Source organism: Schistocerca americana, chromosome 7 (assembly GCF_021461395.2).
Source record: "Schistocerca americana isolate TAMUIC-IGC-003095 chromosome 7, iqSchAmer2.1, whole genome shotgun sequence".
Classification (NCBI taxonomy): Eukaryota; Metazoa; Arthropoda; class Insecta; order Orthoptera; family Acrididae; genus Schistocerca; species Schistocerca americana.
In genome coordinates this window covers 630,609,013-630,681,101 of record NC_060125.1, presented here as the reverse complement: position 1 = coordinate 630,681,101, position 72,089 = coordinate 630,609,013, and positions in this window count along the sequence as shown.

Genomic DNA, 72,089 nt, shown 5'->3' with positions numbered 1-72,089 from the left:
CTGCTGTATGTTCTACCGTACATCATGTCATCCAGTATCTGGAATGTCTTCCTTCCTCGCTTCCTTTTCCCTTCTACATAACCTTCTAAAACTGTTTTTATCAGTCCGTCATTCTTTCTTAATATGTGCCCAATCCAATTTCTTTTTCGTCTCTACATCTAGTAACTGTCTTTTTTCTCCCACTCTTCTCAGTACCTCTTCATTTTTTACTCTGTCCATCCTGCGCCATGTCCAGATCTCAAAAGCCTCCAGCCTTTTTTTTCTCATAGTCCATGTTTCAGCGCCATATAGAAGAATACTCCATACAAGACATTTTATGAGTCTCTTTCTGAGTTCTCTGTCCAGACCGCTGCAGAAAATTCTCCTTTTCTTATAAAACTGAAACGTCCCCTTAGAAAAATTATTGAATTACTGTGCTGATAAACCTCTTACATTACTTGCTTTTCAAACAGGTGAGCAAAACTGAACGTACTCAAACATTCACTAAAGTGACACACAATATTTTTAGTGCAACGCAATCTGACTTTCAAAAATCCCTACAAAAGAATGGCCCTGACTAAATTAACCTATACGTTTCACAAATCACTTACCTCACAAAAACCTTCGTTACTCGAACTACTGCAATACAGCGAGCGCCACTACTGCCAGCTAAATAAAAGATTCAAACTACGGAAGGCACTAACTACTGATAGGCATAGTTAGCAAATGAAAGATTTTAATAGAGAACAAACAATGTATTTACCTTAATAGTCATAATATATATAGCAGTTCATGACATCCATTCTAACAAACGTACTGTTTCTGATGGACACACCTCCAGATTATCCATTCTCAAAAATCCGCCATCTCACTTCCCCACATCCACCACTGCTGGCGGCTCGCCTCCAACTCCGCAACGCTACGCGCTGTTAACATCCAGCTGCCCAACACTACAATGGCAGACAACAATGCAAACTAGCCACAGACTGCACACAGCACAGCCAGTGATTTTCATACAGAGCGCTACGTAACGTTGCCAATAAGAAAACATAAACAGCCTACTTACAAAACGCCTCTTTTACCATTGCTATCCTTGGTTTAATTTCTGTGGTGCACTTCCAGTCGGTGTCTATCCTACTTCCAAGATACTTAAAAGTTTGCACCTGTTCTAGTATTCCTCCATTCAGCATAATTTTTATTTCCTTATTTCCTCCTAGTGCCAATACTTTTGTTTTATTTGTGTTAATTTTCATTCCATATTTTTTCCGTTAGTTGCAATGGTGTCCACCAAATCTTGTAATTCTTTTTCCCCTGTGGCTAGAAAGACCATGTCATCAGAAAACCTCAAACAGCCTACTCTTCTTCCTCCAATTTCTACTCCTTTGTCATCTAATGAGCATTGGTCAATCATACTTTCCAAGCAGAGGTTGAAAAGAGTAGGTCATAGGCAGCATCCTTGTCTTACTCCTTTTCCTAGTCTGATCCAGTTTGTATTTTCTCCTCCCACTTTAACTAAAACTTTTTGATTAAGATATAATGAGTTTATAAGTCTTCTGGTTTTCCAGTCCACTCTCTTTTCCCTCATTATAGTCGCCAGCTTGTCCCAAACCACATTGTCAAATGCCTTTTCTAGATCGATGAAGCACATATGTAGGACTCTTCCTTTTTGAATAAACCTTTCTCCCAAGGTTCGTAGGAGCCCTATTGCATCTCTGGTTCCCGTATTCCGTCTAAAGCCAAACAGCTCCTCGTCAAGATTCTCCTCCATTACATTTTCAAGTATTCTTAACATCACTTTGGGTGCATGTGAAATGAGGCTGATTGTCTTGTGTTCGCTGCATTTCTTGGTTCCTTTTTTTTCGGTAATGAAATCATTACTGTTGTCAGAAAGTCCTCAGGCCATTCACCACTGTCATATATTTTATTACATGACCTCAATATTTCTCTTATTCCATCTTGGTTGAAGCATTTTAGTATTTCTCCCGGTATTGTATCTGTACCCACCGCTTTGCCATTTTTCATTGCAGCTATGGCAGACTTTACTTCTTCCATTATGATGGTTGGTTCTTTCTCGTCATCACTTACACTGTTGTGTGATTCAAGTTCCAGAGTTTCTGGTTTGCTATTTGTGTCATATAGCTCTTTTAGATATTCTTCCCATCTCTGGAGGACATCGTCACGATCTTTGTACCCTACATCTTCGTCTTTACTCAAAATTTCCATAGTAGCACTTCCTGCTCTGTTTTGTTCCCATGTCATAGTCTTTACTCTGTTGTATAGTAAGTCGTAACTTCCCTTCATGTCCAGTTCTTCAGTTTCATCACATTCCTCTTTTAGCCATTTTTTCCTAGCCTGCTCTGTTTCTCTTCGCAGTTCATTATTTAACCTTCGGTATATCTTTCTTGCATCTTCAGTGTATTTGTTTTTCAATTTTCTTCTCTCCTCCATCTTGGAAATCATTTCTTGTGTGACCCATGGTTTTTCTGACCTTTTCCCTTTTACATATCCTATATTTTGCTGTGCTGCTTTAATGATTCCTTCTTTCGGCATATTCCAGTACTCATTGGCATTATCAGGTGGTTCCTTGTCTCGTAATGTGTTTTGAAACTCCCGAGACGGCATTTCTGTAATTTGTTCTTCGTTGGATCTTATCTTCTCTAAATCCCACTTCTTCACCACGGTCGCCTTCTTCAATTTTTTCATTCTTATTTCTGTTCTGAAGTTTTAAAGATATTCAAATACTGTTAGTCATTGGATATGCCTCATTTTTCTGATATCACAAATATATTCAAATTTGCTTTAATATTTGACTGTGAATTATTATAGTTTCTTGAAGAGCAGTAAGAAGCCATCTTGCAGCTTGTCTGACACTCCGACATTTGATTCAGCATCTGCTGTGCAAAGGTCATGCGAGCGACAGCCGTGAAAGTTACCTGTACTGGGATTTTCCCATTTCCGGCCACGCAGCTCTTCTCTGCAACTGGCTGACCGGAGCACGTCAGCAAGACAGGCTGGCTGTAGAGCACCCTCAGCCCTGGGCCCGGTGGCATTCAGCTGTGCAACAAATTCACCTTACTTTGTACCAGTTCTGGGCGGCCACTTCGCTTGCCTACATTTTGCGTAGCGTTACGCTACGTTTCTTATCGCGTATAATTTACGTTGCGGCTCGTACTGGCCGCTGTAGAAATAATCAGCGTTGCCGTCCTACTGCATTCAGTATTAGTGGCCTGTTCTGAACATGAGATTTAGAAAAGGTACTAGTTTCATACTATGTCCCGATCCTGACATATGCATCAGAAATCTGGGTTATGAAAGGAAGAGAGAAAAGCAAAGTACAAAATAGTATGATGAAATTCTTGAGAAACAGTATTGGAGTGGTAAAGATAGACAGGTTAAGAAATGAGAGGATCAGAGAGTTAATGAAGATGGAATCATTACAGAAGGAGATAGAGAAATCATGGTTGAGATGGTATAGACGCGCTAAGAGAATGGAGGAGAAGAGGATGCCAAAGAGGATACACGAGATGAAACTGGAAGGAAAGAGACCAAGAGGAAGACCGAGAGACAGATGGCTGAAAGGAGGAGAGAAATGCGTCCAGAAGAGAGGAGAAGCCTGGACCAAGATGAAGACAGATGGTGGCAAGACAGAAGACGATGGCGAGGCCTATGTTCCATACAGACCCGGTCAGTGGCTGGAAACTGTCCAAGGTGATGATGATGACTAGTTTCATGGCCAAATCGTATCAGGAGTTTTTATGAATTGTTCATGGACCGTCTGCGTTGTCTGCCTGCACTTTTTAGTTTCTGTGATCCGAATTAATTCAACTCAAGCAGCCAGCTTCTGGTCTGTGACTTTCAGTTGTACGTTTGCATTTCTATTAGCGTGTAAGTTAAAGCTGGCTACTTTCAATTTGGAGAGGATTTTTTTGTAGAAATCAGTTGGTAAAATCAAGAAATAGTAGTTGTATGTTGTTACACTAGCTTCGACATAGCCACGAATAAAAACGGTAATGAGGACGTATAGGATTTGTTTTTCATTATTCCAGTCTAGGACGATAGTTCTTGTGATCATGAACTGCAGCGAAAGAAACAAATTCTGAGTTGATACTCTGCTCCAATCCACTCATTGTCTAATTGGCCTGGCGATCGTACTGAGTACTGAAGTGCTGTATTGGCAACTACTGAGGCTGTCCATAGTTGGATATTCAAATTTTATCTTCCTTGTGAGAGAGAAGAGTACCGTCGGTTCATTTACAGGCAAATGGGCTGGAGGTGCAGGCGCATCTCGAGTGTGGTGGTTAAATTTAGCGGTTTCGAGTGTCTACACATTCCATGACCAATAAACGTGTCCAATCTAGAAGCTGCATCACAAGCCATTTGAAAGAAGTGAATAACACAAATTACCCTGATTGCATGTTTGTGGGCTGCAAAGAGCTTGTTCATCGATGAAGACTTATTCGTCACCATACGATGCCGCTAGACATTAGTGAATTAAACTAGAAAAACGCAGTTTTTTCAAAAGATTTTCATCTCGAAAATCTGCCGTTCAAAAAGATTATAGCAAGTGACTTCCAGTCGAGGATTTTACCAACATAAAAAATCTAAGACAATTCGAATACTCGAGTATTATTTCTAACGATGGGACCAGGCTTTGCGCAGTTCACAATCACATGTACTTTATCTTGTCTGCGGCGAGTGAGAGTCCACACGTGGGAACAAGTTAATAGTTTTCAAGATAACTTTATTTGCCCTTTTGTGTGCAGTAGTTCCTCCAGTGGGCTTGATTAGAAAACCTTTACCGACAGCTAACAGGAACCGAGTGAGTGGCAGTTAATCAAGAGTACTGAGCAATAACGTACAACGTACAACTGGTGCCATCGTGGTGTGGAGTCGTAATCTATGAGGGGCGTTACACATTGATTTACACTTCGTTTTCCCCATTACTCATGGTGCACCATTTGACTCATCGTTATAGCTGCAGCTAGAGTTGTAATACTATTTGTAGGCTAACAGAAGCAAGCGTAGACTGTGGTAGTTATCCTAGTAGCCTGGGTCAGTTAACAAAGTAGCTGCTTTACCTGTACATTAAGTGAGCTGCATACCTGTCGGATCGAATTGCTTGCGTATGCGTTCAGTATCTTCCTACCTCGTAGATTCCCGTAGGAACCGGAAGCGGTGAACGATCAAGAAGCGGAGTGAGGATATATAAAGGTCTGAGCAACCTAACGAACATTTATGCCCGACGTAGTTATTCTACTATCTCTTACTTAACACTTTGGCTGTCACGTGTATCAAACTAATACATAAGGTGACTTGCCTGATAGGCCAGTTTCCTGGCAGGCTATGTGCACCAATTTGGTACATACATGCCGGGCCGCGTATAAAAATGGTAGAGGGTGACAATTATTGAACTATATGAAATAAAATTTTCATAACTTCTGCCGGTTTGTGGTAGGACGTTCACACAGCTCGGTTGTGCGCGGGACATGATGGTTCAGCGACGAAGCCCACTTTCATTTCAATGGGTCCGTCAATAAGCAAACTTTTCAGTCCCCCAAATGCGTTTGGAGGACTGAAAATCCGCATTCCGTTATCGAGAAGTCTCTTCATCCTCAACGAGTGACTGTTTGGTGTGCAATGACCAGTCACGCAATAATCGGTACGATATTCTTTGATGGCTCGGTGACTTTATCCAAAGTGACCCTGATTTGGACAAGATGCGGTTCACGCAAGACGGAGCTCGACCCCATCGAAGCAGCAGAATCTTTGATGTCCTGGAGAAGCACTTTGGGTACCGCATTCAGTCTCTGGGACACCCAGAGGCCACTGACATGGGCCTCGATTGGCCGCCATATTCTCCAGATCTGAATACATGCGACTCCTTTTTGTGGGGCTATACTAAAGACAAGGTGCACAGCAATAATCGAAACACCATTTCATAGGTGAAAACTGCTATTCAGGAGGTCATCGACAGCATCGATCTTCCGACACTTCAGCGGTTCATGCAGAATTTCGCTACTCATCGCGAACGATTGCAGGTATATCGAACATGTCATAACCTAAATCCGAATACCTGTAGTGTCATTTAGATGTTGAATAAAGTGTGTACACGCCGTAGTCTGTTACTAATTTACGTTTTTATTCATACAGTTCAATAATTGTCACCCTGTATAGACAGCTACAATGATTCCAAGTGGGTATACAGGGTGAGTCACTAACTACTGCCACCTAGAATAACTCCGAAAGTATGACAGTAGCTGGAAAGTTTGTGAGACAAGTGTTACATGGGAGAACGGGGGTTATAATATGACGTTTGCTTTTTGTTGTTAGGTGGGGTCGCTTCAGATATGAAGATAATTTTTTTTTTAGTGGGATGCTGTAGTTTGGTAGTACTTATTTTCTGATAGCGGCTATCGAGACGAATCAAATTATGTTTAGCAGTAAAGTGTTTGAAGGTCAAAGAAGATCAAAGAGGTGGCATGAATGTCCATTTACAGAAGGTGTTCGAAGTGATGACACTTGGTATCAATTCAGTGCTGCAATCTTCTTATCTCTGATTGAGTGGTATTCCTTATCACTTCGGCACTTATCGAAGAACATACTCTGACAATTATCTCATGTATTTCGTGCAAATAGTAAATTTTCGCCGAATACGGCGTATCCATCTAACGTGCTACTGACATGGAAATACCATTCGACGGTTTCGCCATTCAACACAAATAAGAACGTAAGACAAGTATCGTCGAAACAAGCGAATGTGAATGATGTATTCCTTCGGAGGACAAGTCGATATGCTTCTCATTTAGCGAGAATGCCAACGAAATTCAGTGAGAGCTAGAGATGTATTCGCTGATAGATCACCTCAACGTACTCACCCTACATGTCGTACTTTTAAATATGTGTGTGATAAATGGAGAACAACTGGATCTCTAACGCATCGCAAACATATCCGGCAAAGCACAATTGCTGACGAGGATCCGGAAATTGGTACTTTTGCCACTGTGGTTCGAGATTCTTGCGTTAGCGTCAAATCGCAATGGAATCTGGTGTGAGCCCCCGTAGTGTTGTTCGTGTTCTGGATCGCCATAAATATCATCCTTACCACATCAGTCTCCACCACGAATTAACTGGTACGGATCGTATGCGTCGCATTCAATTCTGCCGATGGGCTCAACTTCAGATTCAGAGGGATGACGCTGCGCGGGGTAGCCGTGCTGTCTTGGGTGTCTTGTCACGGTTCGCGCCGCTCCCCCCCGTCGGAGGTTCGAGTCCTCCCTCGGACATGAATGGGTGTGTGTGTTGTCCTTAGCGTAAGTTAGATTAAGTGGTGCGGAAGCCTAGGGACCGATGACCTCAGCAGTTTGGTCCCACGGTCCTTACCAAAAATTTCGAATTTTCAGAGGGATGACACATTTATTAATTTTGCAACTGAAAATCCACGCTGGCTGCGGCAAGTTGCACACCAAAAACCATGGCGGCGAATGTACGGTGTGGGATTCTGGAGGACAGGATTATAGGCCCCTATTCCTTCGAAGGACTTCTTAATACGAGGGCTGTACAGAAAGTAAGTTACGATCGGTCGCGAAATGGAAACGACTATGAAAATCCGATAAAGCTTAGCAAAGATACGTTGGGCAGTGTCTCTAGTATGACTCTAGGTAGAATTACGTCGCTCTTTTCATTCCTGACCTCTTAGTGAGCGCGTAAAGATGTTATAGAAAATAGTGTCTCCCGCCAAGTACGAGGGCCTGGTGAGAATTTTCCCTTGAAGCTATGCAACCAACATTACATAACTGTCGTGCGGTTTCTTCTTCAAGATAATTCTCAGCCTCATTTTGCAGGGGCAATGAAGATGTTCCTGCATCGTTTCAATTGGAAATGTTTGGTTACCCACAATACAGCCCGTAATTGTCTCCCACTGAGTTTCATCTCTGCTCAAACGAACCGCTGGCTATGAAGACAACATTTTGGCACAGACAACGAGCTTTAGGCCAGCGTAGAGAATTGGCGGAAAGCACTGGCGGCTGCCTTCTGTGATGAGGGTATTGGAAAGTTGGTACAACGCTACGACGAATGTCTGAGTCAGAACGCCGACTACGTAGAGAAGTAGCTGAAAGGTGTTACAAATGAAACATTTCTGATTTTTACTGTGATTTTCATTTCGCGATCAATCGTAACTTACTTTCTGGAGAGCCCTTGTAGTTCAAATGTGTGTGAAATCTTATGGTACTTAACTGCTAAGGTCATCAGTCCCTAAGCTTACACACTACTTAACCTAAATTATCCTAAGGACAAACACACACACCCATGCCCGAGGGAGGACTCCAACCTCCGCCGGGAGCAGCCGTACAGTCCATGACTGCAGCGCCCAAGACCGCTCTGCTAATCCCGCGCTGCGAAGTCTTAATATCTTAATAGTAGAAAGTACACCACATTCCTGCAAGAAACATAAGGTCTGTTATTGGAAGAAATAACTTTAGGAACAAGGAACAGGATGTGGTGTCAACACGATTGTGTCCGGCTAGAAATGCGTTGCAGAGACAACTCCCAAACCGTTGGATTGGACGTGGAGGAGATGTGTCGTGGCTGATTCGTAAAAGACATTGTTTATAAAGATGTCCCAACTACACCTGAAGATATGCGAGAGAGAATTGTCAGAGCACGTGCTTTGATAGGTGCCGATGTGATAAGGAATACCACTCAATCCATGATAAGAAGATTGCAGCAGTGCATTGACACCAATGGTCATCACTTCCAACACCTTCTGTAAATGGACATTCTTGCCACCTTTGTGACCTTCGTTGACCTTCACAGACCTTACTGTTACTGTTACTGTCTCGATAGCCACTATCAGAAAACAAGTAACGAACTACAGCATCCCGCTTAAAAAAACAAATTTGACTTTTGTATCTCTGAAGCGACCGCACCTAGCAACAAAAAACAAAGTCATATTATGGGTCCCATTGTCCCATGGTACTTTTTTCCCACAAAATTTTCAGCTCCTGTCATACTTTCGGAGTTATTCTTGGTGGAAATAGTTAGTGACTCACCCTATATAATTGTACTGGTCTCCTGGAGAGGCCGTGTATGTTTGGTTCCGAAGCTCATTGGCGTGTAGTGTGACAGTTGACTCTTGTAACTTGCCTTCCTGTCAGATGTTTCCTTGCTTTTATGAGCTCTGGTTACACTGGGTCAAATGGCTCTGAGCACTATGGGACTCAACATCTTAGGTCATCAGTTCCTTAGAACTTAGAACTACTTAAACCTAACTAACCTAAGGACATCACACACACCCATGCCCGAGGCAGGATTCGAACCTGCGACCGTAGCAGTCCCGCGGTTCCGGACTGCAGCGCCAGAACCGCACAGCCACCGCGGCCGGCTCTCACGATAACTCGCGTGGTAGTGTCGCTAGAGATTATTTGTGTTTCCTTGAAAATTTGAGTTTGTTTTCTTGTGAGTTTGTGACAGTGTCCGACACGTAGTCAGTCGCGCATTGGTTCGAAGAGGAAAGCGATCTCAGTGAGAGTGAGTTTATTTGGCGACATACCTGACGGCGATGCTTCTGAATACTCTTCTGGGAGTTCAGACCGTGATTCCGACGATTCCGATGCTGGCGGACCCAGAAAATGAAAACGAACAAATGATGGGGAATCAGCAACTGCTCTGGGGTCGCGCGATGGGGCCAAGACGACTGGCCGACCTCTCAGCAAGTGAGTCATTCACCACTCAGCTGTCGTTCAAACTCCAGTATGATCGACCACCATGATGCTGCAAGACGACTCTTTAATTTTTTTGAACCCCATCGTTATGCCGGGGGGCCCCGCCATACTGGCGTCGATAACGCCACAGTACGATTATCACAGATTCGGATTCTGCATACCAAATGAGACTTTGCACCCTCTTTTGGTCTGCCGCTATCCTGATGCACTGAATCCTGCAACAAGCGACGAAGAAAAACCCTTAGGGAGCTGCTAAACCTTTTACCTTCTCTCTGTCTAGAATAGTTTCCGAACTACGTTTCTCTTTTAAATGACAGGACTTTATGGACTCACTGGTAATACGTGAATGAATATCTGCTGCTCGAATTATCATTTTTAAAATAGTATACGGAGAGTAGTGATGTGAACTACGAAAGCTGGGCACGAAATTTCGAAGTGTAGGTTGTCCATAAAGAATCTCCCCAATTTCAAAAATGTATCGCAAAGACTACAGATGACAGATGTTTATCATAGTTGTGCTATGCACTCAGTGATTATCAAAGTTTTTAATCGCAGAACACATGAGTTTTTCCGGTATCCTGTTGCTGGACGAAACGCTATCAAATGAATGGGGTTGTCTTTAAGAGAAGGCACAGTGTCAATATTGATATGCTGAAACAAAATCGAACTTGTAAAATCAGTGAAACCTCGCGTCGATCAATTCGAGTACTGCTCAAGCAATTTGTGGAGACAGAGACAGTGTCTGATAAAGGGAGGAGTGTATGACCAAAGACATAGGAGGAAAACACCGATCGTGTGCAATAGGCCTTCGGTCATTTTCCTAGGAAGTGTATCGGAACTGCTGCCAGTCAGTATAGCTACCACGCCCACTAGCGTACAAAGTCTAATGTCAGAGTTTGCGAGTGTACGCTTATAGTGTCAACTTGTTACAGGCACTAGAGTCAAATGATAAACCAAAGCGAAAAGTGTACGCATGTAACAAGCTGCAGATGAAACATTTTTTGCCGGAGGTAGATTCTGGGATGAAACATCCTTCCAACTCTCACAGAAACTGAACAACGCAGCTCGGTAGTCCAGGGATCAGAAAATTCTCGTGTTGCTTGAGTTATTCAGTGAAATGGTCCAAAGGTGAATTTGTGGTGATGGATAACCTGTAATCACATCATTCGACCGTGTTTACCGAGACCTTCTCACACAATACAACGCTCCTCAAATAAATGATGAACAAATAAAAATTCAAAACAAATGTTTCCACTTTTTGTACAATTTTTCGATACTTGACCCAGCCGCCTTCCTCGGGAATTGCGACTAGTGCTGTTGTGTACATTCGCTGCCTGATCTCTAGGATGTGAAGTACTGTCGGTCTCGCACAGCTACTTATAGCTGATTGTGAATTCGACCCCCGATGCCCACTACGTCCTCTGATGATATTTTGTTCTTGAGTCCGCAATGAAGCGCACATTCTGTCAACGTCCTCCAGCTCTAATGCAGCACATGTACAGCGAAACATAAATAAACCGAGTGTCCTACTCCAAGCCCTGTTAAAATTGAAAGCTCCGTTCCCGTTTAGTGTATTTTTCAAACATTTTTATTTTGAAAAATCTCCTTAATTTCGGTGTCCAAGGAACTCGACGTGGCACCACATCACTATCCTCGTCATATTTAATTTCACGGCTGTATTTGAGGCAGTGTTCGATGAGAGCTAATTTGCTTTGCTGTCATGGTCGGGTGTGCCGGAGACATTCCTTGCAGCCTTCCTCAACTGTTCTGATAGTCTACCCCATATTAGACGTGTGTTAGTACAGGCGAATGCGAAGAATGTTGAAGATTTAATGGGTAGATTGTGTAACTAAAGAGGAGGTACTGAAAAGAATTGAGGAGAGAAGAAATTTGTGCACAACTCGTTTAAAAGAAGGGAATGGTTGCTGTGACACATTCTGAGGCATCAATGTATCACATATTTAGTACTGGAGGGACGTGCAGGGAGTAAAAATCGTAGAGGAAGAGCATGAGATGAATACAACTTAGCGTTCAGAAGGATATGTAGGCGATAAATCGCAGCACCAAAAAGTAATTAATGTAGATTAGTATAATTTCGGGAATACATTTGTCTAGACAGGACATTTAAGTGATTGACTTTGGTAGATTACGGGTTAATGTAAGTGCGAGATAAGTTGTAAGTAGGTTGTTTAGGTTTTTATGTTGGTAACGTCACGTAGCGCTCTGTATGAAAATCACTGGCTGTGCTGTGTGCAGTCTGTGGCTGGTTGGCATTGTTGAAATAGTCGCTATTGTAGTTTTGGGTAGTTGGCTGTTAACAGCTCGTAGCGTTGCGCAGTTGTAGGTGAGCCGCCAGCAGTGGTGGATGTGTGGAGACAAATGGCGGAGTTTTGAGAGCGGATGATCTGGACGTGTGTCCATCAGAGACAGTAAATTTGTAAGACTGGATGTCATGAGCTGCTGTATATATTATGACTTTTGAACACTATTAAGGTAAATACATTGTTTGTACTCTATCAAAATCTTTCATTTGCTAACTATGCCTATCAGTAGTTAGTGCCTTCAATAGTTTGAATCTTTTATGTAGCTGGCAGTAGTGGCGCTCGCTGTATTGCAGTAGTTCGAGTAACGATGATTTTTGCGAGGTAAATGATTTGTGAAAGGTATAGGTTAATGTTAGTCAGGGCCATTCTTTTGTAGGGATTATTGAAAGTCAGATTGCGTTGCGCTAAAAATATTGTGTGTCAGTTTAGTGTTGATCAGAATAGGTAAAGAGCGAAATGTCTGAGTACGTTCAGTTCTGCTCAGCTGTTTGAAAATCAAATAATGTAACAGGTTTATCAGCACAGTAATTGCCGGCCGAAGTGGCCGAGCGATTCTAGGCGCTTCAGTCTGGAACCACGCGACCTCTACGGTCGCAGGTTCGAATCCTCCCTCGGGCATGGATGTGTGTGATGTCCTTAGGCTAGTTAGGTTTAATTAGTTCTAAGTTCTCGGGGACTGATGACCTAAGAAGTTAAGTCCCATAGTACTCAGAGCCATTTGAACCCATTTTTGAGCACAGTAATTCATTAAGTTTTCTAAGGGGACGTTTCAGAGTCATTATAAATGCGAAATGCTGGTACGCTAATGACCGGTGTAACCACCAGGATGTTGAATGCAAGGATGCAAACGCGCATGCACTGTGTTGTACAGGCGCCGGATGTCAGCGTGTGGCATGGACAGGGCAGTTAGTGCTGGAGTTGTCGTCCGAAGATGTTCCACATGCTCTCGACTGGAGACAGATCTGGTGATGGAGCGGGCCAAGGTAGCATGTCGACACCCTGTAGACCATGTTGGATTGCAACAGCGGTATGTGATCCAGCGTTATCCCGTTGGAAAACGCCTCCACGAATGCTGTTCATGCATAGCAGCACAACAGGTCGAATCACCAGACTGACATCGAAATCTGCAGTCAGGGTGCGTAGTACAACCAGGAGAGTGCTTCTGCTGTCATACGAAATCGTACCCCAAGCCACAGCTCCAGGTGTAGGTCCAGTGTGTCTAGCACGCAGGTAAGTTGGTTACAGGCCCACAACTGGCCCCCTTATCCACCACACACGGCCATCAGGCACCTAGGCAGATCCTGCCTCCATCAGAAGACGCAACGAACCTACACCCTGCCCTCCAGTGAGCTCTCGCTTGACATCACTGAAGTCTTAATTGGCGGTTGTTTGGGGTCAGTGGAGAACACGGTACAGGGCGCCTGGTTCGGAGTGCCCTTCAAGTAATCGATTTGCAACAGTTCGTTGTGTCACAGTGATGCCAACTGCTGTGCAGATAGGTACACTGCAGATGCAGTATGATGTGCCAGAGTCTTGCGCCGAACACGCTGGTCTTCCTTTACGGTAGTGCCACGCCACCATCCGGCGAGCAGTCTTCTTGCGACCGTACATTCTCGTGCATTGCGCAATAGCTACATTCCTGCCACATCTTTCTGCAGTATCCACAGAAGGAATATCCATCTTCTCGTAGACCCTTTTCACGACTTCGTTCAAACTCAGTGAGGTGGTGATAACGGCGTTTTTGTTGCCTTATGGGTAACAAAATGGCTCTGAGCACTATGGGACTTAACATCTGTCGTCATCAGTCCCCTAGAACTTAGAACTGCTTAAACCTAAGTAACTTAAGGACATCACTATGGGTAACACTTTCAAAACACTGTAGATATTATACCACTGGTCAGAAGTACGTCAAATGGTGTCGGAATATTATCAGAGAAGGGGAAAACATATTGCAGAAGAAAAAAAACAGTGTGAAATTTGATCAACAGATGGCGCTGTAAGTGTCAGAATATACGAATGAATACACCTGTCATGCGCACGACCCACTGAATTTGGTATGAACACGCAGGGTACATGGTTTTCATCCTTTCACGTCTGCGAAGTTCGCATGGCTGTCTCAATGCAGGATCGCGCTCTGCTTGTAAAGCTGTATTACAAGAATGATAACTTTCCAGCCGCGCGGGATTGGCCGCGCGGTCTGAGGCGCTGCAGTCATGGACTGTGCGGCTGGTCCCAGCGGAGGTTCGAGTCCTCCCTCCGGCGTGGGTGTGTGTGTTTGTCCTTAGGATAATTTAGGTTAAGTAGTTTGTAAGCTTAGGGACTGATGACCTTGGCAGTTAAGTCCACTGAGATTTCACACACATTTGAACACTTATCAACTCACCACGTCCAGCTAAATAGATTGCTCGTCGGGGAGATTGAAATGAGAAATTAAATGGAGCATATGGAAGTTTTATTGGCCAGTGAGAAACGATCACCAGTTAAATTCGAATACAGTGTCTTTTAATGAGAAATTTTCTAAAATATTAGTTTTCCTGGCGTACTCCAAATTAAGGGCGTTTTAGCCGTTGCATTCTTCTGTGCACTGTTCTGTCACAATTTGATAATCCATCAAAAGTCGGGTCCATAGACCTTTATATGCTGTGCATCACTCTCTTCCTTCCCTCAGTACATAAGCAAGCAATTTTGTGTAGATGGTGCCCACAGGTCGTAAATAGTTGGAAGACGTTCTACTTCCATCAGATAGAGCTGCTGATAAATAATTTTTACTCATAACCGATTTCGATCTTCAAGTCATCTCAGACAACTTAAAAAGTTATTTATAGCGGCTTACGTGGCAATATTAAAACTGTGGTTTTAGACGACACAAATACTGTAATGGGCCAACTATTAACTGTCTTCTACACATTGATTCGTCTTTCACCTTTCCGTGTGGGGGTAATCTACATACGATGGCGTACTGAAAAGTAATGCCTCTGAATTTTTGATGTGAAACCTAAAGTTCTGTAACTAAAACAAACTTCTTTAACATTCTACATCTTTACTCTTCATGTCTACACATTTAATTCTCAGCTCAGTCATTCTTTCGACGAACACGTTTCTCCCAACGAGAGACCAGTTTTTTGATACCGTCACTGTAGAATGTTCGACTTCGTTCACGGGCGCTCAATCTCATCTCGGTTTACACAGCTTCATCACCATCAAAGTGAGGTACTAGGAAGTACTTCAAGGAATCCCGTTCATGAAATTGACCGAAAATGACAATTTTCAATTTATTTTTTATTTATTAGTGCAACTCGTGGACAATAAGTTCCCAAAGTTTCAATGTGGAAATAGCGTCCAAAGTACCTGCCTTTTTGCCATACTCACTTTTTGAAGAAACACTTCAGCACTGAACAACGATTCTGTGGTTTCCTTTTCAGCAATATTGCACAGTGTACTCCTAGAAGGCTGTGAATCTCGAACTTATAAAAAAAAGCGTGTTCATTGCAACACCCAGGAACCAAATGAGTCTCTAAATTCACTCATATGCAGACGCTGTTTTAAAACCACATTTTCATCTGCTACAGTTATCAGAATTCGAATTATGATGCAGTTGCCGTATTAAACGGTAGGGTCGTAGGGAGGATGGAGGTATTAGAGACAACAGGCTTTAAGATTTTCACTCAAGACATCTTGAGCATAATAGATTTACACCGCCTATCCCTAGCTGAAAAGTCAGCTGAAGGCATGGAAAAGGAAAGAAGACAGAAAAGAAGAAACAGAAGTGAAGCCTTGAATGGAAAGAGGATCCTTGGTACGAATCTGGGGCCTTCTGAAGATCTGACACAGTAAAAACGTTGGATTTACCTGTAAACTGCACTTCATAAAAATTTTGTTCTTTAAAGTTCATTTACTTTTCTCTCGGAATCTAAGAAGGCTAAGCTATGAAATTTTGTTCTTTTATTTTATAAACACAAGAATTGTCTCAAGAGCAGATTTTGAAATTCTGAGTTCAGACTAAAATATGGGGATAAGTTCTTGGAATTTTGAATGAATTTCATTTCATACTTATATTAAAAATTATTAAACTTCTCCTACTTGTGCATTCAAAAAAATCTCATGAGAGAAGCTTACTCTGTGCAAAGACATTTAACATGAAGAATTTCGTAGAAATTTTTTTACTTGTTACTGAAAAAAGGTACATGTGCTATGTTTTCAAAGTAAAACTTTTGAATTCCTCAAAAGTATTGGGAGTATATATAATCCAAGGAAATTAATGGCAAATGTGTTAATTTCGTTTAAATCATGGTACAAAATTTCATTTCCATATGTTCAGAATTGGATTCGGTGCATCTCTTAGGTAGTTTGTGTTTCTCATTAACGTCTCCCCATAAAGAGAGTTGCCATTCATTAAACTGAGTGTAAATTGTGTGTAAATTACTGCATTTGGTTACAATCATACAACTATGACAATTTCCCATAGACAACATAGTCGTCAGCATGTATATAATAATGTTACTGATGTTATCTAATAAATCATTACATTAATATACAGAACATTATAGGTCCTAACACGCATCCCTGGGGAAAGCCCGATGTTAATTTCTTTTTTGTTGAACATTTGTCACTCAGTGTAATGTGGTGTGTTCTGTTAGCCAAGTATTCACCAAACCAATCTCATATCTGTGAAGATATCTTGGTTGGCAGCCGGCGATATGGTATGATAACAGGGACCTATCATAAATACAGGAAAAGGAAACCTGCAACGCCTGTTCGCAAAATATGTGTATGAATAACCACAAGCTGTGCGTCACACTAATGGATTTTCTTGGATTCGTGAGGGTTCTTTGCGAGACAGCACTTTTCCTCCAGCAGCGTCGTAATTGTTGATTTCTGACAAGAATAGAAACTCTTGAAATGGGGTGCTACAGAAGAATGCTGAAGAGTAATTGGACAGAACGGAAAACTGATAAGGAGGAACTTGTTGTTCTGGTCTTCAGTCCAAAGACTGGTTTGATTTAGCTGTCATACTAGTCTACCCTGTGCAAGCCTCTTCATCTGTGAGTAATTACTGTAATCTAAATTCTTCTGAATCTGCTTCTGAATCTCTTAAATGTATAGATCAATATATCAATTTGCTTAACAATCCAGTTACAATCCAATTACGATTTTTATCCTCAACGCTACCATCCAGTACTAAGCTGGTGATCCCTCGACGCCTCAGTATGAGTACTACCAATCGATCCCTTCTTCTAGTCAGGTAGTGCTACAAATTTCTCTTCTCCCCAGTTCTATTCAGTATCCCGTCATTAGTTACGTGATATACCCATCCAGTTTTGAGCATTCCCTGTACCACCACATTTCAAAAGCTTCCATTCTCTTTTTGTCTAAACTGTTTATCGTTCATTTTTCACTTCGATACGTGGCTTTCCTTTCAGAAAGGACGTCCTGACACTTAAATCTAAACTCGATGTTAACAAATTTCTCTGCTTCATAAATGCTTTTGTTGCCACTGCCAGTCTTCATTTTACATCCTCCCTACTTCGACCATCGTCAATTATTTTGCTTCCCAAATAGCAGAACCCATGTACTGCTTGAAGTGTCTCGTTTCGTAATCTAATTCCCTTGACATCACCTAATTTAATTCTACTGCATTCCGTGATCCTCTTTTTCCTTTTGGTGAAGTTCATCTCATATCCTCCATTTTTAGACACTGTCCATTCCGTTCACGTGCTCTTCCAGGGCCTTTGCTGTTTCTCAAAGAACTGCAATGTCATCGACAAACCTCTCCATGGATTTAAATTCTTACTCCAATGTTTTCTTTTGTTTCCTTCACTGCTGGGTCAGTATACAGATTGAAAAATATCAGGCATAGGTTACAACCATGTCTCACACACCTTCCCTGTCACTGTTTCCTTTCGTGGCCCTCGACAGAAGTATCTATTAACTCGTTAACCTTCTGGGCCTGTTCTCCCACTACTTTCTATGCAGTCTCAGGTGTGGATCGCACCATATCGTCAATCTCTACGGCCTTAAGCTCTATAAACTCAGAGAGATCTTCTTCGAACTTTTTGCTTTGACCTAACAGGTACTTACCTGTCATCTTAGCTAAGATAGTATCTATTTCACTTAAACGATCTATAATATTACTATTAGTTTCTGTCAACGAATTAATGCTTTCTGATTCTATTCCAAATTGCTCTGATCAACGGTCGATAATTTTTACTTCCTTCTTTTCCCATTTATTTAGTCTAGATTCCACATCCTCAATTTTATTAGCTACATTACCCTGCTATTCGGCAAATTTATTTTCAAAGATTTGTAGTTGTCCCCTAAAACTGGCTTCAATAGCAGCTTGCTGCTGCACTATCTTAGCATCTATGTTAGATGAAGTAGTTTCTAAATTTTCTTGTTGTTCAGTTAAAGTATTATCTACATCAGAAAACTTACTATTTAATATTGCTGCTGATCATTGATTTTAGCATTGACATCACCCAATATTGCTAGCTGTTCATTGATTTTAACATTCATATCACCCAATACATTTAATTTTGCTAATATAACACTGAGTAAATCGACACTTCCGGAACTGTTCTGTGCGACACTCAACATACATTCGAGACCTACTTCCTCCTTAGTATCAGATTTATTATTATCTGCTAATTCCACAACTTTGCTTCCCATTCCAACACCCGATACACTAGGAGTAATTACTTTATCTGATTCTGTAAAGGTTTCTCCTCCTACATTGACATTTGTTCTACTACTTTCCTCTTGTTCAGACAAATCACTTAATTCCTCCCCCGATTCTGGAACGATTTTATCAGTGTCACTACGTAATCTTATGTTTCTTTTAGACATGTTGGTAGCTCTTGTTTGCTACGGTCTATTGTTATTACAATATTTCAACCACTACTTTACTTCTACGTGACGCATGCACAATGACCGTTCAATATTACCACTATTTATTTATTTGTTTATTGATTTGTTTAACCTGGCAAGATTAGGGCCATCAGGCCCTCTCTTACATCTAACCAGGAATTCTACTTATTTTTCATTCATATGTTTTAGTAGGCATGTTAAACTACATCTAATACAAAAAGGGAAAGAAACAATTTGAAAGGTACACCTGGAAAAATACATACATATAGAGTTTATATTCTTAGGTCACAAGTACTGTTATAATTAGACATTATTGAAGAGACAGATTTTAGATAGGAGTGCTGGCAGCAGGGAGACTCATGGTGAAGGGAGGAGAAGAATAGAGAGACATGATGAAACATAATTAAGGAAATATAAAGGAAAAGAAGATTGCGTGGCTAATAGAGATAGATGAAGAAGAAGGCATCTCAGGAGCAAGATAGGAGACGCTAGCTTTGCTATTTGACAGATGAGGGGATTACCCTTGTACATTAATTTTGTGGAGAACTTTATGAGGATGATAGTAGGAAATGCTTCAACTTCTTCTTAAAAGCAGCAGGAGATCGAATTTTGCGCAAGGTAAGGGGCAGTTTGTTCCAGAGGCGGACAGCGGCAACTGAGAAGGAGTTTGCAAAAGTTTTTGTTTTGTGAGTGGGCACAGTTAGGATACCAAATAAGAGTGACCTCGTGTGTCGATTATGATGACATGACAGGTTTTTAATCTCTGAAGCAAGGTACTGGGGTGCTTGCACGACGAGGAGTCGGTGGAGTAGACATAGAGTGTGGTAGTCACGCAATTTGTCCGGCCGCAGCCACCCTAGCTCGGAGTATGAAGCACTAACATGATCATATCGGCGAATGTTGCAGGTGTAACGCACACAGGCATTCATGGTTAGCTCTAGCCGTCTTTTGTTTTCACTACTCATGCCTTGTTGAATCACATCACAATAGTGGAGGTTCGGTAGAACGAGTGCTTGCACGAGCTGGCGTTTCAAGTCCTGTGGAAATATGTTCCGAAACTTTTTGAGAGCATAGAGACAAGCAGACGTCTTTCGGCACACTGCGACTGTATTCTCCGCCCAGTTGAGATGCTCATCCAAAGTTACACCCAAGTTCTTCACTGTTTTCTGATATGGTATTGGAGTACCGTCGAGCAGAATAGGAGGTAGCCGTTCGCGGAAATCTGAACTTATTAATTTCTGATGGGCTATTAAGATTGCTTGCGTCTTTTTTGCATTTAGCTTAAGCCCCAGGTTTTTCGCCCATGTCACTACTGAAGACAGATCATCATTCATCTGAGCGATTGCAGTGTTTACATCTTCAGGTCTGACGCTTAGGTAGAGGTCGTCGGCATAGAAATGATATTTACAGGAGGACAGAACCGACGAAATATCGTTGACATATAAAGAAAACAAAAGTGGTCCTAAGACTGATCCTTGTGGCACTCCCGAGGAAACATGTTTCCAGGAAGATTTTTCATTTACGCAGACAACACATTGCTGTCTGTCTTTTAAGTAGCTTTCAAACCATCACAGTGCACTATCAGAGAAATTAAGCTGTTGCGTTTTTCTGAGCAATATGTCAAAGTTAACAGTGTCAAAAGCTTTGCTGAAGTCCAGTAGCGTCAATATTGTTGCCTTTCGATTGTCGATGGCATATTTCAGGTCATCAGTTACTTTAATTAGAGCAGTGTTTGTGCTGTGATGTTTACGGAAACTGGATTGGAATTTGTCATATAGGCTGAATTCATGCAAGTCTTCAGTGATTTGGTCATGAACAATATATTCAAGTGCTTTGGAAACAGCAGGCAGTATGCTAATTGGTCGGTAATCACTAGGCAGTTGCGGGTTTTCGATCTTAGGGATGGGTCGAATTAGGCTTCTTTTCCATGCAGTGGGATATATTCCGTTCACGAGGGAAAAATTAAAGATGTCAGTTAAGACAGGTACTAAGATATCGGCAACATTCTTAATCATGGTTATACCAATACTGTCGTTGCCTACTGCATCAGAAGAGATTCTCATTATTGCTTTTCTTGCCGTATTTGTTGTTAAATGTTTTAGATGGAAGGTATCGTTGTTAGTTATCCTGTTTGGGGATTCTTGTGGACGGTAATTATCAGCTGTGCTGGTATTCAGAGGTGCAGAGAAGAATTCATTTAATTCGTTAGCTGACACATGAAAAGTAGTTTCCGATTTTGCCTTTCCGACCCCCAAGCTACGGAGATTCTTCCATAGAGTCGTGGGCGTCAGATCGCTGCATACAAGGGAGCGAGCGTGCCTGATTTTAGCATTGCGAATGCATTGTTTCACTCTGTTCCGTAGCTTTCTATATTCTTCGAAACGCTCGGGTTTCGGATCTGCCTTGAAACGCCTGTGGGCAGCATCCCTATTAGTCATCATTTGACGTAATTCAGCTGTCAGCCATGGTGCAGGAGATTTTCTTACACGGATTGTGCGCACAGGTGCATGTTTGTCATAGAGGGCAGTGAGTTTATCACCAAGTTCATTAATTTTGCCGTCGATTGTGGGTTTTCTGATTATTTGATGTCATGAGATTTCTGAGCAATCGGCTGTTAGAGCGTCAAGGTCAATACGTTTCACGTTCCTACAAGTTATGTAACGCCATTTGATCCTTGGGAGCTGCACAGAGTAGGCCAGGAATATTACATCATGTGCTGAGAGGCCAGGGGCCGATGTTTGACCAACATCTCTTACTTTGTCAGTCTGTTTCGTTGCGATTACGTCTATAAGAGTATGACTGTGCGCCGTATGGTGTGTAGGTTGTAATGGAAGAATGTTCATGCTATTGCAACTAAACAGTCTTCTTAGGTTTATTGCGGAGGGAGTGTCTCTTAGCAGGTCTATGTTCAAGTCACCCATTACGATGACATGTTCGTATTGACACTGAAGTGAATGTAATTCCGACTGGAAGGAACTCATTGAGCTTATTTTTGGCGGCTTGTACACGACACCAGTCAAGAATTTCCGACTTTGTATATTTATTTCAATGAACATGAATTCAGCCTCTTTTTCTTCAGCAGGATTTGACGTACATAAGACTTTCGCTTTGAGATCTGTTCGTATATACGCGCCGACCCCGCCACCTCGCTTTTTTGATCTGTCTGCCCTAAGAAATGTGTACCCTGGGAGATGAAAAGATGCAGAGGATATGTGTGGTTTCAACCACGTTTCGGATAAGAGGATTACGTGGTAGTTTAGTTGGTTGAAGAGGAAGCTAAGTTCTTCGTAATGCACAGGTAAAGACTGGATGTTGCAGTGAGCTGCTAAAAGGTCTGACGCGTTCCGCTGAGCAGCCTGGAGTAGGGTGTCAGACTGGTTCGTCCCTTTGTTAGGCACTACCTGCCGCGAGGGGCACTGGCCGGTGCTTCCGCCAAGTGACATAACACAGGGGTGTCCGAGATTTTGCGCGCCCTGTTTGTGAAACCGTGAGTGCCGAAAGAAAGGCGACTGCTAAAGATATCCTGAGGTTGCGGGAGTATAGAAAATGGATTAGTGGTATTCGGTGCAAGGAGAATATGACCAAAATATTGACGGCTGTGTGTCACTGAGTATCCTCTGTCGTAAGAGGAGAAATGTAATTAGCGTATTTGAAACAGCTTAGGGTGGAAATAAAGGAAAAGGGGGTGATTTAAGAGGCCGATGCTGCCAGCAGAGAGAAGTAAGCTTAATAATTAATAGATTATCGTAGGAAGCTAGAATTAAATTGAAATTTACTAAAGTGATACTGGTAGTGATTATCGTAGGAAGCTACAATTAGATTGAAATTTGCTAAAGTGATACTGATAGTGATTTTTGTTATGAACAATTTAAACCGAAGAGATGGGTGATTGATTAACTAAAGGAGAGACTAATAACTGCAATAGAACTATTTCAGAACGGAAGAGAATAAACTGAGAAAATGAAAAAAAGTATTAGCAGTAACTAAAATTAAGTAATGGTTAGAGCTACAGACACTAAAAAAATTGTGAAAAGTTAATACAGTTACAAAAACAATTAGTTGAAGGTACAAATATGGGTATAATATACTATGGTAGAATACCCAACTCTACGATTCTTGAACGATCACTCATGCTGTTGAGTGCGTACGGTTTCTCGTTTATTTGAGATTGTCGTGGCGTTGTTCTCGCCTCTGGTGGCAGCTACTGTCGTTGTCTCGAACAGCTCTCCGATGCACTGCGTCGCTCTCCCTCTCGATCTCTCGAAGTCGTGAAGAGTTACCCTCTCGTTGCAGCTGTAGAGGCGTCAGCTCCACACGTTGTCTCTGCTCTCGTAATCAGTGTGAAGCGTAAGACAGTGTGTCGTCCGGCGTCGTTGAATCCTGTTCTGTGGACAATCGCTGTAATAATGTCGTCGTCTAATACTACGTCGTCTGCTCGATAATTTGTCGTCTAGCCTAGTCCGGCTCTGCGTCGTCTGCTAGATGAGACGGCAGCTGGCGTCGTCGAGCCCCGCGTTGTAGGAGACAGAATGATGTGACGCTCCCTCTCCCCTTTTTGTCTCTCCCCTCTTGATGTCCCCTCTCCCCTTTTGTTGTCGCTGTTGATGTTGAGCCGCTTCTGCTACAGCTCGGTCGGTGAAATGGAGACGCGACGCGCAGTTGATGCTTGTCCCCGTCGGATAACGTGGAACAGGACCACAAAATCTCTAGAGAAATTTGTTCCTCGCGCAACGTATGAAAGTCCGTTTGTGAGTCCGCACAGTCTTCTCAGCGATGCGAACTGCCGATTTTAATTGTCTGTTATGGTTGTATGATGATTTGCTATGCCCAGTTAGTTAGTTACTGCAGTATTGAGTGAATCATTCTTTACCGGCATCGTTTCACACCACTGAAGCGAGGAAAAATTCATTTGCGGTTCAGTATTAGTAGTTGTTGTTACGTTGCTAGGCAGAATTGTTCACCACGGCACGACGCAAATCCAGAGATAATCTATAAGGCCATCTTGCTTTCGTGCGTCGTAATATTATTTCGGCAAAACACTCCTTTCAATGGTCAATATTTATCAAGTCACTCTTTCAATTAAAATATTCACAGTTAATTTTGATCAGCAACTACCACACAGTTCAATTAACAATGGAGCCAAGACGTGAGATTTCCACTATGACGAACAATTTTTATTGTTCCTTCGTAGCAGTTAGTTCATAATCATAACACCAAACGCACACCGATGGATCAGATCAATTATGATTCATTTCAGTTCGGTGATCGTGACAATTACGACAACTTTTACAATCGGCGTATTTGTATTGTCTTCGTGTGGTCGTTTAAATGTTTCCTACTCAAGGCTAATCAGGTACTGCAGTCTTCGATACTATGTCCATTCTTCGTTGTAACTGTTCACTTTGATGAAGGTTGAGTCCAACAATAACATCTCCAATAATTAGAGTTCATTAACTCGTCGTACACTATCAGAATATCACTTCAGTTCAAGTTCTCAAGTCAGAATAACGGAGAACAATATCCGCGCATCTCTATCATGCAATAGTACTTTTTTCGAATGGAACAATCTCGTAAGAGTTCCGGTTATAGTACTATAGCAAACGGTGCTCTCTCACGAGTTGATAGCAAGCAAGCTAGCAAGCAACTAACATTTTCATGATCGAGCATTGTAGACGCACTGAATTTCCTTTTCGGCTCGTTTACAACTCTCTTTCCCAATAAATGTTATCTCTGACCGACATATTACTTTGGACTTAAATTTCGTCGTATTGATTTGCAGTTATTACTGAGATGTTTGATAGCTAATTAAAAATCACCTTTCTTTCATTCTACCTTTATATCATGACATACCCAGTAATTATTGAAATTGGTGTTCATCCAAACGTTAAGGTTGTAAGGTGTCAGGCAAATCCAACACCTTCCATGAAAAACCTGACATGATAAGCAAATACGGCAGTATGTTACATAGCTCCGAATAAATCCTGACATTAAATTAACCAAAGTAATACGAGTAAAGAGTGAGCAAATGTAATACCACAGACTAACACAAGAATGCCTAAGTGCATGTCATACCTTCCCACCGTCAAACAGACGCAGTTCCGAGGGAAGAAACGAGAACAGAAGCCGAGAGCAGAACCGTGTTAAGCTAGAAGGCCCTACGATAAGGGACGGACACCCACGTTGCCAGCCAACCACCAGGACAACCCCCCAGCCCATGTTAAAAGATAGAGCCCTCCAGAAGAACAGTATAGATCTTACGATAACACTGAAAGGGCCACACCAGCTGCAAGTTTTAGCGTGAGACTTTTTCGCGTCTCTGTTACGTTGCAAACGTTAAAAACATTGCCCCACCACGAAAAGTATAACGTTTCTCATTGGATAGACAGAACTTTTGTAGGCGGAGCTTAAGGTTAACATTGAGACCCTGATTGGTCAGATGAAAACACAGCCAGATAATTTTTTTAAACCAACTTCGGTAAATTGTAGTAAGGATAATTTAGGAAAGAGTTGCTTCCGAGACGGCGAGGTGCGTGGAGCTGTGCCGCCCGTCGCCTAAAAAGTAATGAACGCACGCGATGCCGCATTTTTGAGCGCATAAGGCTTCACTCAGACCTGCAGAAGTGTCATCTGTTACATCCACTTTTTACGTAATACTAGTGTCGATCGTCAATTGAAGCTCATGCTATTCACATTTGCTACGTAAGTTAAAATCTGAAACGCGATGATTTTTCTGTTATATAATTATTGAGAAGCCACATCAGCCACTGTAATTTACGACAAGTTAGATAAGTAATTAAAGATAATTGAGGGTCACTGTAGACCATTTTGATAGTTTTTCTCTTTTGTGAAACTTAATTTAAACCTAGATTATAGATGTGATATGGCATAGGTCATCCTTCGATCCACTGTAGAACTTGGAAACCCATTCAGGGAATATTCGTTCACATTTTTGTTGAACACAGTTGGTTTTTACCATCCTGTATTAAAACATTTCCTTTTATCAACAGTGCAATTTATAAACAATGTTTTGTGACTAGAATAAAATTTCCAATGGTAAACTTAACTGCTTTTTCGACGTTATTTTACCAGCTAACTAAAAATAGGAAAGCCTTGAACCCCTTCCACTAAATTTAGTTAGTACTAAGATTCTTTTACAGGGAGTGCAGTGGAGCTGACGCTGAAATCATTAAGTCTTTGGTTATATCATCGCTAGTCTCACTGAACTCTTCTGAACTCTACATGTCATGTGTGGTCTGGCGTCTCCTTACCAGCAACAGGTCCCAGGTTCAAACTAGTCAATTCCCTAAAAAACACGCTCAGAGCGTCGTTGCGCGAAAGTGGTAGGGAGTCAGGACTTAGATCAAACAGACACCACGCAGAATGTTAGAAGGTGTTATATTATCGTCAAAGTTGTCATACCTGTCAGGACACAGTGTTCCATACTTTAAATTATCATGACATTCTTAGCTGGGTTTTCGAGTTTCTTGGGTTGTTACAGACCGTGACTTATGAAACTGAAGGTTCTGTAATTTTCACACCTGTCAGTATCTGCTTCCTTTGTAATTGTGATTACTGTATTCTTCTTGAAGTCCGAGAGTATTTCGTCTGTCTCATACATCTTGCTCACCAGCTGGAAGAGTTTCGTCATGGCTGTCTTTCCCAAGGCCATCAGTAGCTATAACGGAATGTTGTCTACACCTGGGACCTTGGTTTAAGTCTTTCAGCGCTTTGTCAAATTCTTCACGTAGTGTCTTATTTCGTATCTCGTCTTCATCTACGTCGTCTTCCATTTCCATAATATTGCCCTTGAGTACACCTCCCTTAAACAGGCCCTCTATATACTCCTTCCACCTTTCTGAGGAGGTTGTTGTTGTTGTGGTTTTCAGTCCTGCGACTGGTTTGATGCAGCTCTCCATGCTACTCTATCCTGTGCAAGCTTCTTCATCTCCCAGTACTTAGTGCAGCCTACATCCTTCTGAATCTGCTTAGTGTACTCATCTCTTGGTCTCCCTCTACGATTTTTACCCTTCATGCTGCCCTCCAATGCTAAGTTTGTGATCCCTTGATGCCTCAGAACATGTCCTACCAACCGGTCCCATCTTCTTGTCAGGTTGTGCCACAAACTCCTCTTCTCCCCAATTCTATTCAATACCTCCTCATTAGTTATGTGATCTACCCATCTAATCTTCAGCATTCTTCTGTAGCACCACATTTCGAAAGCTTCTATTCTCTTCTTGTCCAAAATATTTATCGTCCATGTTTCACTTCCATACATGGCTACACTCCATACAAATACATACATACAGAAACGACTTCCTGACACATAAATCTATATTCGATGTTAACAAAGTTCTCTTCTTCAGAAACGCTTTCCTTGCCATTGCCAGTCTACATTTTACATCCTCTCTACTTCGACCATCATCAGTTATTTTGCTCCCCAAATAGCAAAACTCCTTTACTACTTTAAGTGTCTCATTTCCTCGTCTAATTCCCTCAACATGACCCGACTTAATTCGACTACATTCCATTATCCTCGTTTTGCTTTTGTTGATATCCTTCTTATATCCTCCTTTCAAGACACTGTCCATTCCATTCAACTCCTCTTCCAGTTCCTTTGCTGTCTCTGACAGAATTACAATGTCATCGGCCAACCTCAAAGTCTTTGTTTCTTCTCCATGGATATTAATACCTACTCCGAATTTTTCTTTTGTTTCCTTCACTGCTTGCTCAATATACAGATTGAATAACATTGGGGAGAGGCTGCAACCCTGTCTCACTCCCTTCTCAACCACTGCTTCCCTTTCATGTTCCTCGACTCTTATAACTGCCATCTGGTTTCTGTACAAATTGTAAATAGCCTTTCGCTTTCTGTATTTTACCCCTGCCGCCTTCATAATTTGAAAGAGAGTATTCCAGTCAACATTGTCAAAAGCTTTCTGTAGGTCTACAAGTGCTAGAAACGTAGGTTTGCCTTTCTATAATCTAGCTTCTAAGATAAGTCGTTGGGTCAGTATTGCCTCACGTGTTCCAATATTTCTACGGAATCCAAACTAATCTTCTCCGAGGTCGGCTTCTACCAGTTTTTCCATTCGTCTGTAAAGAACTCGCGTAAGTATTTTGCATCCGTGACTTATTAAACTGATTGTTCGGTAATTTTCACATCTGTCAACACCTGCTTTCTTTGGAATTGGAATTATTATATTCTTCTTGAAGTCTGAGGGTATTTCGCCTGTTTCATACATCTTGCTCACCAGCTGGTAGAGTTTTATCAGGACTGGCTCTCCCAAGGCCGTCAGTAGTTCTAATGGAATGTTGTCTACCCCTGAGACCTTGTTTCGACTCAGGTCTTTCATTGCTCTGTCAAACTCTTCACGCAGTATCGTATCTCCCATTTCATCTTCATATACATCCTCTTCCATTTTCGTAATATTGTCCTCAAGTACATCACCCTTGTATAGACCCTCTATATACTCCTTCCACCTTTCTGCTTTCCCTTCTTTGCTTAGGACTGGGTTTCCATCTGAGCTCCTGATATTCATACACGTGGTTCTCTTTTCTCCAAAGGTCTCTTTAATTTTCATGTATGCGGTATCTATCTTACCCCTAGTGAGGTAAGCCTCTACATCCTTCCATTTGTCCTCTAGTCATCCCTGCTTAGCCATTTTGCACTTCCTGTCGATCTCATTTTTGAGATGTATGTATTCCTTTTTGCCTGCTTCATTTACTGCGTTTTTATATTTTCTCCTTTCATCAGTTAAGTTCAATATTTCTTCTGTTACTCAAGGATTTCTACTACCCCTCGTCTTTTTACCTACTCGATCCTCTGCTGCCTTCACTACTTCATCTCTCAAAGCCACCCATTCTTCTTCTACAGTATTTCTTTCCCCCCATTCCTGTCAATCGTTCCCTTATGCTCTCCCTGAAACTCTGTACAACTTCTGTTTTAGTCAGTTTATCCAGATCACATCTCCTTAAATTCCCACCTTTTTGCAGTTTCTTCGGTTTCTGAGGAGGTACTGAATGGAATTAGGGTGAAAATAAATTCGTGCCACAACTGACTAAAAGAAGGGATCAGATTTTAGGACACGCCTTGAAGCATCATACAGTTGCCAATTTTGGAATGGATGGAAGTGTAACGGGATAAAAATTGTAGAGGGTGAACAAGACTTGATTACAACAGGAAGCCGCCTCGCACAGATGAACGTTGCTGTAGTTACTCCGAGGTGAATGGGCCTGCACGCAGCAGCCCGGTGTTGAGTTAAGCATCAGATGTGCCATCAGACTGAAGGCAACTCCACTGCTGTTTCGGCCGGCGGAAACACAGAGCCCTGTGGGCCCGCATGTCGATGAGGAGGGCAGGAGGGGAACTGAGTGAGGCCCGCAGCGCAACAGGTAGTTAGGCGGCACGCGCTCTGGGTGCCGAGGGAGCGGCTGCGCGGGGAAACTGGGCCGCCGCTCCACTGTGCGCCTCGGGGATTTGGCTGCGTTGTAGCAACACCGACCGCCACCTGGGAATAAGGCCGCGTCACTTGCCGGGTGGCGTCAGAGTGTGCGGCCAGCCATTGTCTCGGCTAGCACTAAAACGTAAACTCATTTTCGCCACTTTGTAGCTGAGGATCCAACATGTTAATGCAGTTTAAGGGCAGAGAAAAGCGATTTTGCAGACAATTAAAGAAATAAGACACCATATTCACGGTACATCAGATTATCAACTGTCAAGTGCTACACACTAAAAATATTTCCTTTAAACCACAAACCATTTGAAATAACACTGACAAAATTTTTTGAAGAAGGGCTGTTTCTTGAAGCTCTTTGCGCTGTAGCTTACTTCATGTACAAACTGTTAAACTCATTTCAGTAAAACCCTGTTACTGTATGAACAACTTATGTAAAACCAATAAATAGGTATTCAGCATGGCATTTTATTAATGGTGTGAGTAAAACTTAAATTTTAATTTTTCTTCAAATCATTTTTATGCAAAAACGTTATTAAGGAAGCATATGATTTTATTGACAACTTGATTACACATAAATTTTAATTTTTAATTTCAGTTTTTAGTCACATACAACATTATATCTTATAATGGTCTCTGAGCACTATGGGACTTAACATCTGAGGTCATCAGTACCCTAGAACTTAGAACTACTTAAACCTACCTAACCTAAGGACATCACACTCATCCATGCCTGAGGCAGGATTCGAACCTGCGACCGTAGCGGTCGCGCGTTACCAGACTGAAGCGCCTAGAGCCGCTCGGCCACATCGGCCGGCTTATATCTTATACCTTTATTGCAGTTAGTGACATTAGTTTTGTTCAAAGCATAAGTCACTTCCTTTGTGTAATTGTTTAATGATTTACTAACTATGGAGTGTGGCCATGTATGGAAGTGAAACGTGGTCGATTTATAGTTTAGACACGAAGAGAATAGAAGCTTTCGAAAAGTGGTACTACAGAAGAAAGCTGAAGATTAGAGGGGTAGATCACGTAACTAATGAGGAGGCACTGAATAGAATTGGGGAGAAGAGGAATTTGTGGTAGAACTTCACTAGAAGAAGGGATCGGTTGATAGGACATGATCTGAGGCATCAAGTGATCACCAATTTAGCATTGGAGGGCAGCGTGGAGGGTAAAAATCATAGAGGGAGGCCAAGAGATGAATACACTGAGCAGATTCAGGAGATGTAGGTTGCATTAGGTACTATGACATGAAGAAGCTTGAACAGGATAGAATAGCATGGAGAGCTGCATAAAACCAGTCTCTGGACTGAAGACCACAACAACAACAACATACTAACAGCAGTACACAATTTGCTTAAGCAGAAACAAACTATGGTTGTTTACACTGTGGTAGATAACAAATCATTTACCATGTTCTGTAGACTCAGGTACAACAAAATTTTTCTTTAATTAGTCTACTGCAGTAACACATTTTTTTCAGTTTCTTATACAAGATTACATTTTGAATCTTTTACAGTTAGTGTCATCTTTTTAATCAAAGCATCATTCACTTTCTTTGTGTCATTGTTCAGTATTATGTTGACAAAGCAGTACACAACGTGCTTAAGCAGAAACATTACCAACGGTTCTTTACACAATGATAGCCAGCAAATAAATCATTTGGCATGTTGTGTAAGCTCTGGTGCAGCAAAATTTTTCTTTGATTAGTTAGTTGCAGTAACACATTTTCTTTTTCTGTGATTACGTTTCTTATGACAACATACATGTAAGTTGCACATCTAACAACATCAAGAGAACGGTAACGCAAGTCAGTTGCCAATATACGACTGTTGTTCTCTGTTAAGTTACTGTCTGTTACCTGAAAAACTTTACAAGGCTCATATTTAGTTTTTTTAATATAAGTATATGAACAGTAAGCACTGATGTAATGAAGCAGAGGCCACATATTTTGATCTAAAATTTCAATATCACTATGATCCACTTCCACATTTAAATCCTGAGGATAGTTCCAAATTTGTTCATACACGCCGGCCGGATTAGCCGAGCGGTTCCAGACGCTACAGTCTGGAACCGCGCGACCGCTACGGTCGCAGCTTCGAATCCTGCCTCGGGCATGGATGTGTGTGATGTCCTTAGGTTAGTTAGGTTTAAGTAGTTCTAAGTTCTAGGGGACTGATGACCTCAGAAGTTAAGTCCCGTAGTGCTCAGAGCCATTTTTTTTGTTCATACACTGTAACTGAGTCATCCAAAACAATATCTTATGTAATCCAAATGTTCTGACTATCATCTGATTTCATGACTAATGAAAGATAGCTCTCAAATCTCAATTTACTTTGTACTTCAAATATCTGATGAACTGATACATGGTAGTTGCCACCACACATCTGTCGATATTTTCCAAATCTATCCTCTAAATTACCAGTCTGTCCACTACCAGCAAGACGTAGCTCTTTTCCTTGTTATTAAGCCAATAGGAAGGCAAATCGGTGATGGCATCAGTTTGTGGTTCAAATGGCTCTGAGCACTATGGGACTCAACTGCTGAGGTCATTAGTCCCCTAGAACTTAGAACTAGTTAAACCTAACTAACCTAAGGACATCACACACATCCATGCCCGAGGCAGGATTCGAACCTGCGACCGTAGCGGTCACGCGGTTCCAGACTGCAGCGCCAGAACCGCGCGTCCACTTCGGCCGGCATCAGTTTGTGCTTAAGGGCACAATGTGTCTCTCTCCTTAGTCCACACAGTGGCATTTCCTGAAATCACTTGCTTCGAAAGTTTGAAAATTATTGCATAAAACTGAAAATATTGGCAGAATTTTGTGTAACTGGCTCCTGATACCTATTTTTCAACCTCTGACCTTTCAGCAACATCTTTGCGTTAAACACATCCCATCATTTGCACATACGTTCAATAAATGAAGCTGGGAACAAATTCATTAAGACCAATGGCTGTAGATGAATTAAAACTCTGGAGACCTGCCTCTTTAGTGAAGTACGATACAAAGTTATCAAAGTCAATGTGGTCAATGTGTTAACAAATTAAAATAATTTCCTTTTTTCAAGCGTGTGCAGTGTCTTCAGAGACTTGATGGCTGCAGTGCCACCAAATATTTCAGAGTTAAATGGTGGGAAATGTATAACTTGATCACTTCGACTCAGGCTGTTGTTACATATACGTTTTAAAATTTGGACACTGTCAAAAAAAGTACACCTGATGACTACTACTGACCTCAAGATTACGGTGTTCAACCGTAATATTCATCTTAGGAAGATTGCTGAAATATGATATGGCTTTTCTGTTAACTGTGCAGTTATCAAAAACAGCACCAATGACTTCATATCCTACTTTCCTCAAATTAATGATGCCCTTTCTTGTGAATTCAAACAAAAACTTAGCATCAATGGCTTTCACTGGCAGAATGTGAGCCACATCTTGATACTGTGTTTGCAGGCTACGAATCATGAAAACATATGCACTAGATGGACGTTCATAACTAGCAAGTGCTTGGCCTACAATATTTACAGCCTTATAATGTAGTTGCGGCTTTAAATGTATTTCATCAACGAGAAGCAGTACTAGTTTGTCACCTGTGTTGAGCATTTCTACACTCCTGGAAATTGAAATAAGAACACCGTGAATTCATTGTCCCAGGAAGGGGAAACTTTATTGACACATTCCTGGGGTCAGATACATCACATGATCACACTGACAGAACCACAGGCACATAGACACAGGCAACAGAGCATGCACAATGTCGGCACTAGTACAGTGTATATCCACCTTTCGCAGCAATGCAGGCTGCTATTCTCCCATGGAGATGATCGTAGAGATGCTGGATGTAGTCCTGAGGAACGGCTTGCCATGCCATTTCCACCTGGCGCCTCAGTTGGACCAGCGTTCGTGCTGGACGTGCAGACCGCGTGAGACGACGCTTCATCCAGTCCCAAACATGCTAAATGGGGGACAGATCCGGAGATCTTGCTGGCCAGGGTAGTTGACGTACACCTTCTAGAGCACGTTGGGTGGCACGGGATACATGCGGACGTGCATTGTCCTGTTGGAACAGCAAGTTCCCTTGCCGGTCTAGGAATGGTAGAACGATGGGTTCGATGACGGTTTGGATGTACCGTGCACTATTCAGTGTCCCCTCGACGATCACCAGTGGTGTACGGCCAGTGTAGGAGATCGCTCCCCACACCATGATGCCGGGTGTTGGCCCTGTGTGCCTCGGTCGTATGCAGTCCTGATTGTGGCGCTCGCCTGCACGGCGCCAAACACGCATACGACCATCATTGGCACCAAGGCAGAAGCGACTCTCATCGCTGAAGACGACACGTCTCCATTTGTCCCTCCATTCACGCCTGTCGCGACACCATTGGAGGCGGGCTGCACGATGTTGGGGCGTGAGCGGAAGACGGCCTAACGGTGTGCGGGACCGTAGCCCAGCTTCATGGAGACGGTTGCGAATGGTCCTCGCCGATACCCCAGGAGCAACAGTGTCCCTAATTTGCTGGGAAGTGGCGGTGCGGTCCCCTACGGCACTGCGTAGGATCCTACGGTCTTGGCGTGCATCCGTGCGTCGCTGCGGTCCGGTCCCAGGTCGACGGGCACGTGCACCTTCCGCCGACCACTGGCGACAACATCGATGTACTGTGGAGACCTCACGCCCCACGTGTTGAGCAATTCGGCGGTGCGTCCACCCGGCCTCCCGCATGTCCAGTATACGCCCTCGCTCAAAGTCCGTCAACTGCACATACGGTTCACGTCCACGCTGTCGCGGCATGCTACCAGTGTTAAAGACTGCGATGGAGCTCCGTATGCCACGGCAAACTGCCTGACACTGACGGCGGCGGTGCACAAATGCTGCGCAGCTAGCGCCATTCGACGGCCAACACCGCGGTTCCTGGTGTGTCCGCTGTGCCGTGCATGTGATCATTGCTTGTACAGCCCTCTCGCAGTGTGCGGAGCAAGTATGGTGGGTCTGACACACCGGTGTCAATGTGTTCTTTTTTCCATTTCCAGGAGTGTATTTTTCTATACAAATAACCAAGAAAATGTCTTGGATTCTGCTCTTTTGCGACACTTGTGGAAAAATTATTATACGGGCGAGACAATGTAACAGGACTTGGTAATGTTAACACACCCGTACTCTGAAGATATTTGTGTGAGTCCAGTGATATTGAATGAAGCAGTGAACACAAGACCGTTGTTTCCCAAATGTATCTCGCTCTTATTTTCGTAGTATTCAACATGCCAACTTGCTCTGACAAAAATTTTATGCTTTGTTTCCTAGCTGATAGCTGGAGTGATACGTTTTGCAGTAATGTATTAACAACGAAGTTATTTTCTTCAATATTACAGGCATCTGCACAGTTAAACTTCTTATGTGTTCCATAATGAGAATTTTACTCTGCAGCGGAGTGTGCACTGATATGAAACTTCCTGGCAGTTCATATCAGCGCACACTCCGCTGCAGAGTGAAAATTTCATTCTGGAAACATCCCCCAGGCTGTGGCTAAACCATGTCTCCGCAGTATGCTTTCTTCCAGGAGTGCTAGTTCAGCAAAGTTCGCAGGAGAGCTTCTGTAAAGTTTGGAAGGCAGGAGACGAGATACTGGCAGAAGTAAAGCTGTGAGGACCAGGCGTGAGTCGTGCTTCGGTAGCACAGATGTAAGAGCACTTGCCCGCGAAACGGAAAGGTCCCGAGTTTGAGTCTCGGTCGGGCACACAGTTTTAATCTGCCAGGAAGTGTCTTATGTGTTTTTTCAAATAATGAACTTAAGCTATTCAAATTGTCTACCATAACAGGAAAAGTTGTCCATTTTCTTCACCTGCACATCAGCAGTGTTACTGTAAAGAACTAAGTCATTACAAATGACTTCATGACACAAAATTCTGGAGTATGGATTATCTTTCACAAGCAAGAGCCGAATAACATTTTCAGTATTTTGAAGAAGCCACTCAATATCTGTTTCGCAGTTATTTATCATTCCTTTCAGCTAATGCAGGGACTTGAATGACACAATTTTTAAATACTGTGCGTGGAGCTTAATGCTTTCACTTATAGCACTTTTAAGCTGCGAGTTGTCCAAACGAAACCTACGAGCTCCAGGATGTTCCCTCCTACATGTTTGTGTACATTGGCAAGAATGGCAGTCAGGCTTCTGAGTGGAAACTGCATCTGGAAAACCACGAATATTATAAAGGTTACCTACAATGATTGGTTAATTCAAATGCTGTTACAGTGATCAACAGTAAATATTTCCAATAATGGAAGCAGAAGTTGTATGGGGCTCCATATAAAGCTTGCAGTTACGAATCTAACGTAGCTTTCATGCAGTTTAAGAAACTAACCTCTCTTCAGACGAGGACGATCTAAAGGGGCAGAGTAAGTTTTTCCTGTTTTGCTGTCTGTGACAGTCTGAATTCTTTCAATATTGTGTGGCTGAAAAAAATGGTTCAAACTGTTCTAAGCACAATGGGATTTAACATCTGAGGTCATCAGTCCCTTAGAACTTAGGACTACTTAAATCCAACTGACCTAAGGAGATCACACACATTCATGCCTGAGGCAGGATTCGAACCTGCAACCGTAGCAGTCGCGCGGTACCAGACTGAAACGCCTACAGCCGCTCAGCCACAGCGGCCGGAACTCAAAATGTTGTTCTCACACAACTGTAAACAAAAGTGGGTAGAGGTTGGAAACCGAATGATACACATGAATTTGAACGACTGGTAGACTTTTTGGTAGTTTGCCATACGTTTTTCAGCATGCCACACATGAAAATATTTTCTTTAGTTATATATTTAGAGGTGAAGGAAGAGAAAATTTATGGCATACTTAGGCCGTGTCCTACGTGAGCGACAGAAGCGAGCGACAGAAGCGAGCGACTTCTGGATACACGGCACTCCAGCGACAAGCAGCAGCATCGGGCGAAGAGCTCGGGTGTCCTGCCTGCGAGCGACCATGTCGTGCTACAAGACGGCTGCTTAGAGCCAACCAGCTGTTTCTTTAAAACGGCATCCTTAACCTGTACAATACTGTAGCTGGAGAGTAAAGCTACAGAATTGGGTATACTTAAGAAAATAAACCTAAAAGGAATGCTGTGCATGAAACTTACAAAGGGAGGAATCTCCTTGGAGAATTTCATAAATATCATCAAAAACCAAGATCCCAAGACAAATTCTTCGAACACACGTGAATGAGCAGAGCAGCTTCGACTATCTCATCAATAAATTAAATGCGAATGTTTTTTTACATGATCAAGAACTTTTAACAGCCAATAAACGCGGAGGAATGACTACTACATGACTAACTACACAATTACCGACATAAGTACACAGTTTCTTGACTTCCGCAAGGCGTTCGATACAGTTCCCCACAGTCGTTTAATGAACAAAGAAAGAGCATATGGACTATGAGACCAATTGTGTGATGGGATTGAAGAGTTCCTAGATAACAGAACGCAGCATGTCATACTCAATGGAGAGAAGTCTTCCGAAGTAAGAGTGATTTCTGGTGTGCCACAGGGGAGTGTCGTAGGACCGTTGCTATTCACAATACACACAAATGACCTTGTGGATGGCATCGGAAGTTCACTGAGGCTTTTTGCGGATGATGCTGTGGTATATCGAGAGGTTGTAACAATGGAAAAATGTACTGAAATGCAGGAGGATCTGCCGTGAATTGACGCATGGTGCAGGGAATGGCAATTGAATCTCAATGTAGACAAGTGTAATGTGCTGCGAATACATAGAAAGAAAGATCCCTTATCACTTAGCTACAATATAGCAGGTCAGCAACTGGAAGCAGATGATTCCATAAATTATCTAGGTGTGATTTAAAATGGAATGACCATATAAAGTTGATCGTCGGTAAAGCATATGCCAGACTGAGATTCATTGGAAAAATCCTAAGGAAATGCAATCCGAAAACAAAGGAAGTAGGTTACAGTACGCTTGTTCGCCCACTGCTTGAATACTGCTCAGCAGTGTGGGATCCGTACCAGATAGGTTTGATAGAAAATATAGAGAAGATCCAACGGAGAGCAGCGCGCTTCGTTACTGGATCATTTAGTAATCGCGAAAGCGTTACGGAGATGATAGATAAACTCCAGTGGAAGACTGCAGGAGAGACGCTCAGTAGCTCGGTACGGGCTTTTGTTGAAGTTTCGAGAACATACCTTCACCGAAGAGTCAAGCAGTATATTGCTCCCTCCTACGTATATCTCGCAAAGAGACCATGGGGATAAAATCAGAGAGATTAGAGCCCACACAGAGGTATACCGACAATGCTTCTTTCCACGAACAATACGAGACTGGAATAGAAGGGAGAACCGATAGAGGTTCTCAAGGTACCGTCCGCCACACACCGTCAGGTGGCTTGCGGAGTATGGATGTGGATGTAGATGTAGATGTAGATGGATAACAATGTGCTGTGGCAACTGTGGTGTAGGGGTAACGTTACAGTTCGTGACTATGTATTAGAAAAAGGTCGTGCATTCGATTTCTTACCGTTTTTCTTATATCTTTACCGACTCAGTTACAATTCTGTATGCTAAGTTTTATGTATACTTTTTACTCTGCATCGCTAAGCATATTTTTAAGGTCTTGCCAAAGCACTTGATCTTCACACCTAACCCAGTACATCACACACATTAAATTCCTAATAAATTACAATGAACCATGAAATTTTACAGATATTAGTTGTTGCGAACGTAATTCATCTGCAGTCAGTTTTAAGGCCAAGGGTTTCAATTAATCTAAATAGTCTGTAAAAGTAAAGCATTTAAAATTTTTGAAAAGAAAGTCAAACTTTTATGTAATGATTTGTCTGAAAGTATCAAATAAAAAACATTAGGGAAACGTTTGGTGGACCTAATTTTCTGTTCGTGACTTCGAACATCATTCGAAGTCACATAGAACGTTTCTCTGATATACAAAATTGACTTCATAAAATATTTGACTGATTTCTTTCATTTTTTATTTTCGAGTTTTATTCAGAATGTTACCTACTCCTCGTTTGCCTTCCTAGCGTACTTGATTCGAAGGAAGCCATTTTGACATTTATATACCGCACCAATGTATCTTTTTATGCGCAAAGTAGCTAGGCCTTGAATCGATGAAATTTTTGACACTTCATATACGTAGCTTGGCAGCAGCTTTTCGTGAAATATTTCAATTTTTCCTCAGCTCATTAATTAAGTTTTCAATAAATTATACTGATTAGTTTCAAGCAATTAAATATTTTCATGCAAAACTAGACTTTAAGCTGGTCGCTTTGATACCCCGTTTACCTGTTTCTTTACCTTCGTTTGGCTATGAAAATTCGGACGAAACCTCATGGTATAATATACAGGGAGTCTTGTTTTCGTCTACTCACGCGTTTACAGAAACGTATCGATTGTTTATCATAAGATTAAAAAAGTCCATTCACCGTGCTGTAATTTCCAAAAATCGTCGTTTCGATATCTTGAACCGTTTATGAGATACGACGATGTTTATGACCACTTGATTGCCGAAGCGCAGGAAAGGTTCGGATGCACCGCGAGCGACCCGTCCGCGAATGTAACAACCAATATCTCAAGAATGAGAAGAGATATCATTCCGGTCTCAACTTTAAATACAATTTAGATATATTGGTTACATTTCATACGCAATAATGTGTGGCCTTAAATGAACGATACGGAAAGTCTACCATATGTGATTTTACCTCTGCAAATTCTTAAAAATTTCGTGCAGCCATGTACTCAATTTCGTGCAGCACGGTAACTATGGAGAATAACGAAAATAAATTCAGAACTTTATCGTTTAAAGACTGATGCCGAAGAATCAAATTTTTTCACCGAATGGTTTTCTTAAAATCGGATGATAGTATTCCATAGCTGCCCTCGTGTTGGCAACACTGCTTTGCCGAGAAGACACGTGGCTGTCGCTCAGTGTCGCGCGTGCTGCAGCGACAAGATTCAAACACGTTCGAATTCCAACGTCGCCAGTTGCAGCGGGAGTCAGGCAGCGACACAGATGTCGCTCACGTAGGACACTTCCCTTAACTACACCTGCGGTTGTGTTTTGTCGCCTGAAGCTGTCGCGCGCTTCTGTCGCTCACGTAGTACATGGCCTTACTACAGATTGTTTCGTTGGAATAAAATTTTCTCACTTAATATTTTGTCAATTGGGATAGTGAATAAACTAACTTTAGGTCTTGACGCGTAATTAACTTTGCAGGCAGGAACACAACGCTTCCTTGGCATTACATAAACAGTTATCAGAACGACCAACACACGAAACGACCTACACAGTTAGCGCGGGCTACAAGTGTGGCCGCCAAAGCAGCTTCAAACTTTCAGTATTCCGACCTTATTCCCAGGTAGCGTTGGTTATAGGCAAGTACCGGTTCTGCTGCTTCAGGCGTCATGCTGGAAGAGCAACTCAAAAACTGTGGCGGTTCGCGTGTGGGCATTGCAGCAGCACCCCCCCCCCCCCCCTTATTTCCTTTTTTTTAAATTGTGGTAAGGACTATGGGACCAAACTGCCGAGGTCATCGGTCCCTAGGCTTACGCACTACTTAATCTAACTTAAACTGACATGCTAAGGACATCACACACACCCATGCCCGAGGGAGGACTCGAACCTCCGACGGGGGAGCCGCGCGAAACGTGACAAGACGCCCAAGACCGCACAGCTATCCCGAGCCGCTATCCCCTATTTACACGTGTTATTATCGGCAACTTTAACAGTAGGTTGGTGCGTAAGTTCGTGGCGTTTTTGTTTTTCATGTTGCTATTCCCGTTGTTATGGTTTTATTTAAAGATTGACATTTCTTTTTCGTAGTTCTCTGTTGCTGTTTGAGCTTACTTAGTGGAGAAATCGGAACATTTGCGCCGTGTATGGGGATAATTCCAGTGTTCAGAGCAATACAAGAAAATGGTTTTCTCGTTTAAAGCAGATCCGTTTTGAAATTAGTGACTCACCACGTCCAGGAAGACCTTCCGGGTTTGATGAAGATCATTTAGACTCATTAATCCGCAACAATCGGCGTCTGTGTACTCGAGAACCAGCAAATGCGACGAACTGCCATCATTCAACCATCGTGCGACATTCTCATGCAACGGGGGAGGTTAAAAAAGTCGGGCGTATGGGCAGCGCATGCTGTAAGCCAAAATCATTAAAATGAGCGGATGGCTACATGTGCGTCTCCACTTGCCCGTCATCAGCACCGACCATTCCTATCCAGCATCGTTACTGGTGATGAGAAATGGTGTCTTTTTGCCAACGCAAGGAAAAGAAAGGACTGTTTGAGCCCAAACAATGCAGCAACTCCCTGTACAAAGATCTGCGCGCATCCACAAAAGATAATGTTACGCATCTGGTGGAAGAGCGGCAGTGTGGTGTACTACGAACTGTCTCTCCGAGGTGAAACCATCACTGCTGACGTTTATTGTCAACAGGTGAGACGTCTTGCAGATGCAGTCCGAGGACAATGACCAGGAAGACCGCGTGAAGTGATGCTAATCCACGATAACGTTCGCCTTCTTTCTTCTGGACTGACAAAAAATATTATACAGGAGTTGCGTTGGGAAGTCATTGTGCACTCTCCTCATTCACCCCATCTTGCGCTTTCAGATTTTCAATTTTCCGCTGTCTATCGAAAACTCTTGAAGGAACTTCCTTTCTGGATGAAAATGCGGTCCGTAACTTAGTTTGACGAGTTCTCCGCCTCAAAACTACGTGATTTTTAAATTTGCAGAATCGAAAAGTTACTGCAACGTTGTCAGGCTGTTGTAAATAGTGAAGGAGGACATATTATTGATGACTGAAGTCTCGTATGTGTTTCTGTTTTGTTTATTACACTCACGGAAAAACGATATGAATTTATGCAACAACTCAATATACTGAGTCGTCTTTTCTTTATACTTTCTTTATGCGGGGTATTTCAAAACGAATATACGAGTTTTAAGGTTTTGTAGAATTGCTTACATTCAACTTCCAATTTCAAACAATACATGAAATGAAAGAGCAACTCTACCAATCGATAGCCGAGTATTTCTGGAGTAATTGTTACAACAATGCTGTTTATAAGTTCGGGTAGGTCAGCTGGCAGCGGGGGCAATTAAATATGATCCTTTATGAATCCACCAAAGGCAAAAATCGCATGGCATCACATGATCATGTCTTAACGTGAAGATCATGCGAAACGAGCTCTGTAATTTAGCCCCTTGAGGTCAAAGTTAACACCAGTGTAGAATTTGTAAAACATTATTATTCGTTTTATTGACTTAAAAAAATGCTACGAACCTTCTAAAATACGAGGCAGAAAGTCTAACCCCGAAAAAAAAAGTTCGACCGAATCCCGATCTCCTCCTTTGGAGCCTCGGATGATTCGAAACGGCCTACTTGCGGCAACTCTATACCCCCTCCAGTGTCTGAGTATAATCAGAAACATTTCAGAGCAATAACACGTTACTTTCAAGTCAGCAAGCGTCAATACGTGTACGAAAACGACGGTTCTTTCGCTCCGAATCTTGATTTTTGTGTATAGTATTAACTTTTGATAGTTTATTTGCTATCTTATAGTGTACAGTTTTGCCTTTCAAGTAAGAACGAGTGGTAAGAAACTGTACTTAGCAGAAAATGTACGAAAACATCGTATCCAACTTGGCATTGAAGCAGTACCTCATGAGAGCGTCCAAAGAATAGACATTGGCCGAGACCAGTTCGCAAGAAATTGAAAGACAATGACCAGTATTTTGTTGTGAACTGCGAATTGATCTATAGGATTATGAATGTTGTTGCGCTTTTCTTGTTATTTCTCAATACCTGAATAGTAAAATGTGCAACTGAGACATCGCCTTGCAATAACGAAGTCCTCATCGCTTAGGTTTCACAACAATTATTGCTTGTCCAAACTGCCCAGAAGCTGTTATACTATATAGTAAGTTTATTCGGAACGCAAATGAAATCAGCTGTCGAATTGTCTTAGTAGTGCACCTGGTTGGAGTAGGATTAAAGGGAACTGCGAAGTTTTGCGCGTTCATGAATTGCTGCGTGCGCTATTTCAGTCGTTCTATGATAATTTAGTGGATATCATTTCGATCACAACGGCCGAAGTACGACAGGCCAATGCTGGAACAGCAGATTAATGGTGAGGAGTAGAATTTTTTTCATTTGTTCCTGTGTATAGCTCATTTCCAAAAATTCAAAAGCATTTTCCTCGAAATATTTTGTATAGCTCGAATCTTTTTCAATCTTTCTATTTGAAAATTGAATCACTAGTGCGAAATAACATTTCACAGTGAAACCGTAAAGCATTTTCGATTAGTTAGTTTAAACAATATTTATTAACAACAGACTGCACTTCCGTTGGTGAAAACTGAAAGCTATTATTCGAGCTTCGCCTGTTATACAAAAATCAATATTTCTAAAATTCCCTTCGTAGTTCACTAGCTACACTCGTGCAGATTAGACAAATTGTATTTTTTCTTGTTTCAAATTGTCCACAGCTATAGTGCGTACCGCAAATTGCCACAAATTCAACGTGCATCAGGAGAAATACTGAAGTGTCACAACTATGTAATATTTTCCGACAATTCTTCTTCGTTTTATACATACCAATATACTCAGTAGTTACCTCAAGTATTATTTCCCTATCACCTTTCCTTACAACCAAAAATAATTATCACTAAAAGGTTTTTTTGTTGCAATGGTTTTACCCCTTAGCCAATCGCGTACTGAGTTAAGCAAGTAGAGCGGCCCACCATCTTGCGCCAAATAAAGTTCTCCGATTCATCTTCTTCCCGTTGAGGAAAGAACGATAGTTCTAGAGCATCAAGATCAGAAACACCAGTTACAGCTGCTCACCGAGAAAGAGAGGCCCGTAAATTTACCGCTGGCATATGGCACAAAAAATATTTGATTACGGCAGTCTCGTGGCAACTATATAATCTCGAGACAATTTTCTGATCCCGAGATATACTAAGTATGTACGTGCACATTTCCATTGACGTGAAATGACGATTAATCGCTAAAGAGGACATGGTGCAGAAAATCTTCATCTTCATGCGACAACGTTTCGTTCGCAAAGAAAACTGTAGTTGTAAGCTTGTAACAACTGTGACCGACAGGGATGTAATTATAAGGATCTCCTTAAAAGTGCTTCTCTAGAACTGCTAAGTCACGACTAGCTTTCCCAATTGATTTCTCGGGGCTACGTATGGGGGACTCTCACTCATTCACCGCGTTTCTTCAGTCATTTTGAGCCGTTCCATACTGTTCATTTTGAAACATTCTGTATTTCTGCAATATATAACACTGAAGGGGAAACGTATGAGAAAATACAGGATACGTATAAGTTAATCTAACTTTTATTATTTGAGAGATAATTGAACCAAATTTTGCATATATTGTCAATATGTTATTGGCTGTAAACTGGAGATTTTTCAATTTTGTTTTTGTCAAATAACTTGATCAGGTTGTTTCTGGATAATTTTACAACACGTGCTATGACATCAGAAACATTTTCTCAAAGGTTACTTTACGTATCATTTTCAAAACGTTATAGGTTATTCTTAGTAATTAGATGAACAGATCTGTCTACTGGTTTTTTAATATCAATCTTAGAACTTTGGCAACAGTTTTCTTTTAAATTTATATGTATGATACATATCAATTTTTATTTAAAAAAAATTATATAAATTTGACATTAATGCACTCTGAAAAATTTTGTACCACAAAGACTGGCGTTATAGTATGCACACAGTCTGTAGCAAATTTCACGTCTTTATCTACAATGGTTCAGCAGAAAATGTTCCTTATACAGGATGATTAACGAAGATATTCAAATATTTTAACATTTTGTTCTACAAGTAAAAGTAAAGAAAAAATTCATATAAACATAGGTCTGCAAAAGTTTAGTTACGGAGCTAATAAAAGGTTTTGGCTAAAATTTAGCAACTTCCCCAAAGTGAAGCCATCGCAAAACTGTACGAGGTTAAAGTAAAGAACGATTTCCATTTATTTTTTTGATACTTGTCTGGTGAATCTAATGAAACATGTCCCGACGTGTACCTGCAGTAGTTTTCCAGAACATCCTGAGAAGCAAATTTTATTACACAAGTAAATTTGTATTCTTTCCATTAAGAATGTATAAACATTTATATCATTGTTGGCAGCCGTTGGTGAATTGTTTCAGACGTTTCCTAACCTGTACAACTTCCTTAACACTGAGCTTTGTTATTCCCAGTTTAACATGAACTCACGGGTGCTATGGTATTAATGAAAGCAGACTATCTGACACGTTCATACAGCTTCAGTTAACGTTATTACCATCATTTTTCCAAAAATAAATTCTGTACAACTTCTGTTGAAAACTTTGGGCAATTGTCTGGAATTTAAAATACAAATTGTGCCAAGTAGTTCATGAATTAAAAATTTTACGAAATTAATTCTTTGCTTCTCAGGATGTTCTAGAAAACTACTGCAGATACGAGTCTGGGACTGGTTTTATTAGATTCACCAGATCAATTACAACAAAATAAATGGAAATCGTGCTTTACTTTAACCTTGTATAGTTTTTCGACGGCTTCATATCAGCGATGTTGCTAAATTTCAGGCAAAATCTTATATCAGCCGTAACTCCGTAACCAAACATTTGCCGACCTATGTTTATATGAACTTTTTTATTTATTTTCGCTTGTAGAGTAACATATTAAAGTACCTGTATATCTTTGTGACTCACCCTCTTCACTGAAAAACGAAAGCTTCGGTAAATGCAGAAAAAATATTTACTAGCTTTAATGCTAGAAACAAGTACCTTAATATTGTCCGTAACAAAACATTTGGTCTTTTTCGTCTTCATTTGGCTTTTTTCTTTTAGTCTGATGCTTGTAGTGTCCCCTATTATCAATATACTGCTCTGTCATTTCAGATCCAACAGGAGACGCATAAACACTTAGTCAATATCCTTCAGTAGATTTTCAGCGAAGTTACCTGCTTCAAATCCTAGTATCAGTGTAGCTATTATTGAACATCGGGAAAGAGTTCAAAATGTGAAAATGTGTGTGAAATCTTATGAGACTTAACTGCTAAGGTCATCAGTCCCTAAACTTATACACTAATTAACCTAAATTACCCTAAGAACAAAGACTAACACCCATGCCCGAGGGAGGACTCGAACCTCCGCCGGAACCAGCCGCACAATCCATGACTGCAGCGCCTTAGACCGAAGGAAAGAGTATTATGCATAAATGTCAGTAATACTGTGAGTATATGAGCAAAATGTTGTCTTTGACCGTCTCTTCTAAATGAAATTACCAAAACTTTCGTTCTCGTTTTGTATTCCGTTATATGTGCATTTCTTTAATAAACTGTAATTAATCGTATCGTAAATTGGCTCAAAGCCTTCTTTACTCTACAGATCTCTACTCTGCTGGCAAGAAATAGTAACATATCGCAAACAAGAACGCAGTGATGTACAAAAGGAAGCGTGGCACTGTGCGTTGGTTGAAAGAAAGTGACTTTCACCTCACTTCTAGCGTGAATTTAACTCTGAAAATTGGAGACAATACTTTTAAATTTTACAGAAGTATCTGGTGGGGAAAAAATTCAACATTTTTTTCTAGTTTTACAAACATTCCCCCTTAAGCCCAATGTCAGCGTTTTATGGTAAAGATTCCAAAATATCTGCATGGAAACTACGTTTCGCAGTTCCAGCGGTGTGGTGTTTGGCTGCAGCTCACATGCTCGCATAGGAAGCTGTTCGAGAGGCTGCGTAGTGGGGAGACGACAAGCAACCGCGTATGGCCGCCCGCCGACACTGGCGTGGTCATGTAAGACAGCATTTTTACCCTCTTCTTTGCTCTATGCGCCTTGCTGTAGCCAAAAACTTTGTATCATATTCTTGTATGTGATAAAGTGGGGAATTAAACTATTATCCTTCTAGCGATTCTATTTGATTCTTTATTTTTCGTTCTTTTATTTTACAGAAAACGTTAACCATGCCCTTACATCGCCAAGAGGTAAGTTCGGTGACTCTTAGCGAACTTCAGCAGCTTCAGTTTTCATAAATGTCTTTCAACGAGAGTTCGTTCAATACCTGATATTCTAGTATATCAGCCAGGCATAAGTATCGACAAAAATATATTCGTAGCTTTAATTATGAGTGGTAAGAGCTGTGAAGTTGGCTTAGCGACTGTGAAGTAAAAAATACATTGTTTTGCTTTTCGTGTTTGCAGGTAATGTACTGCGAACAGAATATAGTCGTAGAAAAGTAAAAAAAAAAAAAAAAAAAAAATCTGAAAAGCATGAAAAGTTAAAGAATCACGTTGATAATGTAGTTTCACTTTCACTATTAGGAACCATAAAATTAAAAAGAATCATATTGGGGCACAGAGGCTTCCAAAAAACAGGAGAACGAAGACTTCGGTAAAGATAATCCTGTATAGGGAAGGTAAGTTCTGCAATCAGTCTGAATGCCGGTTCTCTAAATTTTCTCAGTAGTGTTCCTCAAAAAGAACATCGGTTTCCCTCCCCCCCCCCCCCCCCAACCCGCCGCCCGGAATTCACATTTTTCCTGAAGCATTTCCCTAACACTTGTGTGTTATTCCAACCTCCCAGTCCGTCTCTGAACTGCTTCGATGTCTTCCTTTAATCCGGCCTGGTGCTGGTCCCACACACTCGAGTAGCACTCTAGAGTAGGTCACGCCAGCGTCCTATACGATGTCACCTTTAGAAATGAACCAGACTTTCCTAAAATTCTCTCATGAAAACAAAGTCGACCATTCGTCTTCTGTAGCAAAATCGACACATTCTTGTTCCATTTCATGCGGCCTTGTAACATAATGCCAAATATTTAAACGACGTGGCTGTGTCAAGCAGGACACTCGTTACGCTGTATCCGAATATTACGGGTATGTTTTTCCTACTCATCTCCATTAACTTACATATTTCCACATTTACATCAAGCTGCCGTTCATAACTCCAACTAATTTGTCTAAGTGATCATGTATGCTCCTATGGTCACTCAACTTCGACACCTTCCCGTACACCAAAGTGTCATCAGCACCTTTTGTGGAGAGGCTGGTAGAATTTAATGTAGAGGGGATTTGGAGTTGTAAATGTTTGTAAATTATTGTTCGCCGTCTTTTAAGAGAGCCTGGCAACTATTTTTGCGGTCAGCCAGAAAGCAATGGAGAACATGCTGACCATAGTTTCCAGTCGGCAAGCCCATATTCTTTTCCAGCCCACAAAAAAATGTAAATGTCGTGTGAGTAGGGCCTCCCATCAGGTAGACCGCTCGCCGGGTGCAAGTCTTTCGATTTGACGCCACTTCGGCGGCTTGCGCGTCGATGCGGATGAAATGATGATGATGATTAGGACAACACAACCAGTCCCTGAGCAGAAAATCTCCGACCCAGCCGGGAATCTAACCCGGGCCCTTAGGAGTGACAGTGTGTCGCGCTGACCACTCAGCTACCGTTGGCGGGCGTCCAGCCCACGGAAAGAAATGTTTCTATTCTCTATCTGTTCATCGGGACCAGGACTATGATTATAAATGAAGATTTTGAGTTCGTATATCTAGCAAAGTTTCAAGCGCAAAACATGTATTCTTAATATTCATTATGGTCATGCTGACAGGAAATATCTCTATCCTAAACAGCACTATGAGCGGTCCAGAGGCGACCTCTGCGGTAAGTTCTCACTAAATTGTCTTTTGCCCTGACTACTGATAATAAAAAAAAAATACTCGTCACAAAAATGGAATATAATTGTTACCACTTGCCACGCGGATTTGTAAGTATCACGGACGACACACTAACAGCTACTTTTGCGAAATCTAAGCGATCCAGGATGGTGTGCAGTCGTACAGTTCTCGCGAGTTCGCTATCTATTACTACTGAAAATAAGCTTTTTGCAACAGTCTGTCTCTGACGTCTTCCGAGGCAGCGCGCACTCCGGCGTTTGATTGACGCGGGTCTTACAATGGCCGAGTCCGAAGTGAAGCCTAGTCTTGCCTCTGGGGCTGTATTTATGTATGTGGTGCAGCCCACCTGCGGTCATCCGCCTTATGAACATGGCAGGGCAGCAGTCTCTAAACGGATTTCCCGTACATACAATTTTTAATAGCAATGTTATGAGTTGATTTAAAATCTTCATAAGTTTTGCATGAATCTAGGTACGTTGGTTGAAATCACAGAAAAAGTTTTAGCCGGCTTGAATAAAAATTTTGCCTTCTAGAATTTTTAGAACGGAACTGACAGTAGATTGCTACCACTGAACTATAACTTTAAGAGACCTTGTATTGCTTGTTATTACCATTACGGTCCTAAAACTTGTTATAGCTCTATTAATCAATAGGTTTTGTCATGTGCTGTTGTAAGAGGTCCATGACTAAGGAATTTATTGCTAGCGCACTCGAGCAGATGTAATTTCGACGGATTGCCCACGCGCTGCCTGCTATATGTAACCTATAAGAGACTCTCAGACCAGAGAGTAGTGTTGGCTGCTGTTAAGAGCAGTGTCGGCAGTAGGAGTAAGTAGTTGCTAGCGGTCTGGTGTATGGAGTTGGCGGGACCGGAGGTGGGGAACGATTGCGTTGCCTGAGCAATGTAGTATAAGGTAAAAGCAGCCGTGGGCATATGTAGTTTGTTACAGCTAAATTTGTACTATTGTTATATCAAGTCCGATGTAAATTTTTCAAAAACAAATCTTTTAATCATAATCTTTTTTATAAAATTAACTTTTTTGACAATCATTCATCTGAATTTAAAGAATTTACTAATTTCTGCAAACCATGGTCATCCCGATTATGGTAAAGAAAAATCTGTTGTTTCTTTCTATACGTGACAAACCTAGTGGCCGGCATTGCACTGGGCTGTACCAGAAAAATTTCTTATAGGAGCAGATATATACGTATTATCCGGCGACTTCATTGAGGTAAGAATTTTTAATTTATTCAGTATGATGTTTCAGGGCCATGACGCAGTACTGCTGACGTCCAAATGTAGCAGTTTAGATTCACAGTCAATTAATTGTAGAAAGGTTATATGTGAGCCACAATTTGTTATAGGGAGGTTAGTCACGTTATTATTGCGAGGTTACGGAATAATAAACCGCTGGGAGGTTACACTTGTCGACAACCTGCCAAGATCGTATTTTTTGTTAATTTCTGAGAAGTAGTCAGTTATACATCTGCTCCTATTTACTTAATGTTAAATGTAGTTTGCATCTGGCGCATCGCATTTACTAATTTGTCACTCCTTCTTTCACAGATCATCGGCAAATTATTGCTCCTTGTTGTTATTGTACTTGTTCCATTTTTGCTTTGTCTTTGTTTGATTTTGTGCCTATTTTTGACTTGTGAAAATGCCGCGAGAAACTGCCAACAGTACGTCGCGATGCGTAATGAGTGAAAAAGCCGACTTGAATAATTTGACTAATAATACTAGCGGCACTCAGTATCATAATGATAATTCTCCAATAACAGATAATCAGTGCATGCCGACCACCAGTAATGATTGTAATTTAAATGATGAGCAAACAAATTCAATCATGTCTACACTTAATTTAACGACGATTGATGACGCGGCACGTTCCGCTGCAATGAACACTGCCCAGTTTGACACACCTGATTTGCAAAATTTACACAATGAACAGATAAATGTTTCTAACGAAGGTGAGCAATACACTCAAAACACGTCAGTTTTTTTTATTTCAAAGTAGTGACCAACAGAGTACATCCAAATAGCAAACCTTTTCATGAGTCAAACAATGACCAAGTGGTTACACGAAATGTTACAAATGTAGATACACCATCGCACAGTACAGAGAATAGAGTCGCTAATTTTGGCATCGATCAAGTTGTGGCATAATTGCTACAACTCAATGAAAACCACGACAACAATTTCAAACAACTGAATGAATCGAACAAACGACTTAATGAAAATCTCAAACAGTCGAATGAAAAATAAGACAACAGTTATAGACAATTTAATGAGTCGAACAAACAACTTAATGAAAACTTCAAACAGATTAATGAACACATTGCAGCCATTTCCGCGCAATGAAATGAAACTAAAGAACAATTACGTGAAGAAATTAAGGCTTGTGATAGAAATAGCAGCGAAGAGTTACGTAATACCCTTGCAGCCGCAACAAAATTACTTAGAGATGAAATTAGTGCAGTTGCTAGACAATGATCAGAAAACGCAACACAGTTACGCGAAGAGTTGAAATTAATGTCAGCAGAACTTACAAGCACACTGGATGCGAAAGTAGACAAGACATTCGAACAACAGAACAGCCAAATTGACGAACGTTTTAAGCACCATCTACGAAACAGTGAAACGCGTTACCGTAAATTCATAGAGCAACAGAACAAAGTAAAGAAACAAGTCACGGAAACAATTGCTGCACAGAGACAGGAAGATAAGAGTAAGTTGTTTACGAAAGCAAAAACATTGTAAGGTGTCAGGCACATCCAACACCTTCCATGAAAACCCTGACATGATAAGCAAATCCAGCAATATGTCACATAGATCCGAATAAATCGTGACATTAAATTAACCAAAAGTAATATGAGTAATGAGTGAGCAAATGGAATACCACAGACTAACACAAGAATGCCTAAATGCATGTCGTACCTCCCCACCGTGAGACAGACGCAGTTCCGAGGGGAGAAACGAGAACAGAAGCTGAGAGCAGAACCGTGTTAAGCTGGAAGGCCCTACGATAAGGGACTTAAGGTTAACATTGAGACCCGGATTGGTCAGATGAAAACACAGCCAGATAATTTTTTTAAACCAACTTCGGTAAATTGTAGCAAGGAGAAGTTAAGAGAGTTTTGCTTCCGAGCTGGCGAGGTGAGCGGAGCTGTGCTGTCCGCCGCCCCATGACGAACACCGACAAGGTAATGAACGCATGCGATGCCGCATTTTGAGCGCATAAGGCTTCACTCAGAACTGCAGAAGTCTCATCTATTACATCCCCTTTTTGCGTAATACTAGTGTCGATCGTCAATTAAAGCTCATGGTGTTCACATTTGCCACTTGAAGTAAAAATCTGAAACGCGATGATTTTTCTATTATATAGTTATTGAGAAGCCACATCAGCCACTGTAATTTACCACAAGTTAGATAAGTAATTAAAGATAATTGAGGGTCACTGTAGACCATTTGGTAATTTGCTTTTTTGTGAAACTTAATTTAAACCTAGATTATAGATGTGATATGGCATAAGTCATCCTTCGATCCATTGTAGAACTTAAAAACCCATTCAGGGAATATTCGTTCACATTTTTGTTGAACGCAGTTGGTTTTACCATCCTGTATTAAAATGTTTACTTTTATCAATAGTGCAATTTTGTAAGTAGGCTGTTTATGTTTTCTTATTGGCAACGTTATGTAGCGCTCTGTATGAAAATCACTGGCTGTGCTGTGTGCAGTCTGTGGCTAGTTTGCATTGTTGTCTGCCATTGTAGTGTTGGGCAGCGGCAGCTGGATGGTAACAGCGCGTAGCGTTGCGCAGTTGGAGGTGAGCCGCCAGCAGTGGTGGATGTGGGGAGAGAAATGGTGGAGTTTTGAAATCTGTAAGACTGGATGTCATGAACTGCTATGTATATTATGATTTTTCAACACTATTAAGGTAAATAAATTGTTTGTTCTCCATCAAAATCTTTCATTTGCTAACTATGCCTATCAGTAGTTAGTGCCTTCCATAGTTTGAATCTTTTATTTAGCTGGCAGTAGTGGCGCTGGCTGTATTGCAGTAGTTCGAGTAACCAAGATTTTTGTGTGGTAAGCGATTTGTGAAACGCATAGGTTAATGTTAGTCAGGGCCATTTTTTTGTAGGGATTTTTGAAAGTCAGATTGCGTTGCGCTAAAAATATTGTGTCAGTTTAAGGACAGTCGTATATAAATTTTTAAAAAGGGGACATTTCATATGGCGACCCTGCCAGGATACCTCACTGGAATCTTCTGATTTTTTCCTTGTAGTTAGTGTAATTAATGTAGCTTTTGTTTATTGCTAGCATGTAATTATAGAGAGAATTTCCTTTGTAGTTGTAGTTTTTCATTGTTGTACACAGTTGTGGCATGCATGTAGATTTGCACCTAGTATTTCGCAGCTGCAATTAACTAGATATTATTTTCAGTACTATGTTAATGTGTTCTCATATTTTTGCTCTTCAAATTGTGCTTTTCTGTGTTGTTGTGTGAAATATTGTGACAATAATGGCGTGTGAAAAACGTAATACTAGGCTCCAAAGTAAACTGAGAAATGACAGTGAAGACGAAAGCAGTGTGTTAGCACCACCGTGTAATGAATTAACTAATGTTCAAAGTAGTAATTTGGTAATTGTGCATAGGGAAATGGAGCGGGCGTCAAATAATGGCGTAGATAGTGAAACAATTAGGGAACAGGGAAGCATTATCGATCGATCAGTCGGCAACAGCTCGCCTCAGGAATCCGAAATGACAGGACACAATCTCGCAAATCCTGTAGATTCAGGTTTTGGGTCCTCACCGTTTTCTCAAGTAAGTCAAGACACATTTTCTGCTTGTCAAAATGTGAATGTTGCCGGTGCAAATTCATTGCCGAAAAGCACTGAGAAACATGTTTCAGACACCAGTGCATTGTTATTACAATTAATGCAACAAATGGGACAAAAGCTTCAAAAGTTAGACACAAGGGAACAACACCAGAGACAAACACAGCAACAGTTAGACACAATGGAACAAAATCAGAGACAAACACAGCAAAAGCTTCAAAAGTTAGACACAATGGAACAACACCAAAGACAAACACAGCAACAGTTAGACACAGTGGAACAAAATCTTAAAAAGTTAGACACAATGGAACAAAGTCTTCAAACGTTAGACACCACGCTTGAACAAACACGTGAAGATTTAACTACTGAGTTAGATAACATTGAATCGAAATGTCAAAAAGTCTGTAATGACGTAAAAACACAAATTTGTGAGCATTTTCAACTTATTTTTTCGCGGCATGAAAATGCATTACAGAATCATGAAGCAGCCATAAAAGAACTGCAAACTATTGTTCATGAAAATCATGAGACCTTGCAAGCTAAAATTGACTCAGTTGCATCTACCAATTTGGTTACGCAACTTGCAAAAACTCAGGAAAACTTAAAGGACACAGTAGATACTCTGAAAATTGGTTCAGAAAGACACATGGAGGAAATCAGAGAAAGTAGTTGAACTTCCGGATCAGTAAAATAATTTATCTACGAAGGTAGATGATAATCTGAATGACACAAAACCGGTAGTCTTTAATGACACAGAAGAGTGTGAACAAATTAGAAAATTCAAACAAAATCAAAATCAAATCAATACACAGTACAAAAGAGAAATTCGGGAAGTACAAGATCAGCTGACACAGGTAATTCAAGAATTACAGATTTCAGAGGACACTCGCGCCCCAATACGGGAAGAGGGACATAGAAATACGGAACAGCCACAAAATAATAACACAGGGCATTTCGGAAGTTATGAAAGAAATTGACAATGTGCACCGAATTTTGAGATTGAACCGCCGACACGACGTAACAATGACTGACATGCGACTCGCCGACATGATGATTTTGACTATAAGCTGTTCATTACTACACGTAAATTCAAAACGATTAAGAATTCTGGCAACGACATTCATCCACAAGCGTGGCTCCATCAATTCTCTCATTGTTTTCCTCCCAACTGGTCATTAGAGCACAGATTAGAATTTATGTGTGGCTATTTAGAGAATGAACCAGCTGTAAGAATGTGATCGGTCATTCACGATTGTCACAGTGAAGAGAATTTTATCATGCCTTCCTCTCAGCATATTGGTCTCAAGCTACACAAGACCGAGTAAAACATAGCATAATAATGATGAAAATTTCGAACAATCTGAATTTTCCAGTCTTGTGAAATATTTTGAAGACATGTTGCACAAGAATCAGTACCTGTCAAACCCATACAACCCCTCAGAACTCATCCGCATTTGCTTAATCAAATTGCCTGAACATTTATGACACATTATTTTGGCAGAACGTTGCAAAGACGACATTGAAGCTTTTCAGGGACTCTTACAAGAATTAGAAATTGACACTGACAATCGCGGAACGTGGAAACAGGAACACAACAATTACAAGTCATATAGGTCGCAATTCCAGGATGAAAGAAAGAATAACTGGACGCGACAAGGCTATTCTCACAACACAAATCGTGACCAAACAGACACCACCCGTATGACAACTGTTGGCAGAGTAGTAATAATTACAGGGAAAGATCACCTCTCCGCGGTAATGACTATCACAGAGACAATCAGAGAAACAGACAATATAGGAACCAAAACAAATATTATCAGGGGAGACAGAATAACTTTGGACGCAACGGTCCAGCGCGCAGTTACGATTCAGGGAGAAATTCTCCACCACGTGACCGACAAGAAAGAAACTATGGAATCTACCGACATGACGACACACGATATGATCGTAACGACAGATCTGAATTGCATCAGAACTGGCCCGATTCAAACAGAGCAGGGCCCTCTCGACAAGGCGAATTTGTAGACGTTAGGTCTCCAAATCCCAATAACGACGCGCGCCAACAAAGAGACAATAGGCAATGACTCATACCGCTGGCAGCCACAAAACGTACGTATGAAACTGACGACGCAGCTGCCGTAGCTAGTAATTACGTAAAAATGGAAGACATTAGGGACATCTTACTCCAGGAACACGACGTAAAACATAACAACATTGCATATCCTGTGATTCACATTACAGTAAATGACGTAAAATTTACGGCAGTACTTGACTCTGGCAGTCCCATTTCAGTAATTAGTGAAACAGCCTTTAGCAAATGTAACAAATCGAACGATTGTCCCACACTTCCGTTACGTAAGATTAAATTACAAGGTGCAATCTTTGGAAAAAGTGTAGATGTACGCCAACAAACCAACTTAGAATTCTTTTGTCAAAGCCACAGCTTCTCTATGAACTTTCTCATTGTTCCATTATTGTCGACGGAAATTATATTGGGAGTAGACTTTTTGAATGAATACAAAGCAATCTTAAACTTTCACGATGCTGAAATAAGTTTAGAGACAGAAGGTAAGTCAATAGCTTTGAAATTTGAAGATTGGCTCTCAAACCATGACGAGCAAATTAATCGGCTTTACCTTCTGTTGGACAACAGTTCGGAATTTTCTACGGAACTAGACACTAACAATCACTCTGCAAGTACTGACAGGGATGATATCGACGACATATTTGATACTAGTGAGTTAATTCAGAATAAAATTCTAACAATTGAGAATTGTAATGACACAAATAGGCAAGACCTTTTTGAGAGTTTATAAGCACATTCCACAGTTTTTACTCACAAAACAGGAACAATCAAGGGATTTCAATACCAATTTCGTGTTCGTGAGCATACTAAATTTTGTGTTAGACCATACATAATTCCAGCACATTATAGGGACCGTGTTAGAACAGAAATACAATCTATGCTTAATGAGGGCATTATTGAGCCTGCAGTAAGCTCATACAACAATCCATTACATGTTGTTGGGAAGAAAAATGGATCTATCTGACTTGCCTTAGATTCGAGACAAATCAATACTATCATCATTCCTGAAACAGACAGGCCGCAAACGATGGAAGAACTTCTTCAAAATTTTAATGGCGTAAAAGTGTTGTCTTCTATTGATCTCAGATCCAGCTTTTATCAGATCGAACTTCATCCAGAATGTAGAAAATACACAGCTTTCCTTTGTTTCGGCGTTTGTTATCAGTTTCGGAAACTTCCTTTTGGTTTGAACATTTCTTCGGCAGCATTCATTCGCGGGCTAAATTCCATATTACCTGAGTTCTTAAAACATCACATCACCTTATATGTGGACGATATTCTGGTAGCAGAAGCCTCATGGGAACAACACAATCGCATCCTCAACAGCGTGTTACAAATTTTTGCAGAATCTGGAATTACAGTTAACTTGGAAAAGTCTGAATTTGGTAGGACAAAGGTGAAGTTTTTGGGACATATTATTTCTTCTGAAGGTATTCAGCCGGATCCTGAAAAGTTAGAAGCAGTAAGAGCCATTCCAGTTCCATCCACAAAAAAACAAGTCCGCAGTTTTCTAGGTCTTGTAAATTTTTACCGTCGTTTTCTGAATATGCAAATTCTAGTTACACCAAAACTTTGTTCTCTAACTGGAAAAAATACTATTTGGAACTGGGACGAACAATCACAGTTGGAATTCAATTCCTTGAATGAAGTGTTACTTAACGCGCCAATACTAGCTCATCCAGATCTGTCACAAGATTTCTGCCTTAGCACGGATTCTTCTAAAGTCAGTCTTGGTGCCCATTTATTTCAAGAAGCCATAGAAAATGACACTACCATTCAGAAAACCATTGCTTTTGCTAGCCGAGTGCTAACAAAATCTGAAAAAAAAAATTATTCCGCTACTGAATTAGAAGCATTAGCTATCGTTTGGGCATTTAACGAATTCCGCTTCTTTCTTTCTGGTAAGCACGTAAAAGTATACAGTGATCATCGAGCATTACAATTTCTTATGTCTTCAAAATTAAATCATGACAGGTTAAAACGTTGGGCATTGTTTCTGCAAGAATTCCGCTTCACAATAGTCTACAATTTCTTATGTCTTCAAAATTAAATCATGACAGGTTAAAACGTTGGGCATTGTTTCTGCAAGAATTCCGCTTCACAATAGTCTACATTCCCGGCAAGGAGAACATTGTTGCGGACGCACTGTCACACGCACCGGCTGGGCTTGAGAAAAGTCCACAGAAGGCAACCTCGAGAAAAATGTCAGTATTCTTTCCATTCAGAAAGTCGCCTTTGAAAACTTCATCACCACATCTTTAAAGGACATTGCTCATGAACAAGATAAAGATCCGATTTGGAAAGACATCAAGAGCAAATGGCATGAAAAGACACACACACAGATTCGGCATTATTACCTGGTTAGAAACAACATACTCTTCAAACGCTGCACTGTTGATGACAAGCTATGGGTACTTTGCATTCCAGACGATTTTGTTAATAAGCTCATTTGGTACATTCAATTCAGCTACGCACATTTTGGTCCACGAAAATGTTATCATATTCTTCGAACGACTTGTTATTTTAACAATATGGAAAAGAGAATTCGAAGAGTCTTGTCTATTTGTAAACTTTGTCAAAAGGCGAAACCATCTACTGTCTCACATCGTGCTCCGTTGTTTCCTATTATTCCTTCTAAATTAAAAGAATTTTCTGCTGTTGATCTCTTGGGACCGCTTGTCAGAACATCTAATGGATTTTCGTACATTCTAGTCGCTGTTGAACTTACTTCAAAATTTGTTTCTTTCACTCCGTTACGTAAAGCCACTGGACGGTCTGTATCCAACGCCTTTGTTAAAAATTTCTTACGTGAAGTTGGACACGTTAGTAAAGTCATTTCAGATAACGGACCGCAATTCAGATCTGCTGTTTGGTCACGCATGCTTCGGAATCATAAAATCAAACCTGTTTTTATTTGATTGTACTCACCACATTGTAACCCCTCCGAACAGATTATGAAAGAAATCAATAAGCTTTGCAGACTTTATTGTCAAAGAAAGCATCAGCATTGGGACAGATATTTACACTTATTTCAAAACATGCTGAATGAAATGCCACATGACTCCACTGCTTTACCACCTACTCTTGTACTGAAGAATGAAGAACCACCGAACAGAAGCAGAGAGCTTGTACCTTTCCCGAATACATGTAAACTTCGACATAAAGACATAATTGATTTGGCTGTTATAAATATAAAATCTGCAGTAGACAAAAGGAGAAAACTATACGGTAAAGCAAATGCAAAGAAATTATATATTGGTCAGAAAGTTCTCATTAAAGCTCATTCATTGTCACATAGGAAGAAACACTTGAGTCACAAATTCTTTCTAGTTTACAATGGACCTTACAGAATCCGACGTATACCACATGATAATTGCGTTGAAGTTGAAATTCTGCGTACTAGGAAGAGTAAAGATTTACACCACATTTCACACGTAAAACCGTTTATTGAAAAATAATCTGCTTTTTAACTTTGTCTTTGCCATATAACTTTTCACTTTACATTACTAGTATGCTTTGTCAGACTTAGAATCTGTTAATATGCAACAATGTTTGAAGTTAAATATCCAATCAAGAACCAAGAGAACTTATTTAAACAAAAATTACGAATGCATTGTTATTGTGAACAGACGACACAGTGTTGTTATTTGTACATTCTTGCTTGTTAGTTACACGATCACGTAACGACTATAAGGCTCACATACTTAGAACATATACCGGCACTGCTAATGAGATGTTCATGTAACATTTTGTTTTACTTGAAAATAAATTCTGGATTTAAAGTACTTTCGGTGAGATACCAGATGACACAGTGGTTAGTTTATGTGACAGCTACACGATTTTATCACGACGCCACTAATGAGTGACAATTTACAATGTTGCTTTTTCAGTGTTTCTGTTTTATATCTGCACAGTTTTCTGTTCTATTCCGGAAAGTGAAACATGTTTTAGTAATAACTTTTGTGGTATAGCTACAATGAGACAGCCTTTTCCGTAGCACAACAATAAGTTACAGTACAGTACTTCCTTCATCACAACAATAAGCGTAGCCGGCCGAAGTGGCCGCGCGGTTCTGGCGCTTCAGTCTGGAACCGCGAGAACGTTCCGGTCGCAGGTTCGAATCCTGCCTCGGGCATGGATGTGTGTGATGTCCTTAGGTTAGTTAGGTTTAACTAGTTCTAAGTTCTAGGGGACTAATGACCTCAGCAGTTGAGTCCCATAGTGCTCAGAGCCATTTGAACCATTTTGAACAATAAGCGTAACAACTACGATATCTGTACGCAAAGCATTTCACTTTTGTTTATCATGAGGTAAGTACATTGACTTCTGCAGAACTTAGCTTTCAGAGGACGATAACTACGACACTTCCACAGAGATTATCTTACAACATGACGCACAGTTTAGCGCTACAGTACACGTATTTGAGTGATTAATTTCGCACTTAAAACATTTATTTTTTTAAGATATTTGAAGTACAATGATACAAGTGTTTTCCGTGATACATTTCATTCCATTGCTGTAATCTGTAACACCTGAGGATATAATTACATTAATCCTCAGGGGGTACACGCCTACTTTGTGTACTATGTGTTTGGCAAGCACAAGGAGCCCTAGCTAATATGGTATTTGCTTATACAACTTTACACATCGGTACCATATTTCTCTAACACACAAATTACACAGCTATCTGATCATTTAACTGAGAGATAAACATTTTTTTACTACATCAGTGACACATGTTTACGCAATTACACAGTTGGGTAACTTCACACTTACAAAATTGTATTTTGTCTGTACTTTGTGAACTGTTCATATTTTTTCGGACCCATTGTGATATTATGAGAGCTTTGAATGATATATTTGGTATGGGATCACGATTTTTAAAGTCTGTTTGAGGCAGATGACACATTTGACATGAGCAGAGAATTTTTTTGATGTTTTGAAGTTATTGGAGGAAGCTACGACTATTTTGAGAGTTGACTGAGGTGTTATGATGTTATTATTACGATGACTATGTGTATTATGCTGTTGTGGTATGTTTATGATCAATAAGCTGATGCTGTATGAGTTATTTGATTATGCTACGTATCTGTTATGATGAAATATTGAAGAAGTGTCGACGAATAATGTAAGGAATAATGAGTAGTAGTTAGGGACTCTGGTTTGTGGAAAAGGATGTTGGAAACCAAGAATCGTACTTTAAGAGTTATGAAATGTGTGTAAATGCGCGAATGTATCACAATGCTGACGAAAACTTTTTGAACACTGTTATACTCATAGGATTTTGTTTCTACACATTTACAACGCAAATTCTCGACCGGTGAATTTTTTATATGAGACTGTCACTGTAGTGCAAACTGGTGTTGTAAATATTCCAGTAAGAAAGGTGAGTGACTTTGACATAATGCGTTTTGGGCGCCTAGCTGAGAGATAGTCGTCTGGCAAAAGAAAGCCATTAGGTGGAGAAAAAAAGAGGCCATTATCCTCGCTATTGACATTTCTTTGTAGAAAGCATCGCAAATACGACACACTCAAACTTGAAAACATATGATAACACTGTGGAACTCTTAATTTATGATATTTACTGAAATGCCTAATGAAATGACGAGATGTATTTTTATGTCTATACACCTGATTATGACTACTGTCTCTCTAGTTGAGAGATTTTTCTACTAACTTATGAAATGCCTCATGACTACTGAATGATGTTCTTATGCTTTACTTTGTACATAGTTGCTTATTTCATTTGATATCTGGTTTCCAGCTGTCTTGCAGCATTGGTTTCATAAAATAAAATTAAATGCATTTGCTAATGTGAACACTTTCTGTCAACAGATCTATTAAATAATTATTTTATGATTCACGTTCTTCGAAAAAGGAGCTCTTGGAATGGAAAGAACAATAAGAAGGGACTAATAACAGTAACTGCATATATAATTTTCTTTTCGAGTACTTGGTAATTTTTTGTAGAATTAGTTTTTGTGGTGCACCACTTTAATGGCATAGATATTAAGATGTGAATATACATTTCCCTTGTCTACATTGTTGTCTTTAATGCAATATTTTTTCTGCTTGAGCTATGTCATGTTCAGATATAAGTTATTGCATTTGCTGCTGCTGTTTGCCAGGCATAGTGCTACTAAATTTCACTTTATATTACTCTGCTAAGCCAGTTTACTACTGATTTATTTTTCTTGTTTGCTGCACATTGCATTATATTAGTTGTAATATTGCAATTGCTTTGCTAATTTCTATAATGCTGCTTGCTTTGCACTCTGCATTTTTTTGTCATTGCTATTTGTGTTAATTGTTTTGTGCTGCTGCATTGCCTCGTCCCTTAGTTTAGCATCTGAGCTCAGTAGATTTAAGTTAGCTTAAGAGGGGGTAGACTATATAAGAGAATGAGTTATGACGAATTGGAAGAAATGCATTGAGAAGCTATAAGAAAATGGCTTGGCCAAAAAAGTAGTGTACAGTGGAGAAAAACTATTTTTGAAAGAGGATATGAACAAAAAAGTAGGGTTTAGTGACAACAGGTTTAGGTAGGATTTTCTTGGAAATAAATGATGAGGTAAGATAATGGAAAATAAATAATGAGGTAAGAAATATGTGAACATATAAATACAGAAAGCATGCTTGGATAAGATTTTTTTTGGTGGAAACAAATGTTGAAATAAGACGAAAGATCTATGGAATGAAGTTTTGGGTTGGACTGCAGTACCAAATGTTACCCTGAAAAAGAACCCTGTCTTTCCTTTCGTATTATTCCGCTATGTGTTTATGTATCCTTGTGTATTTGTCTTTTTCCTGTCTTTATGTGTTTAGCTAATAAGATTTATGTTGCAGAATTTTTCAAATACTATGTTATTTTCTTTGTAAAGATGTTTAGACATTATTTATTCTGTTCTGTTTTAATGCTCATGTGTGAAGTTGATGTTTCAATAATTATTCTGATCTTTTATATATTTACTTATGTCATAATTCCTGTAACACTGATGTATATGTCTGTTTCTATTCTTTTGTAAAGCCTGTTTTACTACAAATGTTATCTGTATTGTTATGTTCTTTAATGATGTATTTTGTACCTTTGTTATTGTATTCTTATGTTATAAAATTGTAACTGACACCAGTTCATCAAATTAAGTAACTTGTAAGTTACATTTCACTGCACACGTTTCTGCTGGTCATAGTATATGGACAATATGTGAGAAGTAGGGACTGTTAGTGTTTGCACATGTGTTAATAATTCAGCAAGGGTCTGGATAACAGCATTGCTGGTTCTAAGAACAATTTCAAAAACTTTGTGAGTGCACAAGTGGTGGTTATGGACTTGCTATATGGTCCACAAGACTCTTCAATGGTGATTGTGCAACTGTACAGTCGCAGCAGATGGCTGCTGGCCATCTCTACAAGGACTATCCATCAATACCATTATCTCTACAAGGACTGCAGTGGGTCTGTATCTTTGATGGCCCACCATTACCATTATTTCTACAAGGACTGCAGTGGGTCTGCACCCCTGGTGGCCCACCAATACCGTAATCTCTACCAGGACTACAGTGGGTCTACTCTGTGATGACCTACGTACCAATATTCTTCAAAACTTCGACTGACTCTGCTGTGGGTTTGCTCTGTTGTGGCCCATTACCTGTCTGCATGTCAAGAGTCAGCACTGTCTTTTCGTTGGAAGGACAACACTACTTCTTCAAGACTGCATGGAAATCCACTACTTCCGTGTGCATTTTCTTCTACTGCTCAGACTTTGAGAAAAGAAACGGCAGTTTTACTGTGATGAATGATCAGGACTGTCTTTACGGACTGTGAGAAAATTTTAGCTTTTGACCAACATTGTATCAATAAGTGTGTTCATTTGATTTCTTCGTTATTGTAATTATGAAAAATTTTATCAAATCATTATTGGCCACTGCCCAAAACAATTTGTAAAATTTTTTGTGGGGAGCATGGGGGATCTGTAAGTAGGCTGTTTATGTTTTCTTATTGGCAACGTTACGTAGCGCTCTGTATGAAAATCACTGGCTGTGCTGTGTGCAGTCTGTGGCTAGTTTGCATTGTTGTCTGCCATTGTAGTGTTGGGCAGCGGCAGCTGGATGTTAACAGCGCGTAGCGTTGCGCAGTTGGAGGTGAGCCGCCAGCAGTGGTGGATGTGGGGAGAGAAATGGCGGAGTTTTGAAATTTGTAAGACTGGATGTCATGAACTGCTATGTATATTATGATTTTTCAACACTATTAAGGTAAATACATTGTTTGTTCTCTATCAAAATCTTTCATTTGCCAACTATGCCTATCAGTAGTTAGTGCCTTCTGTAGTTTGAATCTTTTATTTAGCTGGCAGTAGTGGCGCTTGCTGTATTGCAGTAGTTCGAGTAACCAAGATTTTTGTGAGGTAAGCGATTTGTGAAACGCATCGGTTAATGTTAGTCAGGGCCACTTTTTTGTAGGGATTTTTGAAAGTCAGATTGCGTTGCGCTAAAAATATTGTGTCAGTTTAAGCACAGTCGTATTTAAATTTTTAAAAAGGGGACGTTTCAATTTATAAACAATGTTTTGTGAGTAGAATAAAATTTCCAATGGTAAACTTAACTGCTTTTTCGACGTTATTTTACCAGCTAACTAAAAATAGGAAAGCCCTGAACCCCTTCCACTAAATTTAGTTAGTATTAAGATTCTGTTACAGGGAGTGAAGTGGAGCTGACGCTGAGATCATTAAGTATTTGGTTATATCATCGCTAGTCTCACTGAACACTTCTGAACTCTATATGTCATGTGTGGTCTGGCAACTCCTTACCAGCAACAGGTCCCAGGTTCAAACTAGTCAATTCCCTAAAAAGACGCTCAGAGCGTCGTTGCGCGAAAGTGGTAGGGAGACACGATATAGAACAAACAGACACCACGCAGAATGTTTAGAACATACATAGACAACAACATTGCTACAGTATCAGACGAAATCAATACTATCAAACAATTGAACATCGAACTGTATGATGAAATCTCCGATCTTAAAACAAAAACAGACACACACACAGTAGACTTTCAGACAGTGACCAACAGACTTGAACAATTAGAATTAATACAGGGTCTTGATGCCATTGAAGCAGACGTTAAGAAATTAAACAAAACCACACGTAAAATGCAAAAACAAATTAATGCTTATGACACGAAAAATGACGGTCAGGTAAAAGCACTGACTGAAAAATATGATGAATTGGCCAGCCGTATTGACGTTATAGAAAATAACAATGACAAGAAAGCAGACGATACGTCGCCAATTTTGTTCAATCAAACACCCGAATTCCAAAATTTACAGCGGACAATCACTGAGATAGGTTCGTCCAACAAGAAATTGCGTAGAAAATTGTTATCTTTACAGCAAGAAGTGACAGAAATTAAAAATGTTTCAGCCTCTAATACGTCACACCATATGCCACATCCCGAACATTTGTCACACTCACACCGCCAGTATAATTTAGGTAATGTACAGAGAGTACGTGACTTAGATTCTGAACAGACACAAATAGATTCTCATGCAATCATGAATATGCTCAGACATTCAGAGACGATTATTTTGATTACAAACCCTTCCTATCCGCTAGGAAATTTAAAGTATTTAAAAATTCACAGATTCACCCTTTGGATTGGATACAACAATTTAGCTTTGTTTTTGCACCAACTTGGCCCGTAACACACGAACTTGAATTTATTTGCAATTTTTTGGAAGGCGAACCGGCAACTCGTATCAGACCGATCGCGAGACAATGTTATTCGGTAGAAGAATTTCAGAATGCTTTTCTGTCAGCGTGTTGGTCGAAGACGACACAGCGCGGAATCAAGGATCAATTAATTAGCCTACCGAATTATGAGAACTCAAATTTTCCCACTGTCACGCAATTTTTTGAACACATGGTCCAACAAAACCTATACTTAAGTGAGCCATACAGTGAAGCAGCACTTATCCAATTATGTATCTCAAAATTACCTCGATCGTTAAGAGTATCACTTTTAACAGAACAGCAGAAAGAAAATATTTCGGCATTTAGAGATCTGATACAGCTTTCGGAAGTTCAGCAATCAGACTATTCCTTCATAAACAAAAATTTTTCACAACATAACAAAGGCCAACAAGCATACAGTAATTACAATCAGCCACGCTATTTTAACAGCAAAGGTGATAGACGCTTCAGGAATGACAAGCACAAGAACTTTAATAACAGACTAAATTTTAATTATCAGTATCATCAAAATTGTCAGCAACAGCAAACTCGTTTTGGTAACAATAGAGGTTTTTCCCCACAACGACAACAAAACCAGCCGGTTAATACACCTAACCAACAATATGGTTTGCAGGGTCAACCAAGTTTTAATGTTTCGCCCCCTACACGTATAGCGTCGGCTCCGCCAAATAGTAACGCACAGCAACAAGGAAATCAGTACGTACAGAAGACACATCATTTCAACTCCTATCGCAACGCGCCGTATAGTAATGAGTATCATGACAGACGTAAAAGTAATGAGAACAGTTCTCAGCGCACGTATAATAACAGTAGGTTTTATCAGCAGCAGTATCTATCATCCACGACCACAGATTATCGTGAATGAACCAGACAGTCGATATCATCTCGAACCTAATACGTCAGGACGAAATAACAGTCCAGTACAGATAGTCGAAATGCCACAGCATCCTCCCGCAAATAACAGCACGTCAGAAAGAATTTGACTAGGTACAGTACAGGTTGCATCTTCCAGCAACCTAAGCAATACTTTTGATAAACAGAATCTTGTTCACGAAAATGTTATTACTTTTGACGACATCCGAGACACACTTTTGCATGAAAAACCAGTTATACAAAAAATCCACCCTGTTATTGAAGTAAAGATTGGATCATCCACATTTTCAGCAGTAATCGATTCTGGATCACCTATGTCAGTTATAAATGAAGAAACTTTCAATAAATGTAAAAAAAAAGAGAATACTTATCCTACGTTACCATTAGGCAAAACTAAAGTAAAAGGTGCAATATCTGGTAAAGAAGTAGATGTAAAATTACAGACACTCTTATCATTTTGTATTGCAGGTCATACGTTCCACTCAAATTTTTGGATTGTTCCCTTATTGACAACAGACGTTATTTTAGGTACGAATTTTTTGGTACAGCACGACGCAATTATTGACTTTCAAAATTCCTATTTAATGTTAAAGGATGAAAAGGTACAACTGGCATTAGAATTTCAACACGCTTTATCTGCAGAAGAACAAGCAGTTAATCGAACAGAGGTCATTTCTACATCACGTAACATAGACTGTCATCTCACATTGTTCACAGATACGTATGTACACAGCTATAATATACCAGACGAAGCCGACTATGAAGTTATGCATATGATTTCTGAGAAAGTAAAACAGAGCAACGCAAATACAGTTGACGAACGTATTCAGCTACTCAAAATTCTTTTGCAGCAAGCTCCAGTTTTTGACAACATCCCTGGTACTATGTCCGGTTTTATGTATGAATTTCATGTTAAACAGCACGACACATTTAAAGCCAAACATTATCCTATTCCTTATATCCACAGAGAACAAGTTACGAAAGAATTGCAAGCTACGCTTGACCAAGGGATTATTGAACCGGCAGTTAGTCCGTACATAAACGCGCTCCATATTGTTAAGAAAAAGGATGGTTCACTTCGTCTCGTACTTGATTCCCGTCATGTCAGCGACATTATTAATGATGAAACAGATCGTCCACAGACACTAGAAGAACTTTTGCAGAAATTTCATGGTACTGTTATTTATTCCACATTAGATTTGAAATCGGGATTTTGGCAATTTCAGCTCCATCCGAAGTGCAGAAAGTACACAGCGTTTCTCTGTTTTGGTGACATCAGTTTTGCAAAGTACCATTTGGTCCAACAATTTCTTCAGTAGCATTTATTCGCGATTTGAATACTATACTTCCGACAGTACTTAAAGACAGAATAACACCACATGTAGACATCCTTATTGTAGAAACTAACTGATCTGAATACAATTTGATTCTTGACAACTGTTGCAAACTTTTCATACACAAGGACACACAGTTAATCTTTGCAAATCGCACTTTGGAAAAACTTCCATAAAATTTCTTGGACATGTAATTTCAGCAGAAGGCATTGCGCCTGACCCGGGAAAACGTCAAGCTTTACGTGACATTACTGTTCCAACGACGAAGAAACAGCTACGCAGCTTTCTGGGATTAATTAACTTTTTTAGTAAATTAATTCATTACTCTGCTTTAGACACCCCTAAATTATGCCAATTGACGGGGAAAAACACTATTGGCTCCTGGGATAGGCAAGCACAGTCTGAATTTGTTAATTTGAAACATGCCTTTTTGAACGCACCACTTTTATCACACCCTGATCCTACCAGAAATTTTTCCACTACCACCGACAGTTCTAAATCCGCTTTAGTTGTACACATTTTCAGGAAATTGAAGAAGGCGGTACTACAGTAATTAAAAACATTGCTTTTGCAAGTCGCATTCTGTCACCTGCTAAAAGCAATTATTCTGTTATAGAACTTGAAACATTATGTGTTGTATGGGCATTTACCAGATTTAGGCATTTTCTTTATGGAAGACATACTAGCGTTTACACAGATCATACAGCTATACAGTTTTTACTTTCCGCTAAATTCACACATGACAGATTAAGTAGATGGAAACTCTATTTACAGGAATTTAATTTTACAATTGTTTACATTCCCGGTACACAAAAGATGGTAGCAGACGCACTATTCCGTTCTCTCAGCAACAATCAGCAAGATATTGCAACCAACTTCTGCCAAGCAAATTTTAGCGTCATATATATTCAAGAAGTTGCATTTGAAAATTTCATTTCGTCGTCATTACGAGACATAGCACAAGAGCAGAGAAAAGACAACGTATGGAAAGAAATTAAACACCTTTGACAGGATAGTAATAACGTTACCATTAGAAAGCATTATACTGTACGCAAGAACATTCTGTTTCGCCGCTCTCACCCTGACAGCAACAACTGGTTATTATGTATTCCTGACGAACTTGTCAACAAATTAATCTGGTATACTCATTTAAGTTACGCACATTATGGAGCGACAAAATGTTTTCTTATACTGAGACAGAACTGTTATTTTGCCAACATGGAGAAACGTATTCGATGAGTTTTAGCGTCATGTAAAATCTGCCAGAAAGCTAAATCAGACACGACTTCAGATATTCCTCCGTTATATCCCATTGTACCGATGACATTGAGACATATGGCCGCTGTAGACATTTTTGGTCCGATTCCCAGATCTAATAGAGGTTTTTGCTACATCTTTGTCGCTGCTAAATTTATTTCGAATGCGTTTGTAAAACATTTTTTATTCCATGTAGAGCATGTATTGAAAGTATTTTCCGACAGTGAATCACAATTTCGATCTGCGATATGGACACGTATGTTCTAGCTAGAAACATTTCTCCAATCTATATATCCAGGTATAACGTTTCTTCGAACTCTTCTGAACGACTGATAAAAGAAATTGGTAAACTATGTAGAATATACTGCCATAAAAGACATATTGATTGGGACACATACATAGTCTCATTCCATGATGTAATTAACTCCATAACAAATGAATCTACTATGCTATCTCTGACTGTTATATTGAAAAATGTTGAACCACCTAACAAATATAAAGAATTAGTATCTTTTCCTACATCTCGTCGACTACGCCACCATGAAGTAATTGACATTGCGCTCAACAACATCAAACGTGCCGCAGTGCGCCGGAAAAGACAGCAAAAACAGGTTTGTACACGCTGTGACTTCCACACAGGACAGAAGATATTAGTACGCACACAGTATTTAGCCATCAGAGGAAAGAATAGATGCAGTAAATTTGAGGTTCTATACGCAGGTACATATATAATTTGCAACATTCCTCACCCCAATGTAGTACTTTGAGAACCAGAAAAACCAAGGGCAATCACCATATTTCCAATATTAAACCCTTTATTGAATGAACATACTTTACGATTTGTCACACTGGATTGCAGATATTTATATGAACGCTTACTGATGATGATTATATTTTTTCCTGGCAAGTGCCTAACAGGGTAAGGTTAGCAGGTCGCTTTTCTTGTCGTTATATATCAGACCGTGCACATGTTCCTTTCTTTTTATGTATATATGATGATTATCCTATTGAAAGTAGAATTTTCTCTGTATGCACCATGAAATCTTTAAGATGTATCAAACAATTTGACTTTGACATTTTTGTCTTATGATATCTCAATATCTTGAGTATTCTACATTTTTTGCTATTACATTATGATATTGTGTGTATATTTTCGCAAATGAAAACTGTCTATGTTTTTGACCTAATATGTTTTCTGTCGTACTGTGCCATATGCTTAGTTATATCACTAGAAACAAGTTTTCATATAGTGGGTATATGATTTAAATGCTAGATATTAATCCATAATCATCATTTTCAGAAAGAAATAACGTGTGAAAGAAATAAATTAAACAAACCACAGTGGTTTACTACGAAATGGAAATTTCACCATCGTAATGAACGAAAGAAAATGCAATACCTTGTCATGAAGAGTAAATGGACCAGAATTAACGAGAATATACTATACACACTGTATGATAGAAGTCTTGACTAATTATTTTTCTTTCAGAATACGAGGCGATTATTGCAGGCTGACAGACAGAACTACACATGTTAATTTTAGTGATGAAATATGCTAGAAATAAGAAACTCTGTAATATATGAAATAATGTATGAATAATGAGTAGTTATATGAGAAAAATAGTGATATGAATATGAATAATGAATAATGAAGTGTCTATTTTTGCAGATGATAATAAATGATGATGAATAGTTGTATGAAGAAAATGGTAATATGAATAATAAAGTTTTTCTTTGCAGATGATTGTAATGATGAAGTTTATATTTTTTTCCATTAATTAAGAGATGCTATGTAGTTATTTAAGTATTTGTTACAGTTCTTTTTGACAGTATGTCATATGTCATGTAGTATAATGTCAGAATGTTTTGAGAAAGACAGCTAGAGTACATACATATTAAGTACACGTATCATTCATTACCTGTTAATTCGAAGTTTACTACTTTTCAGCATACTGTACATTTGTTCTTTCAGGTCAATACTCCACTTTGTATTTTTTCCAGGAGAAGCTTTTCATGATATTAATGTGCTACAAGTACTTAGTTATTAAACCTGTTGTAGTATTTGCATTTTTTTTACACGCTGTGTGTATCATTCATGAATGTGATCACATATACTATACTTGTTTCATAATCTTGCTACAGCTGACTCATGATGAATGACGTTATTAATCCTTATTTCCAGCAATAAGTCAAAAGCAAATATTTTCATGCCCCAGCAATTAATTATCGATCCCAACGAAATGCATTGCTAGCACAAAAAAAATTATTATCAGTCCCAACTATTACCAGTATACAACTACATAATGCTACCAGTTTGATACATGTTTCTAGTCCTAAATATAATGCACATTTATCTGATGTATTGATTCCATTGTGTCTATGTATTTTTCGACTACAGACCTTGAGTACTGGTTCCAATGTTTCAAATTTTAAATATGTCGTACGTCACTTGCATGATATTATATATAAACACTATCAGCTTGGTGCTACAAGCAATAACTCCTGTTTTGAATGATGACTTCTGAATAATGCATAATAAATGCTTTGTAAATAGCCAACAAGTGGCAATAATTACTGCAATAAGATGACTTATGAATTATGTTGTCTAATACTCCATAAACACAACATAAATGCTTTGTAAGTGGCCAATGAGTGCAAAAATTACTGCAATGACATGAGTTCTTAATAATATTTTGTTATACTCTATAAATGCTATGCCAATAATTCCTGCAATGACATGACTTCTTAATAATGTTTTGTTATACTCTATAAATGGTATGCCAATGGTTACTGCAATTAGATGACTTATGAATGATGTTATGTAATACTCCATACATACTACATAAATGCTTTGTAACTAGCCGCTGAGTGCTAATAATTATTCATATTGGTTGTACACTAGTGTAATTCTGAACGATGTCTAGCATAAGACTTAATGTATCCTTCACCTTCTGACCTAATTACTACCAATTACTGTGATATCCTTATGTCTTGTCCATCCTCATGATCATGGAACACTATTTGGTTTTTGCACTAATTCTACGTTGATGTAAGAGTATGGATTGTACAAGAATGTGGTGTTGATATCAAGCTGTCCACAACTCTGACCGAAGGAGATGTCATAATGACCGTACTGTTTGGTGTACCTAATGTACTACCAAAATGATAACATACAGTATTAATACATTTCAGTGTCTTGGCTACACTGATAAATACTTCAGGGAAGAGAACTTCAGATTGTCTCACATGGTGTTGTGCTTCTGTAGAAAGATATGGACTTTTAGTGCAGCTATGTGCAACCCACTGTGCTACATCCATGATGCTATCCTTCCCATTCCTTTCCTAATTCTTATAAAATGATAAAGACTTTAACAGTGTGTATGCACTTTATCTCATCTCTTAATGTGATCAGTTCATGTAAAGATGCTAAAGACTCCTACAGTGTGTGGGCACTTTACTTCATTTCTCAGTATGTTTAAATTCTTGTAAAATGGTAAAGACTTATACAGTGCAAGTGCAGTTTATTTCATTTCTCAATATGTTTAAATTCTTGTAAAATGGTAAAAAATTCTACAGTGCATGTACACTATTTCGTATATTCTGTACTCATTCCGTCTGTATACACTTTGTCATTTCTTAATATGTTCTGTACTCAGTGCGTGTGCACTCTATTTCATTCCTTAATACATTCTGTACTTATACCATTTATCAATAATGTTATATATATATATATTCTGTGACTGTAGACTTGCCGGCCGAAGTGGCCGTGCGGTTAAAGGCACTGCAGTCTGGAACCACAAGACCGCTACGGTCGCAGGTTCGAATCCTGCCTCGGGCATGGATGTGGGTGATGTCCTTAGGCTAGTTAGGTTTAACTAGTTCTAAGTTCTAGGG